The following is a 72,089-nucleotide window of genomic DNA, read 5'->3' as shown; positions in this document are numbered from 1 at the left end:
GTAATTTTATTTTAGCGCTTGCAGAACTGTCTTTGAAGCACTAACTCATGAAGAGTGCTTAACTTTGTAAAAACGTATTGTGGTATTGAAACACCAAATTGCACTAATTCATATCCACGATATTAAATCATTATTTACATTTTATCGCATTTGGGCTAAAACTTGACAGCGCTAAATTAAGTTTGTTTACAGTAACATTATGTTTTATTTCCTTTAATGGAATAAATCATCATTCTTAATCATTTTTCCAACCTGCTTCTATAATGAAAATGAATAATAACAAATTTTAATGACAAAATGAATAGGCAAAAAATTTAAGGCAATGGGAGACATCTTAGTTCCATTCACGATGTGAACTTTAACCCCACAATACTGATTCACTTACTTGACCTTTGCCCTGTGAAATGGTGAAAAGAAGATGCTTGGTGAAGATTTTCATGCAAACATGCAGTAATTACAATACAATGTATATATATAACTCACCTGTACCCCTTTGGAATAAAATATGGCTTGATTTCATCTAAGTTTTACTTAACATATCAAATTATTTACTGCCTAAAATGACCTTGACCTTTGATCAGCTGACCTTAAGTGTGATTTGTAACATACCAAAATGATGTATGCTGACAGAGTAACAGTGACCTTCTTTTAGCATTAAATCTGATTGTTTCTGACAAAGGTGAACTCATGATCTATGATTTATAGTGACAAACAGTGTAGGAATAGGAGTATATACACATATATTTTGTTTGATACACAGTCAAAACCAATCTATAAGTCTATAAAGATCACCCATGGGACAAAACAATGACCTTCATAGCTAAGTGATCTTTCTACGCAGGTCATGATGTGGGCTATTTGGAAGACACATTGCCTCAATACATAGATAATGGGACATACGTGTAGATTCTTTCGTTTAAAATTTCATGAACCAAAATGGAGGTAATTACTTACAAAGTTTCAGCAGCCTCTAAATCCTTATATACACTGTTTGTGCTCTGGTCCGATTTGTTGAATGTCCTAATTCTGGGGTAGTCTCCCTTTCCTGAGAACGCTTTCAGCATCCTTTGTTGATAGGCACCCTGGGCATCACGGCGATATTGGGCTCTGGAAAATATCATTAGCTAATTAATGATTTTCAATAGGTAGTGTATGCAATTTTTTGGATAACTGTTGATTAATTTGCTATTTTTTTGTTCATCTGAAATAAGAAAAAATATGTTCACCGATTGATATGATGGTTTGTGTGCAACTCAAGTCTTGTACACATAGAATTTTGAAAGGATTTCTAGATTAATATATTTTCTTGTAGTTAGCATGTGAATTATTTGCTTTCTACATGCAAGTATGGTCTAAAGTATATTGTAAAAGAATAGATGATTTCAAAAAATGGTCCTATAAATAAAGAATCACATAAGAATGTGTATGATAAAATGTATGATTTCATTGTTATAATCAGCGTTATTGCCCTGCCGGTACAAATGTGCCATGAAATACAAAATATGTGCAAACAATAATTCAATATATAATCAATATGATTCATGGCAACAATATACAAAGCGAGGTTGTGTAATGAAGAGACACACTGAACAAAATACTTCATAATACAGGTGAATATTGACAGTTCATGCTGAAATGTAGCTCTCTGAGTTGTGATCCACTATCGTACACATGATACTAATATTGTTTAGATCAATTCTGTGACAGAATACTGGAAGCCACAAGTGTAATACTTAACAGTACATGTAAAATTTGTAAAAATACATAAAACAACAAGAAAAACAAAAAAGAACCCACCCAATACCTATCTATGAGTTCAATGTTGTGTTGTAAAATTTGATCCAATATGAAAATTAAGATTGGTTGCAATGAACAACATACAGCTAATGATATGTTTCTTTCAGTAGGTGATTCATTTGATTAAAAATGATATACAAGTACAAGTACATATTTTAATTAACAAGTTCACATTAATGCTTCTTTTAGAACCCAGTGCTTGTGTACATATATTATGTATGTACAAAATACACAAACAGGTAATTCAGCATAATGGTAAAAACTGCACTGAAAATCCAACATTGGCAACAATGGTATGATATTGATAAAAAGGTGCATAAACACAAATGCTCATTGTTTTCAAAAAGAACGGTGGGCATTACTGCCAAAGAGAGGCTGCCATGGTCAGTGAGCTGAAAAAAACCCATCAATGAATGCTGACTTAACGAGATATTCAGGCATGCCAGAAGAACATTGGTGATGATTTACCTTTGATGGATAGTCACATACCCACCCACAACTACTTCAGTATATGATCCAATGGCAAACTTGATAGGGTAAAGGAACATTTCAATATTCATATAAGAAAAGTGTAGCAGCAAACAACAATTTAATTGAATTAATTTCAACCTTATTACCACCAATGGATCTTAGAGACTGCAAAAATGAAACTTGCTAAGAGTACAAGATAAAAAATCTATTATCACGGCAGACAAAACTAAAAAGTTAGGTTTTCAAAATGAGAAATATTTCAACTGCTGTATATATACATACAGTTCAGTGAGATACTGCTATCATTTAAAGAAGCACAACAGAACATAAAGATGATTGCCAATAACTTTGACTCCTATCCTAAATCAGTGTATAAGAGTAATGTTCTACAATGCAGTAAGAGTTATAGATAATCTTTGATTTGCATTAAAACACATGACTCATATGAAGTATAAGTTACTCCACTCCCTAAACAGAACTTGAAATTGAGAACATAATGAGCTGTGGATATAAGTCCAACATACACACTTGTCAATCTGTGTTAAGTCAAAAACAAACTATATATAATTTCTATATAGGCAGTCTGAATTCTGTATTTGTTATTTACATCATTACATTGCAAACTTACTGATTAGCTGCAATTTCCTGTCGGACTTGCTCCAAAGATTCCAGGAAGAACCGTTCCAGTTCTGTTCTCTGATCCAGAATATTTTTAGCAAGCTTTTTGATTTTATTCATCTCCTTATTTTTGAGTTCTATAACTCTCTGAAGTTTCGCGATCTCAATTTTTGCAGCCTCATTTTCAATTCGTGACTTCTCAAGGGCAGCTTTCTTGTCCGTTTTGAATTCTCTGGCCATATGACTTAGGGAATGCTCCAGTGTTTGTACTTTCTCATTCAGCTGGAAACAGGGAATACATTGCATGCTTTTAGTAATTAATAGTACTATAGAGGTTGATCATAGAAAATTCTGATTTGTTGGATTTGTAGGTAGATAAGGTAGCCAAAGAACTATATAAATGTGGTTATGCATTTGAGGAAGATAATTGTCTAGTTCTAATTTATTCTAAAAATTATATGTAATTTGTGGTGTGGAAGTCATCCTCGATATTCCAGGGGTTCCGAATCACTTACGATCTCTACACCCCTGGACTTACTACCTCATAGTAAAAGTAAAAGCAGCTCAGAGGGAAAAATCTGAACCAATCACAGGCTAACAAAAATTTCCTTTGAAGACTACAGAGAGAGAGAGTGACGCCCAACTTCAAAACCACTCAGTCAACAAAGGACTGTGTGCATCAAAGGAATATATTACCTGTTCTGTTCTGTTACCTCCAGTTTTACTATGAGATAGTCCAGGGGTGTAGAGAGTGCACAAGTAAGTGATCGGAACCCCTGGAGTATCGAGGATGTGTGGAAGTCAACAGTATGTCCTATGATTTATTTGTCCTATAACTTTATATTTCCATTGTCTTTTACCTGTCTTATTTGTTCCTTCTGTTGTTTTGTCTGTACAACTTTTTCTTGTACAATCATATCATTGAGTTCCTTTTCCCCTGAGAGATTCTCATTTTCATCTATTAATTTCTCCTTAGTTTTCTTCAACATTTCCCCTTCCTTCATATGATAATTCAACGCCTCTGACAGTCTCACATTTTCCTTGTACACTGATTTTGTTGTCTCATCTAGATTCCTGTAAAACAAGAAAGAAATTTACAGTAATTTAACCAAGGAAAATCATACAGGGCCAAGTTTCAAGATAATTTCTTAAATTCAAGAAATCCCTTATCTTAAAATTATCCATAAGAAAGCATTATAGATTTTAAAGACGGCTCCTCAATTGACTTTTTTTTTTCGTAACTTATGTGATGCTTTCCTATGGAGAATTTTAAGCTATTAAGCTAAGAGATTCTTTAAAGCTAATGAGTGTTTGTGAAACTGGCTCTGATGATAAATCAATCTGATTAAAACAATCTAATCATTACTCTGTTTGGAATCAGCAGTAACAAACAAGCCGTGAACAGATGATTTTTATAAAATTGATCACATGAATAAAAATCTTTAGAGGTACATATAGGGTCAAAATAATGAGGTTCCTAACTGTAAACAGTACTGTTTATAAACAACAAGAATGGAGGCAATATACTAACGTTATTGCTTCAGTATGAGCACGCTCAGCCAATTCTGCAATCTTCTGATTTGCTTCCTGTTGAAGTCTCATCTGCAAATATCACAAAAAGGTACTAAATACAGTACACATATATTCTAATTGAGGCATCTACAAATACCAAGTATCTGACAACGCTTCAAAATGTTTGCATCTAAACACTATATAATACATATGATTTTATTTACTTATTCTGAAAACATTTCTAATTTCTTAAGATATGCTTTTTAATTTTTCTTTTTATATTAAACACAAATACCCATTTCTTACTTGTTTCTGAAACGTTAAAAAATCACCAACCTTTTCTTCAAAAAATTTCTGCTCCATCCGAGACAGTGTAGCTTTGTGGTCCCTATTGGCATTGTACATAGATTCTTTTATCTGGAATAAAGACAATTGAATATATTTTTTTGATGTTCATTACGGTAAGTTAAAACTGAGCCATGTATGAACAAATGCCTTGCAAACGGGAAATTAATTTATGATCAAATAAAACAAAGACAAGCACAAAACATGATTTTATTGCATAGTTATACTGATAAATGTTATCTGTTTTAGTAATAATTTACGATCAATTAAAGTTTCAGTATTTTTCATGACAGTTAAGATTAGCGTAAAAGTTTTACCTCATCCAGATCTTTCTGCATCTGACCTCTTTTCCGTCGAAACTCTTTGACTTGCTTGAGTTCGGTCTGCAGCAGGTCAACTTCACGGCTACGCTAGATAATCTTTCCTCCAATTCATTAAGCTGTTTACTGAAATCTTCTACAATGTTTTCTTTGTCCTTTCTGTGTTCTTTCTTTTGGTCTCTGATAGACTGTTGGAGTTTCTCAAGCTGGAGCATGGAAAATAACGCAAAGATAAGAACATGTCAAGAAAGTAACATGATACCATTAATGACTTTGGATAAGGTTAATATAAGGATTTATACACTCTAAACAAGTAGATATTGTAATTGAATAAAAGATGAAAACATCTAAACAAGTATATATTGTAATTGAATAAAAGATTAAAACATTGTTCTTAACCAAATTACATACATGTAGTTGGCTAGTCTGTATTTACTACCAAGATCCTGTACTCACAGTGTTATTTTTCTGTTCATCTTTTTTCTGTAAGAGTGTGAAGATTTCGATGGCCTCCTGTTCTGATCGTAACATGGTACTCTGGAGGCCATCGTTCTCCAGCATCAACCTCTTGGCATGTTCCCTGTAAAGGCAAAGTTAATAGGTGATCATGTTGCGACTCACATTATTTAGCCCTAACTCCATATAATATACAAGTTTAGGATTTTATGAGATACTATTATACTTGAGATTTATTTTGTTGTCATTTTACCATTAGCCTAAATCATAAAGCTTAATGAGAGACCACTTATTGTTTAAATGAAGAAAAGGTAAATGCTTTATAACAAAAGTGAAATGGCCTTTATTCAAATGGTTTTACATTTCAGAAAATAGAATTGAGACACACGCCTACCTGTATTCCTGCTTGGCACCCTCTGCTACTTCCAGCCTTGCCTCCCATGCTTTAGAGTTGGCAATGGCTAACTTTGCAATTGATTCATTTTTCTTTGCTCCCTTCTTTCCCTTTTTTCTATGATTAAAAAAAATATCACAGATTCTAAGAATTCTAGAAAAATTAACATAAGTTTATGCAAGAAGAATATATTAATTTATTTGTGGGGAAAACTCTATTTTTATATTAGCTTATATCTCTCCACAATTAAATATTACGTAGACATGTCTGAGTATATGATTAAAAATCACTGCAGTTTGTATAGTGATTAAAGTTTATGTAGGATACTGTTGTATACTTTAGCAGGTGACACAATGGCTGCATTTTATATATATATCTTCATACCGACTAACAGATTATAAACATTCGAAAGCTAGGCTACATTGCATTTTGATGAAGTAGCAATATTAAATTAGTTTTCATTGCCAATCAGTAATCGGTGACAGGAAGTGACACCCTTGAAAAGTTAGGACCTAACTAAATATCTACTGTACTGCTCCAAGTCGGTTTCATTCAGTATTATGCACTAGGTACGGGAAACAAAACATTTATTTTATGATTTATGTCAACATACCCCTTTCCTTTCTTCCCCTTCTTTCCTTTTTTGCCCTTCTTGGGCATGATGAGAGCTGGTTAATCAAGCGGTATCGAGACAAATTCACGAGTAAAATCTAGCGGCCATCTTTGTTTACACTGTTATGGCAACAGCACACTGGATTATCTACCTTAGTATGAATTCTATCCGAGGTGTGGCGCTTGCATATTAAAACAAAATCAAAGTATTGAATGTACTGAAACTCCGCCGTAGCCGGCGGGAATAACCCCTGGTTACTAACAAGTTCAGAGTTGAGGCTGTACCTAAATTAGGACTTTAAACAACCAAACCGAATATACAGAAACACCAAATGACAAAAGCATGTAACAGATATTTTAATATTAGAGTTTATATCTGGCTTTTATTTTAAGCTCACACCCTACATATGCTAAGTTTGTTGCATGTAAATTAAAAAAAAATGTAATAAAATATCGAAGTATGAGTGAAAATACTCTTTTATATGGGGATACAAAGGATAACAGGGATATTTTACTATGGGGAAAGCGAAATATTTGCCATTTTCTACAAACACACAGAACAAGAACATGTTTAATATCACTTTATAAAATCATGTACAACACCATAGTCAAATTCTTTATCTGACAGACTACACGACCAGATTACCACACACATTCACATATAGACATGAAGCTGCCACCAAGGACATATTCAAACATTAATTTTTCCCACACAAACAAAGGAACATCCTCCCGGTGGCTACAGTACAAAGCACTACACTAGGTCTTCAAGTCACATATCCTAAAAGCAGAACTTGAAGACCTAGACCCCACTCCCTAAAACTCTATCATATTTTTATCTTATAACTATAAACTAAAAAACAAACCAAACCAAAAAAAAAAAAAAAAAAAAAACAAACCCTGCACCTGTATTTATGTAGATAATGACTATTATGTATATTTAATTAATATCTCTTTCATAACAACAGAGTCTCGATAAAAGATAAGATACATGTATACGTTATAGCAAACGATATACGTAAACGAATGTGTCATAGACAAATGATTAAGATTTGGTACATAAACCTTTCCTTGAACCAACTTGAGCTACAATAACGTTCCTAGTTCTTAGTTTATTGATACATATAAAAAAAACAAAAACAAAAAAACAAAAAACGTTCCACAGCATTCCGAAATAATTTACTAAGTTTTTTTCATTATCAATCTCTATCTCATTTCCATATTTAATTCCTGTTTCTGAAGAATTAAATTTTGGTTTTATCAGTAGAGAAAGAATTACAAGGCCTATTAATCATACGGAGAGGAAAAGTGAAACCAAAAATCTCTAAACCACAATATTCTAACCACAGAACATATTGCCCAAATTAATAAAATGACTTTAGTGCAGCCAATTTCTTCTCTCCTCAAAAAGTAGCTTTTTCGGGTGCACAAAGAAAATAATGCCAGAGTGAAGCATCGTCGGGAACCAATGAACCATCGATATATTTGTAGTGTTCACCACAAGGATCTGATCGACAATTAGTTTCAGATTATCTAATCATGGACCCACCTGTGTACTAGTAATATGTAGAGTATATAAAATGATTTTACTGGGTTTTTTTTTATCTAGACCTCTAAAACATCTAAAAATGGTCTTAGGGCACTCTGGTAGGTCCATGTATATAATCTGTAACTAATTCTCAGATCCCTGTGCTATTCACAAGCGGCTGTGGGTTTTCGAGCATATGGGAAAGGCGAAAAGCACAGTTGCCTATGTACCAACATAACGACGTTTCTGATTGGTTGTCAAGTTTAACGCGTTAAATGTTAACGCGTTAAATGTTAACGTGATATAAGGATTAACTTGAATAATTTTTTTATGTTATGGAGATATAACACAAAAATCTGAGTGCATTCTATATAAACCGCGAAGCGGTTTATGATGAGAGTACACTCAGATTTTTGTGTTATATCTCCATAACATAAAAAATTTATTCAAATCAATCCTTATAATTCAATTAACTAAAGATGATCTCTTCAATACTCAAAATTCATTTTTTGACTATTTTGTCTATGAAATCATTACGCCGTCATCTCAGCCAATCAGAAGCGACGTTACAAACGATGACGCCATTTTTTCCTTTATGGGCTGATAAAGTAAATTTTTAAGACAATGAAAATGCTGGTAACAAGCAAAATTGAATTATAAAATAATAATTGACGTGATAGAAAACATTTAACGCGTCAAATGTTAACGGTTAAATGTTAACGCGTTAAAATTTAATGCGTTAGCATTTAACGCGTTACATTTTAACGCGTTAGCATTTGACGCGTTAAAAGTGTGTTTAACGCGTTAAATGTTACCGCGTTAAATCATCTCGTTTCTGATATGAGCAGCCTTTCATACTTCCAACCCACACAATATAATCATCGTCATCGATGGATTTGTGGCACCAATAAGAAGAAGAAGAAACCCATCGGCAAGCCTCGGGTTTTACTACATTCTGTGACCCTTAAGAAATCCCTATGCATCATATCCACATATGAAATGGCCTTTTCATACCCCAAACATTGCATATGACAACTTGCTACAAATATCGAAAGCTTTCTTTTGAAAATCTGAATTTTCTTTAAAAAAATTTTTCACACGGAATGGACTATCATGGATATGAGGATTTATAATCTCAATAGCCAGCCTTTGATAAGACTAATTTTCAAACATATTGTTTAGAAAGTTTTGGATTGTGATAGTATTTTAAGTGTCGAGTGTACTGGATGGTACATAGTTTCTTTTTGATTACTTTAGTTAGTACATTGTATTGTATACTGTATATAAAACATGTCCCAATGATTGTAAGTAACATATGATCTAAATTGATGTTTTACCCATTCTGATTCCTCTCTCTTTATCTATCTCTTCTCTGATTTGTTCCCCTTTAAGAAAATAAATGATATGATATTAATGATATAAAGCCATCTGATGATGTATATGACATATGTGTTGCAAAATGTAATGGAGAGGGCGTTTGTAAGTTAGAATTAACTTGTACCCGATCCTGTCGATACTATGACAACGAAATATATTAAACTAAACATATAGTTCGTAGAATTCTCAGTGCATCGGTAGAAATTGTAAAAATAAATTGGACATTTCTAATCCAATATCAAATTTCGACGAGAAATAAACATGTCATGTCATTGTCATGTATGGGATGGCAGCATGGTTGATTTGCAAGTTTGATTTAAAATACATGTATATTCGTGTAAACATGTTCACTTTGTAATTCTGTTGCCCGATTCTCAAGGGATATTGTAAGTGGACTCAGATTAAAGCTACATTTTTTTTAAAGATTAGCGTGGATGAAGATGTTAGATAATGCTTAATCCTCCGGCGCACTATTGCCACCATTATTTTAAATAGACTCCGGTATCTTTTGATTAATTTGCAACACATGTTGACCGATGTTATAATTACAGTTTGCTTCATTTGTTTATAGCAATGTTCGCTCTTCGATATACTAGTATTATGATTGTTGCGTTAATGACATGTTCATTTCTTTCTAATTCAGGTAATATAAGTATGCAAATGATTGATAATTAAATGTATATGGACTGTTAATTTTTTACGTCAAAGTAGCAACGGTTTCCTAGATTATAATGATTCAAACCCATGCCCATAATAAAATTCAATCTTTTTTTCGTATGCTAGTTGTCGACCACTGCGCCAGACAGCTTCATTGTTAACATATTATTACACAGGTAAACTTGCATTGGTGTGCTGTTGTAACCTCATCTTACACCAGCATTATAAATATTCTTATGTTATTGTTTTAAAGAAACTTTTGATTTTTGTTTCGGAAGGGTAGCGGACCTTTAAAATTCTTTTTGAACTCAAAGATGCACTCGGTTCTTCCCGTTATAAACAGCCAATGCCGACAGATACAGTTTCTGGTTTCGGGTTGTGTTTTGCGATGATTTCAATATGTATTAAGCCAGGTTGAATGGCCCTGTTCCCTTTATATATTCTGGATTTTGTTTTGTACCGATATATTGCTTCTTGGATCGTTCTTTGATTCTTCTCAGCATGAGTATATATCAATTCCAACGGAGTTGTTGGATTTGTTCAATGGCAAATGCCGTCCAAACAAGGACTTGGACTGTCGGGATTTTAAAACATGTAGACGAACTCGTTGTGTTTGTGTTATTTTGGACTGAAGAAGGCCCTATAGTGGCTGAATATATATTCCATAGAAACGATTTTTGATTTTACTTTGATTTTATTTTGGCCTTTTATTTAGGATTATTAATATACTAGCTGTATACCGTTTTTACCTCATTATGTCAGGATTTTCTTTAAGTTGTACGTGATTGGGTGCTGTATATGTTATATTAAGTTCGAGGGCCAGGTAGGACACGAGTGTTACTTGTCACAAGTTATCTAATTCTTTTAAATGACAATGTATCATATACACTATTTGTAGTTGATCCGATGGTATAATATTAAATTCCAGTCGAAATTGTGTCCGTTGATTTATAATCCTCTATTTCCACAGTCTGTTCTAAAGGTTGTCAATCTTTGCCGATAAATCGACATTGTTCTCCAGTTTTAAAGACATAATAAAGATGTCAACACAAATACGTTATTTCCTAACTTCCCAGAACGATCCGTACATGCCACGCTAATTTCTATTTTCCCAGAACGATTCGTACATGCCACGCTAATTTCTAATTTCCCAGAACGATCCGTACATCCCACGCTAATTTCTTATTTCCCAGAACTATCCGTACATGCAACGCCAATTTCCCAGGACGATCCGTACATGCCACGCTAATTTCCGAGAACGATCCGTACATGCCACGCTAATTTCTAATTTCCCAGAACGATCCATACATGCCAAGCTGATTTCTAATTTCCCACAACGATCCGTACATGCCACGCTAATTTCCCACAACGATCCGTACATGCCACGCTAATTCCCCAGAATGATCCGTATATGCCACGCCAATTTCCCAGAACGACCCGTACATGCCACGCTAATTTCCGAGAACGATCCGTACATGCCACGCGAATTTCCCAGAATGATCCGTATATGCCACGCTAATTTCTAATTTCCCAGAACGATCCGTACATGCCATGCTAATTTCCAAGAACGATCCGTACATGCCACGCTAATTTCCCAGAACGATCCCAGCCCTACATGCCACGCTAATTCCCTAGAACGACCCGTACATGCCGATCTACATGCCACGCTTATTTCTAATTTCCCAGAACAATACGTACATGCCACGATAATTTCCCAGAACAATCCGTACATGTCACGCTAATTTCCCAGAACGATCCGTACATGCCACGCTAATTGCCAAGAACGATCCATACATGCCACGCTAATTTTTAATTTCCCAGAACGATACGTACATGCCACGCTAATTTCCAAGAACGATCCGAACATGCCACGCTAACTACTAATTTCCCAGAACGATCCGTACATGCCACGCTAATTGCCAAGAACGATCCATACATGCCACGCTAATTTTTAATTTCCCAGAACGATACGTACATGCCACGCTAATTTCCAAGAACGATCCGTACATGCCACGCTAACTTCTAATTTCCCACAACAATCCGTACATGCCACTCTAATACCCCAGAAGGATCAATACATGCCACGCTCATTTCTAATTTCCCAGAAGGATCCATACATGCCACGCTAATTTATAATTTCTCAGAACGATCCGTTCATGCCACGCTAATTTCCCAGAACGATACGTACATGCCACGCTAATTTCCCAGAACGATACGTACATGCCACGCTAATTTCCCAGAACGATACGTACATGCCACGCTAACTTCTAATTTCCCAGAACCAGCACAACATTTCACCTTTGATATGTCACAATTTCGTCTTCCATTTCCAAGGATTAGTATTGCTCAATGTCCGGTTCTCAAACACAAAAGACAAACTATTTTTCAAGTCCATGTCCATCAATTTATTTAAATGGAAGTTAGAATATATTTAAGTTACTGTGATATGATTACTGATCTGTTGATTTCATACAAAGTGGTCAGCTGGTTTACTGTAAACCAACTTATATTCGCAGGGACTTTATTTTACGTTTTCATGCTTAAAAATCAATGGCCAATGACATTTTCGAAACAAAAATAAACTTAAAAAATACCAATATCACTTATAAGATCTAAACATCTATATAATGGTATTTATAAAGAACACATTTGTTAACAATGAAGGTTTATTTCGGCGTTTTGTCGCGTTGCGTAGTGATAGTCAGTTATTGCGAGGCAATTAGGACGACGCTGGGAAACATAAGACAACTTGCGTTATAGAAATCAATATTTAATCCAACTATTTAAAATCGTTCAGGAAGTAAATGGAACGTTGTCAATGCGATTAATTTTCGTGATCACTAATTGTCCGCGAAATATAGCACGCGAAAAAATGGTTTACAGTAGAAACCGACAGCATCCAATCTCACGTTTATTACAACGTTAACAAATAGATATCAATCTGTTGTTAAAACGGAACACATAAACGAACGTACTTGGATGATTGATGTGGATTTTAAGCTTGTAACTATGTAAATATGATTTTTCATATCTTATTTACATCGGAGAAATTTGGTTGGTCCTAAGACTTTAAAAAAAAATCCATAATAAAATGATAATAAATGAACATACCTTTCGAAACTTGATAATCACAGGCGTTTGGAATAGTTATGACTTTAACCCATAGAGATTTATTACAAAATTAATATACATAACCAAATATCAAGTATGCGGAAATTGAAGTTTTGCATATATGAACACACAGCTATTTCTATGGCCTTTACCTATGTTTTAAGTTAAATCAAGATATACAAAATGTTCATGTATCCATAGTTAAGCTGGTATAATAATTGTGTACTATTATCTGAATGTTGATTGGTTTCTTCTGATCATGATAAAACTTAACTTGAGCTCCGAAAGAATCGCAAGATTTGCGAATATTATAAAATCAAAAATTAAATACATACACCTTTCAGCTTTGTTATCATGCATTAACATATCAATAAGTAACAATAAACTTTAAAATCGTGTTACTAATACAACGATAACAAAAGAAACAAACAAAATGTAACTTGGTGATTGTGATTAAAATGTGTATATACATAAATTCTATTACATTGTATATATAAACCATGTGTAAAATATATTACTATGATTATAACGTTATATATTGATGTATATACTCTCCACGATGAAATTGTCCATGTATATAAAAAATATATATCAAAAATAAATAGCACCGACATAGTAAGATGTTTATAAAATAATTCGGAATGTCCGCTTAATGCTGCTGTTGCCGTAAAGAATGAAATCCGTATATCACTATACAATAAAAAGTACACGAAGAGTTTTTCATGGAAAAAGTTCCACTCCAGAACACATCAAGTCATATAGGATTGAACATGATAAAACGTGCCTTTTTCGAATATTCGAGATGCATCAAAGATCCCTTTTCATGGATTGTGTTATTCCCTTATTCCCAGATAACCTTCGTTCAATGATTATGCGTGTTCCTGAATCGTTCTGTCACCATAAACATTAGTGCTTTTACAAATAACGTAGAGTCAAAATATTGACGTGTTTATAACATCAAATATCCTAACTGTCATCTGTTTCAGCCCCAGGCTCGCCAGCGACTGCCAAGCTGTATATTGTCTTGTTACTGATGGAGTGAAGTGATTGGGACCAAAGTATAAAACTTCCCTCAGATCCAACAAAGTCTTTAACACCAGTCCAGTTTCTACAGTTCCACAAACCACGGTTTGTACGACCCCTCCGCAGGTGATGGGAACTGTGGAATATAATCCAACAGACAATGATTTAACTATTTTAATCTAAGTAGGAGTATAACTTTTAAACTAAACCTTCAACAAAGATTTATGCAATTATCGTTACCACCACCAATTCAAGTTTGAACCACGAAAATTACTAAGGATTACAAGTTAAAATTCCATGCATTATTCACTTACGTTATCGCTTATTATACAATTATCGACCTATTTTCAGGTGGATACGGTGAGTTATCAACCCGAGTAAGTGATATATCCCGAGGCCAAACTGACATCCAAGGCGGTGATTATACATACATATGTTAATGACTGCATCGTAATGGTAGAGAGCGAGTTCTTAGAAATTCAATATGAGAAATTAACTTATCTTAAAAGAGAAAGAAATTTAAGGAAAATGAAGTTTAAAGTCTACAATGAAATATGAAAAATTATTCGAGAAAACAGAGTATACTGACAAAATAAAGAAATAAACGGTGACAAAGAGTAGAAGACAAAACCGTATGCCCCAGATGAAAAAAACGCTTGATGATCAATGAAAGACAATTGTCCGAATTATTCTGACGTTCTATCGGCTTTGTGATTTTGGCTTGTGAGCGAATGAACAAAACCAATACCAAATAAATAAATAAAATAAAACAGCAACAAAAAATCTCGATAAAACGTCGGAATAATTCGAACAACTATAGTCTGCAACACATGCTTGAAATTTGTCAAGTTTGAAATGTCTGACTCTGCTTATGTTTGGTAGGCAATATTTACCTGTTCTGTGAATTGATCCTCACATGCCATTCTGATCCGTTCAGGTGTGGCCGGACTGTTTAGTTGGAACACCTGCGCCTTCCCGACATCTCCTCGCGCAGACATGATGGCGTCCTTAGCAGCAAAGAAGACTGATGCTGCCAGAAAAAGTGGTGGCTCTCCTATCGCCTAAAGTGAACATATACTATTTATGTTTTTATGTCTTAAGAAACCGAAAATTCATTAGCCTATACATTAATTTGTTACCATTGTTTTTTTTTCTATGTCATGTTTAGATGGACTTGAAAGACACAATTACTGTGTTGTTGACGATGTAAACAGATAAATCACTATAATAACAGATATAATTTTGGTTTTTATTTTCGAATAAAAAACTAAGATGTTGTGAAATTATTCATATATTCAGTATTAATGTCTACATGTATTCGTACCTTGGACGAATATACAGCTCGATTGTTAACGCTACTCTTTAGGAGGGAAACATTGAACTGTACGGGGACATCACCAAATCCAGGGATCTTGTAGGCACCCGGACCACGGGTAAACAGGAAGCCATTTGGAGACATCTTCTGTTGTTCCATCATCATCAAACCATAACCCTTTAAGACAATTTAAGAATTATACTGTATTTTATGCCTCACTAATACGAAAATACATAAGTAAATACAAACTCATATGATAAAAGCTAACATAGAAATATATGAGCCTTTTTATTTTTCTTTGATACATAGGCATATTCATGAACTTTTGATTTTGAGAAAATATCATCAGTTTGAAGGTACCTGAGTAAATGCTCCCTCTATCTGTCCGATGTCAATGGCTGGGTTTAGACTTAGACCGACGTCCATCACGATGTCTGTCCGAAGTACCTGTAGATAACAGACAAAGAGCAAATGAAATATCCTTTGTAGCATAACCAGTTAATCTTTAAAAAAATACTGTAAGTCCATGTCAACACTTATAGTATGAAAATCACATTGATATATGAAAAATGATGAAAATGCATAAAAAATAGATAACATTATTATATTAACAAATCCACGAGTCCTTATACAAATGTCAAAGTAAAATAACAACTATAATTATATTAAGTAAATCCATGGGCCCTTATACAACTGTCAAAGTACAATAAGACAATAAGCCGATTAAAGATTTTTTGACACGTCAATGAAATCAATCACGCAAATCTAGATCTTAATCAAGGTGGAAGTGAAACAGGCCCAGTTATCTCGAAACAAACTTAATTCAAAATTTTTAGTACATGTTACATAATAGAAAAAACTATAAATTTTGTTTTTATTCGAGAAATCTGGGCCTGGTCTTGGACATGTTTATAATGTTTAGAGGATTTTCAGTGTTTGACGTTTTCAACAAGCAACTATTGATTTTTGTCTAATATTGTATTGGTTATGTATCGTGTTTCATTTCCCTGTAAACACCATTTAGTACAGATAGTTGTATGGCTATGACACTTGTTTCTTGATTGATGCTTTTTAAGAAGAAAATCACTACAGAAATTATTCTTTCATCATGCATGAATTGGATAAAATAGAAACGTTTAACATGAATTTTATCGAAAAATTGAACGACTGAATTTCATTAATATGTAAACACGTGTTATTAGGACTAAAATGAGATTTGATTATAAAATGAACGATTTACCTTGTGATCGCCTGTAAGGCAGTCAATCTCCACTTCTGAACAAGCAACTCCATACGTGAAATAGTTAAATGGACGCCCACTGTTCGTATCAAAGTCATAACCCAAATCAGGCGTCCTATAAACAAAACATCAGATCATAATGGAAGATAAAATATATATTCTAACACAGTAAAAAGACAAAATCTAAATACAACTGGTTCGTTAGATGTGTTTGAAAGGACGTGCGATGTTAAGAATTCATAGACAAAATTGTTTTACCAAAACTAAATATATTACCTACATATTAGAAACATGTTACAGATGCTCCATTGGGACGCAATTAGTTATTTTTGATATTTGTATCTTGAAGTAAAATTAGAAGCTAAAACTTTTCAGTGGGGATAATGGTGTCAAGTAAGTAATTTTTGTAACTGAAGAAAAATACTAATTCGTCTGCTCACGTTTTTGATAGAGAAAAAATGTAATTTGTCAGTGGTCTTTAATCAATTTACGTTAAAAAAATCAAATATCGATAAAAATCAAAAACCAAATACGAATTAAATCACATTATGGAGAGGTGTGAAAACGTTCTTGTTATTAAATCAAATATTTTTGATTATTTCTATACACACAGTTGCTCAACTGAAACACACAAGAATTGATGTCCTGTAATAAGACTTACTTGTAAAACGAGGAAACTGATAGGCTCACACGATCAAAGAAAGCAGCATTTACCTAATGTAACAAAACATGATAACCATAATATGTTGTTACTTTCATTATTTCACGTCATTAGTAAACGTCAGATACTAGATTGACACATTAGTGAACGTTTAACAATTGTTTTCAGTTCGTAAGTGACGTCACATCATTGGTAGAAAGCGATACATATAAAACACACAAATCATTGACAAAAATCAGAATACAAACCGAAATACTATCAGTGACAATTAAATTACTATTTTTTTACACTGGTAAAACAAAGTTCTTAAAAAAGATTAAAAATCACGTACATGTATACGCTTCTCAAATCTTTGACAGATGCGATATTCCCGATGTTTGAAGTTGCTATGATGCCATCTGACTTACCCAGTCGTCCCAGTCCCCTTTTGGATCCTTTGCCCTGTATGGTTCAATTCTTTTCAGAAGGGTCTCACATGCATCCTGTAGGCAGAATATGTCGATCACATGACTAAGGTCGATCGCCCCATAAAACAAACTCCCAACATACGTGTTTGATACTAGTTAACTCATCGTAAAATACAAGAAAAATCATGTTATAGGGATATGTTTATATCAGCATTGAACTGCATTCAGTTGGCAATTATGGGAGTATGAATGCCTACTCCAAAACGGCAAATTTAATGGAGCGCACTAGCGTTTATAATTGCCAACTGAATGCAGTTCAATGTATATACGTTGTTTTTACGTTTGATGATTGATTATAATTTTATGAAGAAATCTCGAGATATTTTGCATCCAACGAATAAACAATACATTAACGCCAATGAAGAAACGTCTATCTGCCGTGCTTGCTGACGTCACACTTACCTTGATGGCCATGCCATTTAGATCGGAGCTTGCACTTGCAGCAGTTGGTGAAGTGTTGGGGACAGTATTTGTTGTCGTTTCACTGATATGAATTTTGGACACAGGAATCTTCAAAGTTCTGCTGGCCACCTTGTAGGGAATAAAGAAATCAAGTATATACTGTGGAAAAGCTTGTGTGCGTTATACATGAACCTCTTTTCTTATTTCAATGTCAAACATTTCTCATTCAATGTTACCTGATGACAACATCTTTAGAAGGTTTCTTATCAACAAAATTGGTTAGATTCTAGAGTTTAAACGTAAATGATACGCACCTGTATCATCTTTGTGTGAAGCCCTTGGCCCATCTCCGTACCCCCATGGGCTATCAATACTGACCCATCCCTGTATATCATCACGAGTGCTCCTGCCTGTGACAGCAACGTGGCATTATAAAGTATATTATTATTTAATCATTTCAAACTACAACTGTATTATATAGAATCAAATAATTATTTCCAACAGTCCAATATACATGTACTACTATCATCATATTACCTTTTCTGTGCAGTTTGCGAATATAAACAAATGCTTTGAAAGTGTTGACTGTGTTATGATAAATTGCAATACGTGACTATTTGAAAGAAATAATTTACTAATAACATTTTCCAAATTGTCGGTTGTTCATTTGTTTTCCAAACAAAAAAGATGTTTTTATTAGTAAACAATGATAATAAATATTTATGCAAACCTGATTCATGAAGGTTGCCGTGAAGGAAATCCCAAATTTTACTGGAATTACAGAAATTCCTCTCTTTTTCCACCGATTTTCACTACAACCGCAAAGCGCATAATTATTTTAAAATTCAGAGAGGCGGCGACATGCAAGATAAAAATAGTTTGACAAATACCTTAGCTCTCAACAAAGACTTATCAATGATAGCTGACAAGTTACATCACACTTGCCTTGTAGAACAGCGGATGAAAAAACATTAATTAATTAAGAAATAACAAAACATATCCACTACAGAAGATATTGGAAGGCTACACAAACCTGTTGAAGATTTCGACGTCTCGGCTTCTGCTTTGAAAATCACTACATTGTAGGCATTCATCCCAGCATCTACGTATATTGCATTTCTCAAGAACTTGGTTGAAGTGAGTCAAATCCCCTTCTTTGTACATATTTATTTCTCGGATCTGGAAAACAAGATATGGTATGAATTTTCATTCTTCGTTATTATAAGATTTTGAGCATCACCAAATAAAAACTGATCTGCTCAATAGTAAATTGAGTATACCTTGTAAAACACAATAGGCAGATATTCAATCGCCATTGATTAAGACAAAAAACAAAATGTACGCGAAAGTCAACCAAAGCTATAGTAACTAAAATATATGACTAATACGATTAATGCATTTTACAGTAATTAACTAATTAAGTTCTGTGAAACAAAGAAATACTAACCTTGATTGGGGACATGCCTAGTGCTGTTGCTATGTGCGTCATATAAGTTTCAGAGAGAAAGTTTCCCTGTGGTCCACCAAATCCACGGAAGGCAGTGTTGGAGTGAATGTTTGTCCGACATAAGCGTCCAGTAACATAGACGTTGGGTATGTTATAACAGCCATCACAATGGAACATGGCCCTCTCAATCACCTGGAATATAGGTCAAACACATTATATAATTAGTAGCCTCTATAGAACTACATTCCCTGTTAAAGGAACTATTCGTAAAACAAACGTTCAAATTATGTGGTACAAAATTGTGCTATAAAAATACGAAACCAGCAGATGATGATTTTAAAACTATTCACAAATCAAATTAATACTTTACGCTGTATGTTTATGTGCTTTTGAATTTAGCATATTATACGGCTCCAAATTGCGAAAAATTATTGGCGCAATTATGCTTCAAGTAGAACCGTATGGACTAAAGCTTTCAAAAAGTTTAAATCTCGATCAAAAATATATTATGTCTGAAAACGTGAAATGAAGTTGTCGAGACAAGTCTATTTACAGTTGTATGTTTAAAAAGTATATAAAAAACATCAATACTTTTCCACTGAATAAACTCACCGGTCTGGACAGGTCCAGGGAACAGCCAACATTGGAATAAATATCTAGTTGTAATGCATGAATCTTTCCATCCTTTGAAAACCCGACCTACGAACGAGAGCATACCTTATTCTTTAATATATGATGTATCGTTTTTTTCTTGAAAAAACCCCAAAACTACTAGCATGATTTTTGTGATGTCACAATTACCGGAAGGGATTTAATGAACAGTAAATTGTACTTTACCCACGTCGTTTTGGGATCTCGAAATCCTCGTTTTAAAGTCGTTCACGGGTGAGAAATGAAGACAGGACATTTGTACTTTGATGTTGGTAAAGGTTTACGATATTGATAGATATATGTGATAACGAAATAACTTTCCAATCCAATGATGTAGCACGTCTGAGTATGTTTGCGTGTGTAATTGTGCCATACCTTATACTTGCCATAGAAGGGGTGTCTGCCGCCCGAGGAAATCATGTCTTCGTCTCGGTCTAACATACATTTGACAGGCCGACCGAGTCTGAAATAATACAAGTGATATTTGAATAGAACACGACCAAGCTTGAAATCGATTGTAGTTATATTGATTAAGATCGAATCTTAAAAGGTACAGCGAAATATTTAACTGTTTTACATAATAAAAGCTTTCAATATTTGAATATACACTTTTAAATTACCTTATTTCGATTCTTTTTTCTGTACAATGATTAACAAAATACGTAACGTCAAGAATGAACAAAATGGATTTGGAAACTTAGACTTTAAGAATCACACCACAAGGTTAGTAGTTTGTAAATAAAGATAGATACTGAAAACAATCCGCTTAATACGGCATTGATATACTTACTTAGCTGCCGCTATGGCCACTGGTACACTGTAAATAACACTCCGTGTTTCCTTTCCTCCAAACCCTCCTCCTGAAATGTTTATGTATACATATTTACAGTTTGCACTGACATGGACTCAATAACCACGCTTTCTAGTATTATCATTATTGGTGTATAATGTTAGCACAACACCCAAGGCGATTCTATTGTTACGTGAATAATCGATGGCGTAGCAACGTGAGGTCATCACTCGATTTTTGGCGGAAACAAATGAATGACTCGATTCCAATCAGCTGTTCAATCGAATTCGTTGACGATGACGGGAGAGAAAAAATATGGGTATTCTAATAAAAAAAATATTCATTTATTTGAAAAACTGTCGCCGGGGTTACATAATTTACACGTGCTCCATTATCATTATACCCTCATAACCTCAACAAAATAAACATCTATTCCTTAAATTATAATCTACCAAACAAAAGCTTTATCATTGCATGTATCGTCTTCGTATCAGTTAACTGAATGAGAGTAGCGACTATAGCATGTGCGCCTTCTGAAAATGTTTGGAACTTTAGCATTTTGAATGAGTAAACATGTTTTGAAAATGAACGTTGTTTGCAACAATTTCCAATGCATTTTTATTCGCAGTCTTATAGTGACCACTAAAACAACGAATACTTCCACACATGCTACAAACATGTTATACGCTAATACTTATATATTTGTCGACAGTAATTCTGTTGATGAAGAACTCATGATATTGCAAGAACATCCTGAGATTGGGGAACAGGCAAACATAATTTACTTCAAATCAATCGTAATATTTCATTTAGGATTATGGACGTTTTATAACACGTGTTTTCTCACCCATCCTCTTGACATGTATAACAATCTTGTTTTCTGCTACATCGAGAGCCTGAGCCACCATCATCTGTTGATGAACGATTTTCAGATAAATGTTGGTTAATTAGCTAGGTTTAATATCTGGATAATATCAAGAGTAATATAAAGACGGCCTCCCGCTGTAGGCAATACTATTGGAAATGGATACATTTTCATTCTGTTGGTTTTGTGGTTTTTTCATATTATGACTGTATTGCAAATTTTATAGTGCTTCTAACTGAAGCATACCGCCCAAGACGCCAAACAAAACATCCCATCCTATCACATTAGATTGACAGCTGGCTAACTAGTCGTTCCAATTCCTGAAACTTCCACTTTTGCAGACTATCGTATGTCTTGTCAAGGGGACATAACCTAGTCTTCCTCACATTGAGGCAAACTTATTCACGTAAACATATCATTGTGTCAAAATACCAGGTGTAATAAAAACAGCAGAAAAATATAACATTACAAAAATAATAAGAAAGCTTTATATTATCAAAAATATGAGCTCTAAATCTGGACTTTGTAAAGAGCATTTTGTTACATTTGCTTATTTGGTACCGAATGTAAGTAAATAAAACACATTTTCACAGTGTCAGTTACATCTTCATCCTTACATGTGGAATAGTGTTTATTCTGAGGTAAATCTCATCCGAATTTCAGTGGGATTATTCGCTTTACCTGAGTTTCAGCAGGGTTCTGTGTAGATGCCCACATTTCCAGTTCTCCGTCTTCGTTTTTAGGTACAGCAAAGGAGGCATGAGTTTCCAGATAGAAATGTTCCTGTCCCCCCATGTGTATTTCCCCCTCTATTACATGATCACTCATTTTAAACCCCTCTTCTAGATTTCCCTTTTTGATTACACGTGGTTCTCCATAGTATGAATTTGCAGCAATGGCTTCCTGTTGGAAAATAAAAGATTCATGCTTAAACGTTTGATATTGCAATGGTATCATTTAATAGGATTAAAGATGAAATTCTACATGTATTGTGACAAAATCTCGGAGGGTGACACTATATTGAAGACATTGCATCCAAACATATGTTAAATTCTTCAATAATAGTGAAACTTTATGATCAAAATTTGTTTGGTGGAATGCCATCGAAGAAAAATCCCGCAATCAACTGATTTAAATGCAGATCCTTACACTCCATCCGTTTGATAGGGGGTTTGACAACATCCCATTAGGGATGACCTACTACATCCTAAACGGGGACGGAATAGTTTGCAAAGACTGTTAGAATACTTTTCGGTTATGTAGTAATCGCCACCAAAGTGCACATTATAGCTTCATGCATATACATGCTGGGACAAAATTACATTTCCAGTTGATGCAGCAAAGTTGACAAATGTGTTTGGATTGAAATATAGAAAGTATAGAAGTCATCATAACATGGCCACTAATGCGGTGAAATATGCAATCAGAGTGACACACCAATTTGCCGACTAAAGGGAACGGGATTTAAGATAATTGAATGAGTGAGATTAAACATCAATCATTGTATATGAAATTCCTGGGTTATAAAACACATACCTTGATTGTAATGATGGGTGTGAGCTCCTCATACTTGACTTGGACAGTCTTGGCAGCTCTCTGTGCATGTGTCTGTGTGTCGGCTATTACAGCACCAATAATTTGTCCCATACACACTACCTGGGGGACAAATGAAAACACTCCGGTATTGGTCTAGGCATGGCAGTTATAAATTGCTAAACCATAAGAATAAATAGAGAATATGTGGTCAGTGTCTTGAAATATAAGCTGTATTTTGGCTTGGAACAGAGAGACAAAAGTGGCTCGCCAGAGGCTCGCAACTTTTGTCTTGCTTAACCCTCGCCAAAATATATTTTAAGCTTACATTTTAAGACACTGACAGTGTATTCTATTTATCCTACATTACAATAATGCACAATTTTTATATTTAGAAGTGTAGCATTTATAAACATATTCGTATTACAATGTTCAACAAACATGACCGACTTTCAAACAATGGATCAACCAATAGGACGTTGATGGAATCAGAGCATGTGAAAAATACCGCTGTTTTCCGTCTGTGCCGAATACAGCAAAATATGTGGTAGGTGTAATCCGAAAATACCAATGCTGGTTGCATTGCAGGATAAAACAATACATTTTCCTTCAAGTCTGGCTCTGTGACCAGTCATACCAATAAAGATATAAAGTTCTTCATATACAAGTGGTATGCTAGTTTGATTAACTATATCGTTAATTATTTTCCTTGCAAATTCAAGTGACAGACCAACGAGCGAATGGAAAATGCCCGCGTAACAAATGAAAATAATACCTTTTCCGAAGCCATAAACTCCTCGTCATGTTCAATGGGTCCCCACATGTTATGTCCAGGAATATCCTTAGCGGATATGAAGTCCACAACACCAGGCATCGTCATGGCAGCACTTGCATCAACATCCAGAAGTTTAGCATGCGCTTTGGTACTGAAGACAAATGCCAGCTGGAGCTCATCTAAAAAGTGGCACAAATAGGAAACTTTGTGAGTAGAGCAATCAGTCTTAGTAAATCAAAATGTGACACAAATAGAAAACACTGGGACAAAATAATGAGTCTTTATGAGTGAAAAGGTATTTAGTCAAACAATTTATTTCTTATATAACATAATTGAATTCAATACATTGTCATTCTGCATTATTTTAGTCAGTTGGTTACTATTGTTAAACCAAAGGAATTATACCATCCCTACCAAGTCCACATCATTCCCTAGTTAGTTTCGCTGACGTGTGGAATGGCATTATAAACGCGGTATTATCATACCTTTGTATGGAGGAATGTCATCCACATAGGTTGCCTCCCCTGTTGCCTGTTTTGCTGCAGACATGTGATTGAGAGGGCGCCCCAGTGGATCATCAGCAGGTTGGCCTGGGTCCACCTCTTCATATATCTGTGTACTGTTGATTGAATCCTTTTGGAACTGATCTGTGGCACTCCGGTAGGAGGATGGCACTTTGTTACCATTGGCCAGGTTCTAAACGACAGTAACACAGTTAGAAATAAACATTTCATATACTTGATAGCGTTTAATCAATCAATAGCAAATGGTTTGCTTTCTAGTTAAAGTAGAAACAATTACAGTACCTGATTGTTGAGGCTAAGTTGGACTGTGAGGTAAAATTTGAAGAAGAAACTAATGGTAAGTGTACTCCGGTACTCTGTCATGCCCCCTGGTGATCCGGCCGGTAAGGGGAGATCATCCATCAAAAATCTAGTCATATCACTGACAAGGGAATCATTCCATTCCCTAAAATGAAAAAAATGCGACAAGATATTGCCATGTTGATCTTTAAATAAATAACTAACAACACAGTAGCAAGGCAATTTTGCTCAATGTAATAAATCAATTTCAAAGTTGTTCAGCAACTCTTAAATAATTGGATCTAAACACCTTTATCTATGAGCTTCGCATATCCTGCCCAGAATAACTTAACTGTATTTTTTTTTTCGTTGAGAATTGTCGTTGAAAGAATGATTGACTCCGATGTTTTGTCAACATTTTATTCTGTTGTATTTCATATGTTACATAGATTCATCGTTGATATGTGGCCCAAAATAGGACCACACACAATGTGTGTGCTCCAGGATAGCGCCCTCTCTCTCTAGCCCTGTCTAGCTGTCTCCTTGATATATCACTGGATATTTCCTTTCTGACCGATTGCCTGCTTCATTGTTAGGGTATTTCCCTTACCGACCGATTGCCTGCTTCATTGTTAGGGTATTTCCCTTACCGACCGATTGCCTGCTTCATTGTTAGGGTATTTCCCTTACCGACCGATTGCCTGCTTCATTGTTAGGGTATTTCCCTTACCGACTTAGATTCGCCGTATTGCTGCTCTCATTGTTAGGGTATTTCCTACCGACCGATTGCCTGCTTCATTGTTAGGGTATTTCCCTTACCGACCGATTGCCTGCTGTTAGGTATTTCCCTTACCGACCGATTGCCTGCTTCATTGTTAGGGTATTTCCCTTACCGACCGATTGCCTGCTTCATTGTTAGGGTATTTCCCTTACCGACCGATTGCCTGCTTCATTGTTAGGGTATTTCCCTTACCGACCGATTGCCTGCTTCATTGTTAGGGTATTTCCCTTACCGACCGATTGCCTGCTTCATTGTTAGGGTATTTCCCTTACCGACCGATTGCCTGCTTCATTGTTAGGGTATTTCCCTTACCGACCGATTGCCTGCTTCATTGTTAGGGTATTTCCTTTCTGACCGATTGCCTGCTTCATTGTTAGGGTATTTCCCTTACCGACCGATTGCCTGCTTCATTGTTAGGGTATTTCCCTTACCGACCGATTGCCTGCTTCATAGCGTTGACTGGCATCACTGTGGTTGGTGCCATGCCTCCGAACGCCATCCTCATTTCCCTGACAATATTACCCTCTAGTAGTACGCGTATCCCGGCATTCACGATTGCAATATCGTCCTCTCTTCTATATGCCTGCTTGTAGCCGTAGAAGTATTCATTCTGAAAATTAAATCACCGATTAGTTAAATTTCCCAAGGTATGAATCCCCATCATCCTTTTTCCCATTGCTAACACTTATACATACATTATATATATGTTTTCCCCCACAAAACTGAGTGACAATATGTTTTCATATGCCAACAACAATTTCCTCAATAAATTGGAACATAAGCTGACCTTCTTGGAAATTTAGCTGGAATTACCTTCCTTTCATTATTTGATATAAGTAACTTAGCTACTATGGACTTAGGACTAGTATAAATTACAGTATCGTATCGTTTATCTTGAATCGATTTAACCCGTAGAAATGGAAATCGGAAATTGGATGGTCAAATAATTTGTTTTACTTCCAAATACTAGTTCTCCAGAGGGAGAGCATATTTAATAATTTAACAATATTATTAAATATTTAACAATATCATTAAATAATTTAATAATTTGTTTTATATTTGTTCAATTCAATGTATATGTATGTGCATTTACGAACAAGGACGCTCAAGGTTATTAGACATCTCCTTGTATTATGTCAAACGCCAGTGCACTTATCTGTACATTAAGCATTAGGCAACAATTTAACATCTAAATACGTGTAGACATACAACACTATAAACAGACACATGGGGTAGTGTCAATTACATCCTGGTGAGATGAGACTGAAATGAATAGCACGATTCTTTAGTATGTTGGGATGACAAATCTTAAGATGCATAAATCCATAGAGACATGAGGACTAGTTGTAACATCATATCCCATTTGTTTTCACATGAACGACTTCTAAACTAATTTTACATATAAATGCATTGGATTACAACCAAACGCGTAACAGAGTCCCATAAGCACCTTTGATATTGACCGAATTCTACTAGGTCTATCTAATGTCATATTGACCTCAATAAAGCTCATGGATGGATGGGAAAATAGACTTATCTGGAGTCTTGAGGTCGTGAAATTACAAATAAATATCTTATGATATACAAGCTTACATGCTTGATTTACTGGTATGGCTGTATATAGGAAAGATAATTTTAAATGTAATATCTATATGTGTTTGATGTAATTCGGAATGTGGTAGTCATATTTTACCTTTTGTGTGAAGGGTATAGTCAAAGACACAAGAACTTCATTAGGATGAACAGCAGTCTTTCGGTATCCAAGGAAAAAATGTTCATCCATGGGTATTGTCCGATTTTTACCACCTAAACATGAAAAATATTACATTGTATTATATATTTTTCGTTTATGTATCAAATGGTGTCTATATTTTATAATACATTCTACAACAAGCTTTACAACGCGACACTGAGATAGTGTAAAGCAACTAATTTTCGCGTGCAATCAATTTTCGCGTATTTTGAGTTTTCATCTGTAATCGCGAAAATAAAGTACAACGAAAGAGTCATGACTATACAAAATTAGGCCGTCGCAAAGATTCATTACGCTACTATAAAATTGTTTACCTTTTGCCGCTACATGTAATTTGACCCCAGCCGCCATGAAAAGAGGGTTAAGATCTGAAATTGGGCTAGCGGTCATGATGTTTCCTCCAATAGCCTGAAATATGTTTGATATATATGTACACAAGATATCAACAGTCTAAATTTATTGACCAAATTCTTGCATGTTTATCAAAGTAATTACTAAACGATCTCATGTAAGTAGTCTTAATGTTATAGTATAGGTCGTCTGTTAGTAATTTGATGAGCCATGAACTTTTTATTTGTGCTAGTGTAAACATATGCATATCGTATTACCAAAAAAAAACCTACGACAAAATATGACAAACGTGATGTCGATAATCATTACCGCGTGTGTTTGGTAGGGATCTAGTAGAGAATGACAAAACCTACAAAATCATATCATTAGAATGTGCTTAAACTTCAGGAGATGTTTTGGAATACTCACAGCAACATTCCGGATTTGGTGACCGGCGAACCATCGTAACATCTCCACAATAGCTCGGAACACAGCAGTCTTTTGTTCTGCATAAAGTAATTAAAATCCTTATAAGATCAAAACATTTTTTATAATGTTGTCATATTCATGGCGAAAGTTACAGAATGCTCACACGATAAGTATGATATATCATATAATTCGGACACAAGTTTTTCTATATAAGGATGTAACCAGATGGTTGTGACCGTTTAAATTTCTAATAAATACTGTCGGGAATTAATTACAATCTCTCGTCGACAATGTATCTGTATTCTGCTTGTGATTAGTATTGAGAATCTGCAATATACTTGTCCCTTGGTGATGGCTCTCACTGACCTTTTTGTCGAAGGTGCTAAATAAATATTGACCATATAGATAAAACCGCTCAACAAATTCTTTGTTAATAATTGTTTACACGTTAGGATTTGCTACTTAATCATTACTTGAACATAAAAATATTGTTATATTGCTCATTTTTGTCCAGGAATCGATACAGCCCCACTTTGATACTTCTCATACAAAAAAAAATAATGCATATACAGTGTATGTCGCAATAATAAAAATGACACGTTTTTTTAAAGTTATTATGATATTCTTTTACATTTTTTTTTATTATATTGCACGTCATTTCATAATTCTTGAACAGCATGTGCGAATCAAAATACTGCCCATAACTCTGCAAATTGCTCGAAAGTAACGGGTCATTGCCATAATTCAATAATAATACAGTTGACGCTGATTTAAAGTTCACTTTGGTGTGTTTGTAATGGTGAAGTTACACTTATCCATATTCAATAAGAATTCAGACGTGGCAATCTAATTACTAGTCAAGGTGAACTGCCAACGTTATTTCAAGCGGAACATATCAATCACTAAGGGAGTGTATCCCGAGAATCAGTTTACTTGTTAAAATACCTATGAGTTATTCAACGATAACCGCGAATTTCATGGGATTTGTATAAGCTTAATGTACTAGCTTTCATTGATTTTTTATGTGTAGTTATCTTGGCCTTCATATGTAATTAACGGCAACACCCAGTAGCTATTCAGTAAGTATCCTTAAGAACACTTATATACCAATGCAAGGGACCTATAGGGTGACGATGAATAGTATATATGTTTCAACAATCTCGTCATTGAGATCTGATCATGTACCTACATGGTTGAATCAGATAGAAATTGATGTTTCATGCCAGTATTCTCTCGCAAAATTTCAATTTCCATTCGTTAGCCAATCCTAATTGTTGTTATTATATTATAGGGGTATACTACAGAAAACAACCTGGCATGGCATCAATTGCGTTATGAAGAGTTTCGTCCAACTGGGTGAGAGTGACAGAGGCTCCAAAAGTGATACCGTCCTCGTCAGTCGTCACCTCCTGTAGCTCCGGTATATGGCTCGGCGATATCATCACAGGATAGTGCATATTCTTCAGTTTTATTTCAACGCCTAAAATATGAATACTAATTTAAATAAAAAATGGTGTTTTGATCTGGACAAAAATGATTTTGGTAAAAGGTGATCGATTCTTATCAATTAAATTTTTTTTAATGAAAATATTTTTAAAACTCAAAAGTATACTTAAAGAAAACAATTTATTAATTACTAACACCATTGGAACCAAAGCGTACTAAGAAAATGTAATTTACTGATAGTGTCAGAAAGCCAATGAGTAAAAAGAAAGCCAATATTATGGAAGAAAACTGTGGCCAATAACAGAATAAGTTTCCTTTACAACCTTTGAGACCTTTGCTTGATTTCACTCTGTCTTTTTCAGCTTACCGACTTCAGTGTTGCCGACGACGAGTCGTGCTGCGGGATGGCGTTCCTTGAGTTCTAGTAACTGTTCCAATGACGTAGGTCTATACCAAACTGACCTTTCACCTTTGTAGTACAGATTCTGGTCATCATACTTTTTTGTCTAGAAATAGGAATGATTCGGAAAGATGTTAGTTATTTAAATTATAATAGTTGGATTAAATATGGATTGCGATAGAGAACATATTTGCTTCTAATTAATGTTTTATTTTCATAGAAGAAATGGTATCAGTATAAAAATATGGTAAAACGCACCCTGAGTTGAGGTGGAAAGATAGGATCTTGTGTCGAATCCTTAGGTAACAGATTATCCTGCTGGTTTCCGTTTACCATTACCTGTAAGTGGTATATAATTTGTAATATCGTTAAGTTATTGGTTTTCATATTACTCATCATGATAAACATGTTCTCGACTTCCATAATGTTAACACTTAAATAATTTCACAAAGTCACACCTCTTCCAGCATCATATCATGTTATGATATTTTTTATTGCTCTTTTAAATTACTTTGTGGATTGTCTCCTAACGATGAAAACTGGACATATTAATGTCTTTAAAATATACGCCTTTAAGTCTCTCTATTCCATGCTCTTTTCCACATAATTATTTCCTCCCTTTTTAGAAACTTTTTGGCATATGCTTTGAAGTTCAATACTAAAAAGTTCAATTCAACTATGTCCAACGCCCTCCACGTTTTTTAAATGCTATTTTACACTTTCATTACCTATTACAATTATTAAAATAATTTATCAATGTATTTCTATAATCAATACAATATATGCACTGCATAGGTTTCTTCTTATATATGAGACTGATTCCGTCAATGTTGTTGATTTTATTTTTAAGTTAATGTTATAACACTTCCGCATACAGCAATAAATCGAGTACATTTATGTATATTGCGTGTAATATTTACGACATGATTTTCAAATATAAACATGTTTATAAAATGTGCTGAGATTGATAAGCGGGGTACGGGTGTAACCTCTATCTATTTGGTTCGCTCGTTCATGTCAGTGAATACATTGTATGCAACACTGATATCTTAAATGAATCAATACGAGGATGTCTAAATCGTAATAAACATTTAGGTCTTTAAGAAAGTAATGAACTGCCTAAAATAATAAAGCATCTTAATAAAGATAATCGCAACAAACCAGAGAAAAAGTCATGACCTAAATATATCGCCTTTCAAGACAGTAGAGTAATCGGTCAGGCGTATACACAAACAGGTATTGTGTCAGATTACAGAGTTAATTTAGTGTTTACAATGGACATATACTTCATCACAACAATATTTGCAGCACACTAAATATATTTATGATAATATGGATAGGATATTAGTTTTTGTACTGCCAGGCAAACTCCTTATGAAGAATACGTATATAAGCATGTTACGCCCGATTGTTACCCACTTGGTCAATAAGGTCATGTCCATTCGTCAAAGGCCGTTCACAATCCCCGTTCACCTTTGGTTGATTTCGACAGCAGTTTTCGCCCATTGCACAGGTCCCCTTTGAAGCAATGATAATAACGAATAACACACTAAACGTTATTTTCTAACTAACAAAAATCCATTATACATATTAAGTAAAATATCACAGAAATAATATTTCCTTCAACGAATACATAACATGAGGAAGCATTTTTAATGTCATAACAATTGGATCATCTCGAAATGATAAATTGACATTCCTGCCGAAGTACAGTGAACCCAAATAGACAGTATGGCGAAGACCGACAGGACAAAGACACCATGCGATATGGCCGTACGTAGTCACCATACATATCAGTTATAGGCCAAACGGTCGGTGAGTATATAAATCTAGGGTTTTCATGACAGGAATTTCAATAGGCTAGAAACTGGGTTATTAGTTCCTGTATGTTTTTTTTATTCAACACTGACCTTGGTGAAGTCTTTGAAACCTTCGAGTATTGGCCTGTAGCCCGTGCACCTGCACAAATTACCTGTAAATATTTGTTTTAATGTTTGATTGTCCTAGATAACAAAACACCAGATAACTCCCTTATAGGTGAACAGTTTCGACAATTAAATAAACATGGCAGCATTTTTACAGTTAAGAACGAATAAAAAATCTTAATTAATTGAGTTGCTATGCAGCCTAAAATTTATTACGTAAGTGTCACAAGGCAAGTATCACGTGGCAAGTGTCACTGGATTTATTTCTAAAATGAGATAAAGCCTATGCAGCAGTAAGATGACATAATGCAAAAATAGGTTTGATTTATTTTCTTAATAAAAATCTGGAAACAGATAGGACATTTATGTCTATGTAATCATGCCACGTCACGTAGAACGTCACTATAGCATGAGTATGATATGTCTTATGATATTCGTGGCAGAACAGATTAAGTGAGTTTTTACGTAGAAATGTTAACTTAACCTACTACACCAATATACATGCTAAAACAATTCTTGCTGACCTTCAAATGCACTTTCTATGTCCTTCATGGTCGGATTAGGTATAATTCTGAGAAGTGTGTACATTGACATGACAATGCCGGGGGTACAGAAGCCACACTGGGATCCGTGCGACTTGGCGATTTTTTCCTACAACACGAAACATGTTAAATGTTGTGGTAGTTAAGGAATAAGTTCATAACGCCATTTTGTAATCCAAATTTGCGAAATGGTTGCTTTGTTGCACCCTTTAAACAAGATTTATTTGAAAGCCATCGTTAAAAGGCAGAAAGCAAACCAATTTGAATCATTTTGTGATAATATCTTTCAATTGTTAAATTCTCCGAGCATTCTTTGTCGTTATTTTGAACCATATTATCCGAAACTCCTCGATCTCCGTTCATGATAGTAGTATTACGATTACTGTCTCAGTTTGCTTTCAAAGTTTCTTTCTATTTTTTCTTTCAATTTACGTTGTTGTTTCAAAGCCAGCAGTAATATATCCACTCTAAGTAATGTCACCAAATGATATCTCAAATTTTCAGTCATACAATGTTTTGGTGAATTCTTCCTTTGTACCTAATTTCATATTTGAGCAAAATACCATGACTGAACGAAGAACAAAGTCTGACTAATTCAAACCTGAACAGGGTGAAGTCCATGTTTGATGCTCCCGATTCCTTCTACAGTAGTAACGGCAAGACCATGAAGTGAACATATAGGGGCTAGGCAAGCGTTAGCGGAGAAATGCCTAAGTATAAATACATTCATAACTCGATGATAGCAACAAACTATTTTTCTGTTTCTTTATTAATTGCTAATATTTATGAAAAAGTCAATCAAACTATTTCACGGCGTCAAAAAAGTATAATGAATATGTTACGATTAACAGTACATGGACAATTACAGTGTGAATATTTCTCATTTATTCATCTATAAGAATGAAAATACATGTAAAAAATTCATAGTGATTTCTTAGTTATAATGAACTGTTATCGCAATAAATATTTCTTATATTCAAATCAGAATACATGCAAAGTAAAAATACGATTCTTACCTGATTTTGTTGGTATGGGAATCGTACTTGGAGATCATCACTGTACAGGCGCCACATCCCCCCTCCCCACATCCTAACTTCGTCCCGGTCAGTCGTACTGAGTGGAGGTAAGGACATTAATTCTACGACTTAAACCATTCATACTTTATTTTGTCAATATTAAATCTATTAGATAGACTACGTTTACAATACAAAATGCTCAAAATTATAATAACTTTTTTGTTTCTTGGTTTAGTTTGTGTATTATTTTAAAGAAAATATCACTTTACGAGAATATATATGTTTTAAGGCTTCATTAGTTTCTTCCGAATGGCCTGCTCTGGTAAATTGTCCAAATTAGTTGGGTTTTCAATTCTACGAATAGTCCTATTGCCTGCAAATTATTTGTTTTACGTAGTTTATCGTTCGAGCTTACATTGTACATTTTACACAATTAATGCATTTCATTTCAACAAATATAATTGACAAATTGATGGTATAGTCAAAAGGATGGAACAACAGGCTAGGCCTATATAAGTTCTCTCAGTTGGTGGAATGAGTGTTTATATATAAATCAGTTATAATATCTATATAGCTATTGTTACATTAATATTTTTGAAATGAAAAAAAAATACAATAACATTCAAGGGAGGTAACTCTGGTTTAACACGGACAGACACACCATAACACACACCTTACACACAATTATAATCTAAACATGAGGATATAGTGATCATAATATATATATAATGTATCATATTAAATATGTATATATGAGACATAACATTTTTATTGGATAATATACATTTAGGTGGATTGACCAAAAGTCCACGTGCATTATTGCATAGGTTATAACCATCCAAACTGTTATTGTTTGAATTAAACATAATTATTTTAAGTTTATGAATATAATAATATCATAACTTATCACCTGTTGTAAAGACTCACAAACTAAATAAATGAAAATCAGTTTATTAACACAGAAACACAGCAATTTTGCCCAACTAGTTTCCAACTATTTCAAGGATTTTACAAAATTACATGTACTTGATCGATATGAAAAATATTATTAAAAATAATATAATTAATGCATTCAAGTCGCAGGAATTGCAAGATGACACATTAATAAGCCAGGGTTATCTGTAAGCCATTCGGATCCATCTGCCATTGACGGGTAAGGGTACTGATAGGATTGATAGACATTGTCAGTACGACTGTCCAATTGGATTTGGATTTCTTTTTGATATCCTTTATTACACCCCACTTTGAATGCGTTAGTGGGTTGTAACAATGCTTTGATGACGAACATTCGGAGACGATAGCATTGTGCCTTCATTTCTTGATTAAACCTAGAAAATCTGTTCGATTTTTCATATGTCGAACACTGCAAAGATTTAATTATTGTTATGAGTTTTAAAATCATTTCGTGAGATAGACCACAGAAACAATTTTGTTTATATTTTAAGTCGTATAGCCCGTGAAATGAGAAATTGTGTAATTGTGCGAAATTTCGGTGTGACAAATAGTAATATTTTATGCTAACTTATGAACTAGTTCCTGCGAATAGTATTGGCGGTCGTTTACTTGAACACACCAGAAACAAAGAAGGATACAGTTTATTCGAAGAAACTGAAGAAGAGTTGTCTCCGGATCGGAATCGCTAACGACGACCTGCAAAAGATAAATATATGGTTCCATAAAATTTTTCTTGAATCAAATCACAGAATACATATATTGTGTTTTGACTCCGAATACTTGTTTTTAGAACTTATTAATATAGGGCAAAGAAGTTCCTACGATGCCAACCCCCCCCCCCCCCCCTTAAAAAAAATGAAAACAGAACACAGATAATGTAGTCATGTGACTAAACAAGAAAACACAGAAGGAGACTATTATTTACAAATATAAATCACATAAAACCGATCGGCGAGACCAGACTGAGGGCGGGTTTTTACAGAGTGACATATATGCACAATTCGCTGTGCTAACAATGACGCATTTACCTTCACCTTACACAGTTAACTCATATCCTGGGCACACTGACACAGGTGTAATTTGAAGCTCGGTCTATAACCTTCATGCAGTATGTAACACGTCTGGCTTAAACATTTTTATCTTATATCCACAATGCTGTCGACCAATGACAACATCAGCAACACATTTGAAGTAAGAATAAATGATAATACATGTATAACAATGATGTTCATATGTAAGATTATTACGGTGTAAGCAGGGATTAATTAGGACTTCAACAATGAAAATGTGAATTATGTTAATTTGTCACCATACATTACAAAATCATGATATAAATTTGGCGTTCGTTACGTAATGTCGTCAAGAAAATGGATGTTTCCTCATCAAAATGGAACATTATTATAAAAATCCAAGTCTTGATTTCCATCTATTTTTTATTTAGAAGGGAACCAATTTATGTGACATTAGCCTAAAATTTGGTTTCTGATTTATTTGAAAAAACAACTTTAGCAGTGGCGTAGGAAGATGAAACGTCATGGGGGGGGGGCAAAGGTCCTCAATATTTTGTAAAAAAAAAAAACCGCCACACCTACAGGAGGAGATTAATTCAACTCCCAACCATATAATATATGCTTTATGTACATTTTTCATATATCACTAAATTTAATCCTTGTTCACATTTATAGACAGTGGGGTCGCTAAAAGGAAATTAACAAATACGCAAATTGGCCGAATTAGCGTGTGAGCGTCGAAGGCGCGAGATTTTGGTGTTTTATTAGGGATCTGAGGGTGACCCCCGGGATGAGTTTTATGTATTTTGATGATTTTGCGATCGCCCGACAGCGCAAGATTTTGGTGTTTGGGGGTCCGGGGGTCTCCCCCGGGAAAAAAATACGATTTAGAATGGCTGAGATGAGTTTTACGATGCATTTTGATGAATTTGCGAGCGCCCAAAGGCGTGAGAATTTGGTGTTAGGGGGGTCCGGGGGTCTCCCCCGGGAAAAAAATTACGATTTAGAATGGCTGAGATGAGTTTTACGATAAAGTTTAATGAGTATAAAGCGTTCTTAACATGGTATTTTTTCGATTTAAAGCTACCTGCATTTAGAAATGATAATTGTGTCGTCATAACATTATGCAACCCTACTCGATCTGAATATACCGGCTTCACACCATCGGCACATTGTTGTGTAACATAAAAAAATGAATTAATTGTCTCGCTAAGACATATAAACAAATTGATCTTTTAAGAGACATTTTTTTAAATAGCACATAGAATCCCTTGATGGACATTTTTAGTCAAGTTTGTGTGTATTGAATTTTCACTATTTAAGGTTTGACATTAGGTGCTTGAACGTTTTAGGAAATGCGCCGCGCAGCGGAAAATTTTCTAGAATGAACTACGAAAAATGTGTAGGAGGACCCTTTTTTCTTTCAAATAAGCATTTTTAGAAAATTTCAGTCGGCGAAAATGGGGGGGGCAAAAAGACATGTTTGCCCCCCCGTCCTGGGGAACGGGGGGGGGGGGGGGCAGTTGCCCCCCCCTGCCCCCCCCGCTTCCTACGCCCCTGTTTAGTAGGACTAAAATGAAATTAATGGTAAGAGTTGATGTATATCATTTCGTCTGTGAAGTTGCAGTTAAATGGCGCAGTTGAGGTTGGTTGGTAAAATGATGTAGCGATGAGTGAGACGTTAAGTTAGTTTCATATTTTTTTAATTTAAATTTGAAATGCATATTTAATACATTGGATCGAGGACGGTTTATCCCTACACATCCTGACGGGAACTACAAAACCTTCTCTGTCTACTAAAAAATCCATTCTTATAAATCTATGTCCATATTTTGGTATGTCGGTGTCCTGTGTCCAGTGGTTGATGTAGTAAGGTGTATGTATATGTATATCACAAGTATAGAACCTAAAATTCGACAATCTGTTGTCCACACTGTTAGAATTACTTCTTTGCCCTATATTTACTACTTTAAGTAATTCGTATCCTACAGACATATGTCTATAAGGATCCAGTGTTATATGGAAAATAACTGTTGATATTACTTCCTTGACCCATATCACAAGCATCTTATATATACCACGGCAGGGGGGAAACGGTCACGATTCTAAAGTGACAGCAGGCAATAATTCCTAAATTTTGCTTCATACTTCTTAAATCTGTTTCCTATCTCCTAAATCTGTGTCCGAAATAAATGTATGAAGACTGTTAAATTACCATTGCTAACTCTAAATTGAAATTTCATAACATATCTTTATACCACACGACAGTAAACAGGTTCTGATGTTGAAAGAAACAGTTTCGTATGTGTTGAGTTGAAGGATGGGGATATTCTACTGTTGAGATCACTTTAAGCAATATGGATTTTTTTTTGTTTCTCGGGTAGAATATCCGTATCACGTAGCAAAATCGTATCATCATTGTACACAACAAACATGATATTAACCTCCATGTTCTATACAAGTCAGTAGTGGAAAACAAGGTTAAACTGAGGTCATTTTCCTCGGTATCTCTAATCTAAAGTATGTGTTTGTCTATCCTTATCATCTCTGAAATGTAAAGCATGTGGGAAATATTACTTCAAATCTCGTGTACATTGAATAATTCATTTCGCCCCGATTTCATATGGACAGAATTCTTATATCATATGACATATAAGAGCGATTGTGACATTTGCCCTCAAAGAGGCTTTCAGTAACTAATATTTGAGGTCATTTTTAAAGATTATTCAGACGTACACAATTGTAAAATTAGATTCCGGTGTTCGTCTTTATTATTTGGTATAATATAACCGGCATGATAGTATTAATATTGCTACCCTTTTCTTAAACTTCATAATCAACGAACAATCACCAACGCCTTCATTCAAGTTTACTGAAATGCATATGTAAGAATAAATCTGGTGACTTATGAAAGGATTCAGAAATGTTTATAAAAGTCGAATGCATGAAAGAACAACCAAGCGTAAAGGGTATGAAGTTAATGCTTGACTGTGTGCAATCGAGACTTTCAATCACAGGTTACTTTATGGGTTGTTGCCTAAATTACAATCAATATACAAATGTATTTAAAGCACGACTAACATTACATATAATCTACTATTACTATCTTTGAATACCTGTTTTGACCCGAGAAATAGTGTAATAGAGGGAAAATACATACATTTTCTTTGAATTAAGGTATACAGGTAAATTATTGTATATAATCAGTGGGATAATCGATCTCAAGGCATGATGTCCACACTAATTAGATCCATTTTTATATGTTAATTTAAGTTGAAATACCTTAAGTTTATATGATAGGTTGATCTTAGGACGCATTAATTATTTCACATCCATCTTCGTTATAATAATAATATGCTACAAACTCCCCCTTTATCACAACTAAGTCACTTTCTTAAACAATATATTTCGCTTCGGCGATCGCTATTTCTGGAATTTATACAGGGCAGTTAGGTCACTATGATATCTCAATAGAAATACGTGACGGTTTAGTGTTTCCTTTGCTCCATTCAATGCAATTAGCTATTGGACCATGATATTTAGCCTTTATAGTTAGGATATAGATATTTCACACTGTTATATCTATTTGCGTCAACAGAAAACAAACTTTGAAGGATTCTTAAAATATAACATGTTTATTCACAAACCATAATGGTCTTTTATGAATTTACAAAATATCCTTATTAGGAACCAATCTGTTGTCTTCAAGCACCAATGACAACCTCATACATGTAAAAACTAATTTGACCTGCTTGTCAATTTTTTATAGGATATTAAAGATTACACAGTACATATGACCTTTATTGTCTTCTAAAAATCAACACTGTAATACGGTGACTATCAAAAAAATAGCAATAACCCAATTAATCATTTTCATCCATGCATTTTAACCCAGATATGTCTACTGGCATATTTATTGTTTTGATGTATCTGAATCTTATCAACATGCGGGCTTAGAATCAATAAGTGATAACAAATGAAGCGATACAACAGCTGTATGATGCAATGTCATACGCTATTCAGTATAATAATGTCTGTTTTGTTATAAAATTAATACAATATCATATTTAAAATATTGAGCACTGTTACTTCTGGACACAAACTAAGCGTCGATCGGGAGAGAGATTCTGGATTACCTATCTGCAGACCCGCTATCCCAAAGGCATTAACGAACGTTAAATATATAAATTGGTGGGTCGCCTCGGGGGTTTGGCAGTTTTGTTTTATCCACGCGGTTGAAATTACTTCCTTGTCCCAAAAATATTGATGTTAGTATTTTTAATTTCATCGGGGTAAGAAAGAAATTAAGTTTGCAAACAAAATTCATTTCATAACCCTGTAAAATTAAAACAATAGTGACATAATTTCTTAAAATTAATTTTACCGCTGACAAATGGTATTTTTTCACTATCAAAAACAGGAGCAGACGTTTTAGTATTTTTCTTCAGTTACAAAAGTTACTTACTTTACACCATTACCACCATTGAAAAGTTTGAGCTTCTAATTTTACTTCAAGTTAAAAATATGAAAAATAATTAATTGCATCCCGAAAAAAATCCGTTGCACTATATCCTATATGGAATGAAGTACTGATTGCGCATGCACCAACGGCAAAATGAAGTATTTTATATTATTTTTTGTGCTAATTAGACATAATAGTGACATAATTTCTTAAAATTAATTTTACAGACTCTTTGAAAAAATCAAATAGCTCAAAGGTATGTTTCCATTGATTTCCTATGGTATTAACCTTCCAAATTAATACGCAACGCCAAAGCCATAAAGTCGACTTTAGTATGAAAACAAAGATTAATCAATATTAAGATGATGTTGCACATTCCTGTTTTATTTGTGTTTTGATCCTTTTAAATGCTTATCACGTAATCGGGTCAAGGTCTGTCTCATGTAATAACAACACTGTCGGGTTATGCAAACACTGATTACGGAGTGTAACGAACAAGTAATGCATTGTGTAAAAAAAAGTTCTTATTTACTTCGTCATAAATGACATATATATATATATATGTCTTCAAGAAGTGTCTATAAAAGGATTCAGAGATTCCTCGATGAATGTAACTCCTCAAAATAAATAATTTAATAAAAAGAAACACTTTAAACTTACCTTCTTCCCGTTAACATAGAAAATGAGAGATGATGTGTTTTGTGGAAGAGCATCAGATCCATGTTGACCCTCCATACTTGGTTCTAAATGTTAGGTAAATCAACAACTATTATCTTGTACGATAACGGTGGCACTTGTCCTATCAGGAGAATCATTGACATAGATGAGTTCCTATATCCTTTGCCATGTATATCGACAGAACTATCGACCGAAAAATGTTGACAGAATTCGCGGTCAGCCTTGTACCCGTCTAGTGATAAGGGCCGCCTTCAGTTGAGTGACTTCCCTGGGTGTTAGGAGCTGTAAATAAAAATAGGACTGTACAAATACCTGCACACGATATTGTAGTCGTGTTGTCTTCGTAATATGGTGTATAATTTTACCTACTAAAATACGTATTCACATATTTAAAACGCCTTATTCTTTTATGTCTGTTGAATGTACAGCTAATTCAGCGACCCACTAGCTCTATATATAGATAGGTTACTGGAGAAGGGCTACAAAACATATCATCGCTAGTGCGTGGTAATTTGTTCAGAGACATGGTCCATAAAACACAACAATATTACGTTATTGTAGTAAGATAAGAAATGTAGGAAAGGCTTGTTAATTTCAAGTACAAATATAGCTGTAGAATTCGTGACATTGCCTGATTAGAGAATTGATTCGTAATCAAATCACTTCACATATAAAACAAATCAATTAACATAATTAAGACAATTCCTCACAATAATCAATAAAGTAGGAAGTGCACTGTATTTGAATTAGGATCGTTTTAGTCCCTTGTTTCCAGCCAGGTACGTATGACCCATTTATAAGGCTAAACTTTAAGAACGTTATTTATCAGTTCGGTCCTCTAGTTAAACATAAAACGTGACCTCAAACTCACGTTGTGCAATATTCAAAAGTCCGCTTATTGACCAGTGAAACACGTGTTCTGTTTGATTTCTGTGAATACTGAGAAATATTGTAAAAATGGCAACAAATCGAGATCTCATTACAATTTAAACTATTATCGTAAACTGCATTTATTATTAACTCTTACATAATTGAGCAAGGTTAAAATACTGCCGGTCGTCGTAAAGGATATACAAAACTTATATTCACTTAACTGAATGACAAGTTAGTGAATCGTAAACGTCATTCATAAACTTTTATTGCAAAGGTACATTTTGGAATAAATGGACGCAAGTCAAAACAGATAGCACTTTTATTGAAACAATTATAACCAAAGAAAGTCCACTTTATCACTGTAGGTTGACTTGTAGACTTGTAGGTCATTGCATTCCCGTTAATTAATTCCGAGTCATATCATATTATGATTTGAATGTTTTCAAAGTCCGGTTTAATGCCAAATAAAACTTATATGACAACTTAGTAAATAATTCAAATTTTATCACAAACATGTTTTTCATATTAATTTCAGATTTATTTCTGATATACATAAATCACCTGCTATTAGTACAAAGTTTTCAGTATTTATGGTAAGATCTATTTGAGGCAGAGCTTTGGGACATCAAACACGCTAGGATAGGAAATACTCAGTTAATCCTTGGTAACTGTATGCAATATAGATAATAAAGATATTAAGAGTACTTAAACATATATGTTGCAATTAATTCTAGATATATCGATATAATACCATAATGCACAATTCCTCGTATGGGTCAAAATGGTCAAAAAGGGTGAGATTTGATATGCTAAAACAAAAATACATATCGGCTTTCTATTTTGCCCAAATATTTCATGTTTTTCTTATTCTGCCTACTTCAAGGATTTCGAAGGAAAACAATCTAAAATGTTGTCACGCTCTCTCTTTGGAAATGAGATTACACATTGCCGGAGCTGTAAGTATTAACTTAAGGAGATATAACACACAAACCCGAGTGTACTCTAAATAAACCACTTTCGATTTATGATGAGAATACACTCAAATTTTGTGTTATATCCCCATAACATAAAAATGTATTCAATCTACTTCTCATAATTTAATCTTTTTAACTGTAATTCACTTGTTACAAGCAATATTAAGATTATGTAATGATAAATGAACTACATTAATTCGTTCACTGATCATTTCCATGTTATTAACAACCTTTTATTTTTGTTGCGAAAAAGTAATGGGCTTATTAATTTTGTAAACATTTTTCGCCCTTTATTTCACTAATATTTTTTTTTTTACCTTCCTTTTTCATAGAATTTTTTTTATTTAATAGTGACGATATGAACAAATAAAAGTTTAGTAAGAATGAAATGGATTTAAATTCGTGAATTGTTTTTCTTACTTTCGCAATACAGTATATAAGTAAATTAACATCATTGAGGGACAATGGATAATACAAAATTGAATATTAGTTTGATTGCAAGATTAGAAAAAATGATCGGTTTGAAATCATACTTGTTGGGAGATGATGAAATAATTCATGACATGGTATATATTAGACAGAATAGCCGACAACTTACCATTCTCGGTACTCCGGGGGTTACTATTACTATCCACCCCTGAACTATCTCATAGTAAAACTGGAGACAACAGAACAGAACAGGTAATTAAATAATTTAATGCACTTCAAAAGAGCCGTATAAAAGTACACTGTGATTGACTGTGTGGCTTTGGAGTCGTTTTCTCTGAAGTCTTAAAATGAAGTCTTTGCAGGCCTGTGATTGGTTCAGACTTGTTCTCCTGAGCTGCCTTCAGTTTTACTATGATATAGTCCAGATGTGGATATAACGTCAGTGATTTTAACCCCTGGAATATCGAGGATGACAATTTACATGATATGTTAGATTCTCAGATCAGTGGTGTGGGGGTAATATAGGAACACAATGATGATCCAACATGTCTCTTGGAGCTCCTCCAAGGTCATTGTTGTCGGGAATGTATTGTAAATAAGCAATACTGCAATATATCTCTTGCGTGTATACTATTCTTGGAAATCTATATAATGTCCAATGTGACATCGATAAGAATCATTGCGTGTGTGATTACTCTGTTTTCAAAACTTACAGTGTAGATAAGTTTGTGGATCGCAAACACATTAACTTTTATTTGAAAGGTAACATTTGGATATGTGGATGCCAACCTAAAAAGATACACACCTTGAAAAAATATTTTGCCTAAAGGTCTTTTCCCACCACTATTTCACTTGTAGGTCATTGCATTCTTGTTAATTACTTCATATTCATATCATATTGTGATTACAACTATTGTCAAATAAAACAAATATCATAACTCAATATATAATTCCGATCAAACATGCTAGGATCGGAAATACTCACAGTCATTCCTTGATATCTGTAATATAAATAATAATGTTATGGATAGTACCTTCGATATTAGTTTCAATAATAATAATTAAAGATATATTACCATAACACAAAACGATGTCCTCTTACAGGTCAAAATTGTCAATAACTTAGATAAAATTTGACATAGTAAAAATATAATTATATTTCATCTTTCTATTTCACCTAAACATTTCATTTTTTAATTATCTGCCTACTTTATGGATTAAAAAAATCTATTCTGAAATGTCGCCACGTTTTCTCTTTGGAACTGAAATTACATTTTTTTCTAAACCATTCGAAGTTTTCTTCACTCATAAATTACAATAATAATTATAAAAATTATGTACAATTAATACTATAATATAAATGTACTCATATCGGTTTTTTAAACACTTTTCACGTTATCTTTGAACCACTTATTTATGAACAGCATGAAATTTGTAAAACGGTATTTCCGGTATTGAATCACCGAATTACTCCAATTTATATCCGCACTAATCATTAATAATTAACAGATTTTCGCATTTGTGCTAAAATTTGACAGCGCTTAAATATGGACAGTTACAGTCAAAGTCAAAGATGATAAAACTGGGCAAATATAGTAATACATGAAATTTAAGGATTAACTTCAATATGTTTTTCATACTATTGAGATACACACAAAAATCTGAGTGCACTCTTAATAAACCGCTTTCGGTTTATAATGTGAGTACACACAGAATTTTGTGTGTATCTCAATTGTATGAAAAACATATTGAAGTTAATCCTTAAATCTCCATAACATTAAGATATATTCAAACAATTCCTGATACCTTTATCACTTTTACTGATGGACTCTTTTCTTTTATAAATGTGACATTACAAACGGCGATGTCGTGGGATGATAACATAATGCGATGATAACATAATGCAAGTGAGATTAAACTATGTAAAAATAAATGAAACACGTGAAATCAATTCGTTTATCATTAATGCTTCACTTCTAATTGTTTCCAAAATAATACGATAATGATAAAATATTGTTTTACAACGTGGGTTGTCTTACAAAACGTGTGTTTCCGGGCGTCGTTCTAATTACCGCGCAGAAGTTTACTCTCGCTGCTCCAGGCGATAAAACAAATGCAAAAATAACTTTCTTATAATATAAATTTACACAAGAACTCTGTATTTGTTTGTCTTGATCTTAGGCCACCGATATAGATATTCTGACGTTTCAATTGTTAATAACATACTTTTTTCGTCTAAAATCTAGAGGACTGGTTAATTTTATAAAAAAAATTCGCAAAATAATTCACTAATACTTTTTCTCTTTGACCTTTCTTTTTTTCACAGACATTTGTCGATGCATACTTTTGCGAGCGTTATCTTAAGTGACATGGTATCAAAATGAAAGTCAGTTTATAAGAAATAGTTGCGATTTAAAAGGGATTTAATTCGCGAATTGCTTTTCCTACGAATTAATGCTGACATGAATGTCATTGTTGTTTTTTGTCTTGTTTTTGGGGTTGGATAAAGGCCCTATGGGCCTTTTCCAACCCTATTGGGATCGTTGGCAAAATTTGGGAGACAATTTTAGCACAAACCTACAATAAATGAAACGTTACGAGGCAAGATATAGTTCTCTTGTCATAGTATTCCTCTTTGTGCTAAATACACATTTTGACCGATTGTCAGGTATGCATCACAATGAAATATCATAATACACTTATATTGAAATGATTTTTCCGTTTTGACCCATTTATATACATCCTATAAATTTTCTTTTAACACGTTTTTATGTATTAATGCGCTGGCCACCCAATGTACATGTGTAACGGTTTCACACATGTGGTTACTATGGTCTGATTATGTTATATTACAGAGAGCTGTAAAGCCATGTGTTTAATTTTGTTTGTTCTATAAAGTTGGTCCATGTTTACATTTTAATAATACATGAAATATTTCCAAATAATTAGTACATACATGTATATGTAAGCGCTTATATGAAATATTCACTGTGTGACCCAGATTTTGCCACAGGTGCGCTGTAACATTCTTGCAGCCTGGCCCTTATCTGCATACGGTACCTATACAACACGACAGTGCGGCTATAGCTATATAGGTACAGGTACCTCATAAGGTCTGGAATGCATCATCGCCGTGATACGGTTGAAACAAAAAAAAAACATAGTCTGATTAAATGTATATTACTTCTGTATATTGTTTATATTCACTTATTTTATAGTGATTCTCATTGGACAATCCTCATTATATTTATATATATTTTAAAATAGCATCCAACTGTAAAGAGGAATTCCCACACGTGTAGAACACACTGTCGCTGTGTATGGTGAACCAAGGTTCTGAGGTCTTAGGTTATGTTAGGATTTAATTTGTCAGCTATACATAGAAAATGCCATTGGATTGTGTAGATAGATATTTATAAATATATATAATAATGACTCAACAGGTATAAGTTCTGTACTGGCCCCATCTACCTATAAATAGATGTGATTAATGACCTTCTCAGCTTCGGTCACATACGTCTGGTCAATGAATCCCTCCCTATCTAGCCACATGTGGATACATTACACTGGGAGAAAGGGAGGGGGTCATAAATACTCACCTAATTAAAGCACAGAGGCCCAAGATAGGAATCCTAAGAGAAGAGAGAGATGGTGATTAAGGAGTCACAGCTAAATGGAAGCCTAATACTTTACTAGAAATGAGTGGGAGAGGCCTTTTTATACCCCATATGTATTACCATAACCAATTTTGCCATAAATTGGTAACATCAACATCCACAGTTACATCGACTGCCCAACTTTCAATTGAAATTGTCATCGCACCGTTTCACTTAATTGTCCCTTTAAAAGTCACACCCTAAAACTCCTGTCTGTAGTTGAATACATGTAACTCAATTACTGAGTAAACTATAAAATCTGATAGAATTATGTCAGAAATGGGTGTTCAATGTATACCATTTTCCAATCAGATAGATTTATAGATGAAAATACTTTTGAAAAACTAATTATTTTCTATCTACAAAATCCAATAAGCACTTCAGAACGTTCCAAATATTACAAAAACACTATTTGTTAATCTTCTTTTGGTTAAACTAAATTTGGTTCAAAAACTTTTGTGTGAATTCATGATTTTCGTACTGTTGCCTTATTCTTAAAGACGCTCCATCCGCGACAAAGCATAGATGATACTCATCATTTGAACAATAATTGGTGTTAAATCGTATATATACATGTCAATTTAACACACAAAAAATTATTTAAGATAATTAATTTTGCTTCTGGTGCATACGCAATCATTACTTCATTCCATATTGGACATAGTGTTACATTTTCATCTTGAAATAAAATTAGAAGCTCAGACTTTTCAATGGTGGTAGTGTTGTTAAGTTACTTTTAAAAAAGAAGAAAAGTTCTAATGTGTGTGCTCCTGATTTTTATCAAGAAAAATACCATTTGTCAGCGGTGAAGCATCTTCAAACTCCTGTTTTATTATGGTTAAAAATTCTACTGCATGAAGCCATCAAAATGAAAAGAAATGTAAAGACTGCGTCTTTCTGTGCAAAAAAATATATGAATTTATTCAAAGAAATAAGCATATCTGTAATATGGAAAATGTTATCCAACCCCTTCAGTACTTTCAGTACTTTGATTATGTCTTTGGATTTATCAAAGCATTTGTCTGTAGTGGCAGAGTTTTAGTAAATTCTACTCATGCTTTCTTTATTTCACAATGTGTATCCTTTGTGTGACATATATAATGCTATGCCTTACTCAGTATGACATCTTATTTGTTTGATATTAAATGTCACCATCCGGTGGCCATTCCACATAAATCTAATTTTTGTTGTTTATGTGACAAGATGGAGTATGCTTAATTATTTTATTACACTTGAAAACCTATATATTGTTTAATGTGACATTGATAAGATTCATTGCTTGTGTGATCGCTATGTATGTAAAATTTATAGTGTAGATAAGGTAGTGAATCGTAAACGTTAAGCCCCATCGATCAATCAGTATTTACAAAACGAAATGTTATATTGATGTTTAATGAATGTGAATGAAAGAGGTGTAAAAAGTGTAAATCCTGGATATATCGGTAATAAAGAAAGAGAGATGCAAATTCACATTAAATTTAAAATTACTAAATAAGGGAATCGGTATGAGAAAGGAAAATTGTATTGTTAATTACATGATATATTGAACAAAATGTTGGTTTTTGTTCTTGAAAAAAAATCGGAAACTTCATTCAACTTTTATTTGAAACATACAGTTTTGTATAAGAGGACGCCAACCAAAATAAATTCTTACTTGATTGATTGAAATACGTTTTACCCTCCCATCTTCCCATCCGAGAGAAAATGACTTGTAGATCATCGAATTCTTGTTAATTAATTCAGATTCATATCATATTGTGATTACAATGTTATCAAATCCGGATAATTGTCAAATAAAACTGATACCACAACTTCGTAATTCATTTAGATTTTATTGCAAAAAATTAGTATGAAAATATTAATTTCTAATTTATATGTACATCAGCTGCTTGTAAGCAGTAGGAATGTTTCAATTATTATGATAAGATCTATTTGAGGCAAAGCTGTGGGATATCAAACACGCTAGGATCTGAAATACCCACAGTCACTCCTTGATATCTGCAACATAAATACGTGTAATAATTATATTGATAGTGCTTAAACATATGTTGCAATTAATTCAAGATATTTTAATACATTACCATAATACAAAATTCCTCGTATAGCTAAAAATTGTCAATAAGGTGAGATTTGATATGCTAAAACTGAAATTTATTTCAGCTTTCTATTTCGCCAGAACTTTCAACTTTTTTTCAACTACATTTGAACTTCTTCATGGAGCTACTTTCTCTCCTTGGAACTGAAATCATACGTTGCTGGAACTTTAAAGATTAACTTTAATATATTTAATATGTAATGGAGATACACACAAATCTGAATGTACTTTAAATAAACCATTTTCAGTTTATGATGAGAGTACACTCATATTTTGTATCATATCTCCATTACAAAAATATATTAAAACTAATCACTTCAAACTATAATTTCACTTTATTTATGGACTCTTTTCTCTAAGGAATATTTACGCTACCGTTTTAACCTATAAAATATTATGTTATTAATGGCCATTTTTATTTCAATAAAACCACTTCTTTGACCTTCTTTTTTTCATTGCGACCGTTCTTCTAAAAAGTAATGATAGCATAAAAATAAAAGTTAGATTTTAATAAATGATTTAAAATGATTTAAATATGGGAAATAATATCACTAAGGGGGATGGTACAATTCACGAAACTGAAAAAATTTGTTTGAAAGATCAGTGTAAAAGGTCGGTTGGAAATTATATTTGTTGGGAGATCATGTAATTTTCTTCCATACTTCACAGGGATATCCCGTGATTGATAGGGAAACGATATTTTACACAGGGGGTATAAGACAGCTCATACGCGCTAGGCAACTATATAACGTCATCGAAAAATGCAAGGTAACCGCTGCATGTATTGTCGATAACGTCATCAATTTAGATGCATAATCGACGTTCCCGTGATAATGGCGCGTCAAAAACAACAGATATTTCATATTTTCTACTAAGTATGTGAGGAAAAGCCACGGGTTGACATGCTAAAATCTTTAACTTGGGTTGAAATATCCCTGTCCACTCGACGGACCCATGTAAGATTTTCTTTCATACCTACACGTGCAATACTGGCTGGTCTAGGGCAATACACTCATGTCGCCTGAGGCTGTATTGCATGGCTACCCATGCAATAAAGCCTCGTGACGTCACGGCGTCAACAAAATCTGTATTTCCTCGGTAAAATTTTAACATTTTTTTCACAAAATTGACTGGTTTTACTATAAAAGATGCAAGCAACGGAATTTGTGTTGAAAATATCAGGTAATTTTTCATGTATGGAAATTGACTTCCAGTCGTGGATTTCTTCGAATTTATTTCAAAATGGCGGGATATTATAGTTGTAAAATTGCAGTAAAACGTCGTGGTATGAAAGAAAAATACTCTTTCATATGTGGATATAAAGGATAGGGATATTCTACCCTCGGGATCACAAAATGTTGCAAAACCCTCGGCAAGCCTCGGGTTTTACTACATTTTGTGACCCTCGGGTAGAATATCCCTATCCTTCATATCCACATATGAAAGAGTCTTATAGTATTAATCCGTGACATGGTATATATTAGGCAGACTAGCCGACAACTTACATGGTGTGTTGGATTCCCTGATCAGTGGTGTAGTGGTAGTCCCAGATAGGAAAACAACTTGGATGGGACACTAGACTGGTCAGATAACCTAGTAAAACACATAAGAGAAAACTGTATACTTTGGAATTGACGTGAGGGAGAAATTTATGGGAGGAAGGAATATTTTTGCGAAAATATTCCACGGTAACATTTCGTTTATGTATGAAACTATGCTGCAAAACGTAAGCAGGTGTATTTATTGCGGAAATAATAATATACCGAAGTGTTCACAGGTGCTAAATCAAATAATCACGAAAATATTACAGTATAGTTGATATATTTATACATGGCGTCTACATAACAGTAAAAGGTGGTTAGCGAGATAATGTTGTATTCATAAATTAAATCACCAAGAAAACCATCATAATCTTATCTTTCCGATTTCTCGAAACAAAAATACAGATTTAAGTCAAAACTTAGGTTTTCACCGCCGACAGAGTATAAATGATATTCATCATTTAAACAAGAATTGGTGTTTAATCATGTAAATGTATGTCTAGTTAACACAAAAAATAATATAAAATAATTTGTTTTGGCTTTGGTGCATGCGTAATCAGTACTTCATTCCATATAGAATATAGTGCCACGGATTTTTTTCGGGATGCAATTAATTATTTTCCATATTTTTAACTTCAAGTAAAATTAGAAGCTCAAACTTTTCAAATGTGGTAATGGTTTAAAGGGACAATTCACTCACACTAATTCTTTTACATAACCAAGAAGCAAAATATGGCATAAATGTATTGTTCTACATTTCTTATGAAACATATAACATAAGATATTGACAAATTCCACGTCATTGTTTAGTATTTTAAATTGATACCGTAGTAATTACAAATCGTTGATCAATACGATTAAGCAGGTACAATATATACGCTGTACCAATATCCGAGCCAAAGTCACGCACGTTAAACCTATGAACTACATAACCACTGTGGAGGCGATATAATGATTTTTTTAGGCAAGACAATTCACCTAATAAGGTAAAAAAAAATCTGTCAGAGCGATTTGAGCTGTTCTAGACAAAAGTAGCATTACTCTACGAGCGAGGGACTGGGTTCGGCATACAAGATATTCGACCACAATTTGTAATGGCGGACAGCGAGTGAGTTTGAACATTTCACACGCATTTCACCACCATGGGATTTTCTGACATATCACAGTAAAACCGACTGATCTAATTCCCATTAGAACTGGGGGTTTTCCGATATATATACAAATTTTAATGTTCTCGTAGAATGAATTGTCCCTTTAAAGTAAGTAACTCTTGTAACTGAAGAAGAATACTTAATCGTCTGCTTCTGTTTTCGATAGTGAAAAAATACCATATGTCAGCGGTGGATCATCTTTAAGTAATGTGAAAATTAAGTCAGATTTTGAATTCTAGAAATCGGGGCTAGATAAAACCATCTAACCTGCTATTCTTTTCAGTGGTGTAACTATGTGCACTAGTTTGATATATATTTGTTACAGACTATATATTGTTTAGTATTTGTAAACAATAAGGACATTTAAAACAGTTTAAGGCATTGCTAAAGTAATACGATATTGAAAAACATGTTTTTATTCTTAATTAAATAACAAAAATAATATCATTAATTTGGTTGCATAAACATCTGGCTGTAATAATAATAAAATAAGATAGATTTATACTGGTGCTATTGGGTCGGGGAGACGATTTTGTTTTAGAAATAATTAACCACAAAATATTTTATGATTATTGTACGTCATTCTCTCCCTTTTAATTTTTCTCTCTTCTAAAAACATAAACTTCATCTTGTATATATTATGCATCTTGTAAAATTGAATGGGTAATTACTTCAGATAAGTCTGAAAAATTGTGCCCAATACCACTGTATATATTACATACAATGCACAGAAGTAACCACTGACCGTCTGGTAATTCTGTGTAGAAGTTATAAACTGTCATGTATTCCCCGGGGATACCCTGGCCTCCTATCGCATATCCCTCCTCATATGTCGTGTTGGACATCGGAACCCCTCGGGGTCTAAACACTCCGGTAAGGTTTGTGATCGTGCATTCCTGGAAGAGCCGGTTCACCTCGTACATTTTCCTCTGAAATAAAAGCAATCCTTTAAGACCCAATTTAATTTAATAATTAAAATATTTATAAAATAGAGAATGTTTCGTTTAAGGTTTCTCTTTCCCCAAAACTTTCCATTCATTATTGTAAATTAACAAATTTCTGACGTATACGATTTATTTTTCATGGTTCCATTCCGTCAATATTGAAAAATAGAAAACATGGAACGTGAAAATAAACAGAAATTTGCAGATATCAGGAAATTTTTTGCATTATTGTTTAAGATATATTAAATCAAACAACTTTTTTATTCAAAGGTAAAAGAAATTCAGCTTTTGCCTTTGAATCAGTACCGCCAACGTGAATATCGTAAACGTCTTTTAGACATTGTGACCAAAACAGAGAGCTAACCAGACGAAATAAATCCCTACTTTCATAATGCAGAGGGGCACACAGGGAAAGGGAATGACTTGTAGTACAAAGACAATAGAAAAATGCAGTAAGCTACTGCCAAATGTCATTGATAAATTTTAGCTTTCCGTGATAGTATCAAAATCCCTTATTTTACAGACTATCTAAAATAGACTATTTTAAGGATAAAAAATAAGCATATTAGAGTAGAATGTTTTGAAAAAGAAAAACAATATATTTTCTATTGTTGATAGTTAATGTGAATTATTTCTTTTTACGAATTCGAAACATTATTTTCCCAAGGTTCTCAAAGTTATTAAATCAAAAAAGCAAAAGATACAGAACAGATACAGTTCTTGTAAAATAAAAGTTTGGAAGCCAAGAGCAAGGACTAGTCGAATATAACCACCATACAATGCTAAAAATAGGGTGAGACCAACATCAAAAGAAAAAAAATGCTTTCTATGAGCTTGTTCATTTAGTTATGTAAAGCATTTTTCTTCTACACAAGGTACCTCTTTCCACAATATGAGTGTATCGATATGGTCGTGTTCTGCTGCGACGTCAACTTCCGCCGATCGGAACTCCCTCTGGTTAACGGCATCGTAACTAAGGTTACGCCACTCTGTGTATCTCATCATAACGTTTTGCTAGTAACAGAAAGAATATAAAGTTATGAAGGTATCCTAAATAATGGAATGAATGTGAATCATAATGAAATTCAATAATATCAAATAAATCACTTATATCAAATAGACCTCATTCCATGTCATGACATTTAAAGGAATATAACATATTTTTTTTCAAATTAATAGAATGTCAGCCATTTCTATACATACCATATATACTTGGGCTTCCCATTGTGTTGGTGAGCCTAAAGAGAGAGAAATACATTTATTTTTTCTTTAAATATTGTGATGGAAAATTCAGAAAAAATATCTTAATAACCATATATTCGAGGAAACAAATGGTGATAACGGATCTCGAGTTTCCTTTGTTAGTGTCATCAACGGACCTCTTCTTTTCATATACCAAATATCCAATATTTTGTTTGATCTTGTATTTAAAGATGAATAAAATACTGTTTAAACTAATATCAAACACACGTGCAGGTCGTGTCGAACGTCAGCCACGAGATTCAATTCGGAATCCGACAAAACCCGAAGTCACTGAACATGGCGGTGATTGAAGGCGCTTTATTCAAAACCAGGAATATATGAAACCTATATTTCGACTCTCTTATAGGCCAACATATGCTTTTGGAGAGCGAAATCATCAAGTTACATATCAATGTTTAAATATCAAATGTTTGTGTTACATATCGTTACAATGAAATTAGCAGCAAGATAACTTTAAGGGACATAAAGGAGTTGATCGATTCTGTTTTGAAGGATATCACCATCATTACAACACATATTAGTTGCTGGTCACACCTTTGCATTAAATACGTGATCTGTTAGTAGTCAATCTATGTAGATAGTAGTAAATTGAATATTTCATTCTACCATATCAAACTAATTACTGTGGAAACTGTCTGGAAACATGTAAATTACAGAACGTTTTTCATACATTCCTAAAGGTATATTCTTTTTATTATAGCTCTGTTTTTAAAGGTTGAATGGTAATATGTTGAAATTGTAAAGGATAGATCATTCTATCATAACAGTTTGTTTTAAAACAACGTTACTTACGACACGGAACTGGATAGCTTAGTTTTCCACAGACAAACAAACCAAATAAAATGTTGATCACCGTTGCAACAAATAGTTTCCTCATCTTTCTGTATAATGGAAATCAGTCTATGTTCAAAACCAAGTTGTCTTATGAGGAACTACATCGATAAGGGGGCCATGCGGGGGTTGACTCAAACACTATGATCTATGAGAAAAGAATATAATCATACAAAACGATAAATTTCAATGTAGTAAATCTAAAGAAAATGAATAAAATTTACCATATAATTGAAGAATTTCGCATTATATGATATGACTAATTTAATTTTGTGAACCCCTTTGGTTCCCAGAACTTGACCTTTTGCGTTATCGGGTATATGGTATTTCAGGTTTGATATCAAGGTGGCATCTCCGCAGTTGAAGTCGAAAATCAATTCACGCACCCCTAGACTGACCACCAGTCTCTAGAATATTAAAAATATCACTAAAAATCTGGTTTGATAATTTCTGTCTCTGCGATATGTTTCAATCTAGGGAGAGATTATTTAGTATTAGATTTTAGCTCAGAACACCTTATTGATAACTATTTATGGGCCAGTCTAGCACCTTAAACATCCTCGCAATAACAATGAAATATCTAGTCTTTGTTTATACCATGAAGATGGGCCACATATGCAACTTCAAGTTTCAATATAGTCGCATGATAAATAGCGTATAAAATAAAAACAATAGTCCTCACCAGTCCATATATAGCACCAGATAGATTTAGGGTATTCATTTTGTAACCATTGAATAGTGATAACATTATCCCATAATTGGTCTTTACTTAAGGACATCGGATCACAAAAATGGATTAATTCTTTTAGAATCTTTTATTGTGATCAAATGAATTTACGATACACCTCGGGAACTTATAAAAATCAGCAGTACATAATTATATCTTAACCTCGAGCGCTCGTTCAAAAGATACAAAAGATAGCAGTGCTGTGCACTTATATCTATATCGATATTACGAAAAGATTTGATGACTAAATATATAATTTACAGTAAAATCCACTTATTATCTCAACAAATTGTACAATGAAACATATACGTACATTAAGAAATGATAGACTCCGACAAGAATTTTAGAAGACTTATTCGTCTATATTATCGTCTTTATCATTGGTTTAGAAGATTTCGTCTTTATTTCTCGAGGATGACACGCGTTATCATACATCAGTGTCTCACATGAACTGTATTATCTACCCCTCCTTCATATCTAAGGTAGACCGCTCGTCAAAACCACACGGAAATGTGATCCTATTATCTTAAATCGGTCAGGTCTTTACAACACAAACAGGATATCAGAACTTAAAGTGATTATTGTTGGGGTCATATGCTTTCTTATCGGTCCATTAAAATAAGTTTCAATATTTTCTCCTTATCATAAATAAGTTTTCATTTTTTTCAAAACAAGACAGAAAGAGTCTCCTCTCCAATCCTAGAACGTGAAAAAGAATGTGTTGTTTTAGAAAGAAAATATTTACTTAAAAATGAAATATTAAATTTAGACAAACTATTCTTTAGCCCAAATTCACTAGGCAATGGTTTTCGTTACGATACTTTCCCTTAAACCCTTGGCGCATCTCAGGTCAAAAGTGATCAGAAGTTCATGATTTCAAATTTTGATTGGATGCGGCTAGGTTCAGCCGACCAATGAAAACGCGTTTTCTATATAACAACAGCGAACACACAGAAGTTATGACAGTAAGCCACGCCATGTCTGTTAACCACACCTTCCAGGAAAGTCATATTTACTGTTTCATCAATTATTATGTTAGTAATCGGATACATTTCCCTCCAAACAGATAGTAAATGTAAATAGTGCGTTGTTTCTGTTTCACAAAGTCAACCCAAATAACTTGACTTCGGTCTCGTTAAAAAATTGGCCTCTAAAGCATGAAACACAAAAATTGGTCTCCTATCCAAATCCAAATGAATTAACAAATACATGTATGCTGGGTGCTGCCATTTTCTCAATCCATAGCTCACTGAGCTTTTTCATAGGTTGCTTATTATGTAAAGTCAATGTGCGCAACTGCGACAGCAAGTGGCGCAGTGCGGAACTTCAATTGTGAGGGTCAATAGTGTCTTAAATACATTATTTCAATCTTTGTTCTGTAGCGGGATTTGACTGGTGTTATCTAATATCTAACAACAACACGTGATCAGTATATAAGTTACGTGATGTTTATTTTATGATGGCCGCCTAAACATGTGTTCGGAACTCACGCGATCCCACGATACCTTAGTGAGTCAAGAGGGATAACTCGCTTGGACTTAATAATGTGGTAGCACTACACTTATCATATAATTAGTAACCACACATATCTCTACTAAACTATATAAGAGAGATGTAACACTTCATCTTAACCAGAAGGAGATGAATCTCTTTATGTGCCAAGGGGTTTACAATGTATTCCTTCACAGTTTCATATAGGAGAAAAACTTTGATGAGTAAAAACGTTTAGTGATTAACAGATGGTATGGGTAAAATATTTGGGAACAAATGTTTTGAGCAATACATTGATAAAAAACAACTAGTAAAATTACTTATTTTTCATGTTTTCAAAAATCACATTTAAGCAGGTTGATCAGAAAAACTGGTTATACACCATGGTAGGATATTTATATTTTACATTTATGCAAAAATAACTTGTTTAACTGATAAACATAAAATAGTAGGAACAAAATCCACATGAACCGGATATCCATCTGCAATGAATATATATGTTTCTGTATATACATATATAAAAATATCAGCTATGTAGTAAACAAATGCCCATTCCCATGAATAAGTTAGCCAAGGTGACTTTCAGAAGAGGCATATGTTTACATGTTTGTTTAAAAATTGTTAGATGCATTGTGTGTGCAGTAATTATTCGATACAAATGTAAGAATAATAGGTATCATGATACAATAAGATACACAATGTTTTCATTAAGTGAGTGTAATCATAACTTGCAGCAATTAAACTCACATTTTTAGTTGTAAACACAAGCGTATTTGCATTGTCATAAATATATGTAGCTAGTATATAAAGGACGCAGAGATTCTGAATAATATACCTAATAAAGAATCACAACTCCGAGCAATATTAAATACAAATATCTACAATTGCAACTGTTTCTCTATCGATAAATTAAGTTTGACCAGATCTATTTATTTACCAATAACCTGACTTGAGTGCAGAACTAACCCTATTCAATGCGTATGAATACATGTAAACATTGGCGGTCTGCTGTTGACATTCCGCAAAATCACGTGTCAATGTTTACAAATCACACATGTACGAGTTAATCGAAAACATACAATAAAACATATTTCATTTTTAAATATGTTTTTTGCCATTTGACCCGAATTAGAAAACTGAAATATAGGAACTATTTATTGTGATGTCATGGAGACGTCAGTGACAGGATTAAGCTGTCAGTCAACGGCGCGCTTTTTCTGAATGGCTGTTTCGCACGAAGCACTTCTAAGGTAACACATACATGAAAATATAAGAAAAAACAAAATCTTCTAAATTCAATCCTACACACTGACAGCTTCAGTGTGATTGCGATGCTTTGAAGTCAGCTCATTATATAATCGAGTGGTTCAAACGCTTTTACGATCCGACAACCGTAATCTTTATCCGACAGAAGCTCCGTGCTATTGCCCTTTATTTGCAAGCGTTCAAGTGATTTGGAAAAAACCCAGACTTTCGCCTCACTAACGACACTTAGTCCCCACGGTTCGACCTAATACCAAAATTGTGAATAGTAAACTACAGAATGTTAATTTTAATGAACATATTTGCATTTTTAGAATAATAAAATAAATAATTTAATCAAATTAATGTTCTAAAAGCACGAGACGAAACGCTGGGGCGAATTGAAATTCCAAAACATTAAAAACATAGACATTGCGAACTTACATCAAAATTGTTCAAAAGTATAATACAGTGTGTTAATTTCAATGAATAAATTTGTATTATTTCAATAACAAATTAATCAATTAATAAAATTCGAATCAAACTTAATTTTGAATGTAGAATATTCATTAGCTATGGGTCGAAACGTCTGGGACATGTCGACTCAACGGCCAATTTTGTGGCGAAACGTCTGACATTCATGTTGTCTGCTACACCAGTCTTGTGCTGTACGTTATTCAACTTGATATCAAGATTTTGAGTAGACTAGTAATGTTTTCTGAAAACAAGTTTGTGATTAGAGAGTCAAGTTTATCTCCAAAACGTTCGTTATTGCCCACTGGAAACTTTATTAACCATGATCTGATTATTTTTCCCATTTTTTTTTAAAATAGCTATTTGGCTCATTCTTGTACAGTTGATCGTAACAGTCTTATACATTTTCCCACTCTTAGTGTACCATTGGTTAAAAATCCTTCGTTGAAGCGCTGAATACAAACAAATCAAATTTATCCACCCTGCATGTAGGGCGTTAGAATTGTACCTGCTGCCCCTATTGCATGACCGTAAAATGCGACTAAATTTAGGATCTTATCTTTTCTTTCTTCCTAACTTACTTTTTTCTTCCTAACGTCTCCCTTGACACCACCTCACTTTTGGCCTTTGGTTGAGCGCTCGCCGCGGTGAGGAAGGCTCTTGGTTCTGTCCCCTGGCCGAGTCACCAAAGTCTATTAAAGTGGTAGTTTCTGCTCCCGCTTAGCGCTCAGCATAATGGGAATGGGACGTTTGTTTCGCCCGTTGTCAGTATAATGTGACCGGGTGGGGTGTGTTGCTTGGTGTCTTTGGCGGAATACGTAGTGCTATAGCACTATAAAATATAAAAAGGGCAACAGTTCCACTATACAAGAAGATGCAACACGAATATTCACGTACCACAGTCTCCCAAAAAACGCACCTCGCACACACACACGCAACACACGGCATACATGGGAGGCCGTCCTTACATGACACTGGCTGTTAACAGGAAGTCAATTAATCAAACAAATGATCCACCCATGCAGGAAAAAATGAATGTCAATCATGATCATGTTTATTCCAAAGAGTATGATGTTATTCTGACAAATCACAAACCATGTCAACCAACTCATTTTGGTTGATAATGTTTATTCCAAAGAAGTTGAACGATTAATCTGACGATTCACAAACCATGTCAACCAACGCATCGCATAGTTGATGTACCAAATGATGGGAATTGTTTCTTTTCGTGTGTCAGGTATTAATGCATGGGAATTTCAATCACTCAAATGACCTTAGGCTCTTGATTTGTGAACATATATACAACAACTGGGATTTCTTTAAGGATTATGTTTCTCTTCACCATGACATACACACACAAGAAACATACCGGACTGCAATGATAAACAAGTGTTGGTGGGCAACTAACGACACCAGTAAACCGTTTAATGTACGGATATATACTGTATAATCAGCACTTGAATGGTTAAAAAAGCACAATCCATCCAAGCACCTTGGTAAACGAATATAGTTTGTGTCATACGGTTGATACACCTCTTACAAGGACTGGATCTCAGGATATTCAACGTTTACAAAGGCTGTGTGAAGAAACCAGGAATCAGAATTATGAAAATTGTTTTATCAGGAAGCTTTCCATGCCTTGTTAATGAAACCTGAATCCCATTCTATTGACAGCGTCATTGAAGAGTAAACATATGTCAAAATTTTGTAGATATGTACTGTGTGTACACCTTCTGTAAAAGAAGGTCATCTTGCACATTTTGAAATTTATTGTTTTTTATTTTAAGAAAAAACTTTCTGTCAAGTTTATCTGTCGTCAGGTTTGGGACTTCATACTATGACAATATTCACTTGTGTCTTATTGTATAAATTCTGTCAATTTGTATATTTGGTTACTCAAACATCTGACTGTGCCCTTTAAGGCATTGCCTTTAGTCATATTAATGATAAACTCATATCACCTAGTGAGTAAGTAGGAAGTAGGTGGCTGCATTTCCATCTCAGGTTTAAGGAAGCTTAAATTAAATTCAATTAACCTTTTATGACATATATATTGTACTGTATCGTTATTGAATAAAATAAAATATTGTTTAAACCAAGGAAGCTTACTTAAAGCGAATAGTCGGGCAAGTGACTGTAAAATCGGTAAAAATGGTATTAATATATCCGGGATAATTTCTTATGAATTAGAAAAATAAAACTTTCCGTCAAAATCGCTGTACATGCGAAGAAAATAATGATATCTATGGGAATCCTAAAAGTCCTCCCGACCGGCTATGAGTGCAGGTCAATCTTAACGCATGCGCAACATCCACCACTCTCCGTAGTAAACAAAACATGGCTACCGTAGTTTTGAACCAAAAGGTTTCCGCCAAAACAACCAACTGACTCACCTAAATTGCGAAAGGAAAGGCAATGGAGCAGCGACAATCACAACAACTGACTCGGTAAACATTACGACGCATGGAGAGTGTTAATACAACTTGCTATAGTGAAGAGAACGGTTCAAACGAGCACGCGGCTCCGGACCGCTACTGTACGTACCTAGGCCTACTACCCGGTACTCCCTGCTCAGCTGATAGTGAGTGAGTCTTCGTATTTTGATCATTATGTAAATAGTCCCTAGCAGTATTTTTTCATAAATGAGTGGTCACATATGGTCACATGTTTCATACCTGTTCCCCAATCGCGTAAAACGTAACCCTGGGGTAAATAGCGGTTCTTTCGTGGGGCCTCTTTAGGGGTAATGAATGCCCTGTATATTTTATAAAATGTACCGTTGTAATGCATGTACAGTTAGAATGTAACCGCTAGTGCATTATCAAGCTAAGATTTGTTTCAATTAATCTATAATATTATGCTACCGGTCAATTCATACAGTTCTGATGTATATATTTATAGATTTTTAATTTGTAAATTTTTGTTCTGTACATGTTCTGGTACACATTGTATATAGGATTTACATTGTAGGTTAATTGGTAAAATTGTATTGTATATGTTCTGATATACACATATACATGTAGGTTTTAGCTTGTTCTTTAGATATATTTGGAGGGCACATACAGTATTATGTATTAGGTCATAATAATAAATAGTGTTTGTATATTTATTACAACTGTACCTGGTTCATGTGTATATGACAAACTTTACAGAGTTGAAATGTACTGCAGCCATGTATCATTTATAATTATTCTGAATTTTTGTTGGAACTATAGATAATGAATTTTGTATCTTTTTTGAAACAATATTTGATTCTATCAAATGCATCAGTGACACATTCACAACTTATAAAATGTTTTCTCTAAAATAAAAAAAAAACCTGTAGAATTAACCTACATTTATTCATTTATATATATTTGAAATTGATCATTTCAATTTTTGTCATATTCAACAGATATGAAAAATTGTTGGTTCTTTTTTTCAGGCACCATGCATGCATAGTGACATGAATACAGAAAGTTCATCCCTTGGACCTGTATACAAGTGTATGTATACATATGCATACAATTAGCATCATATGAAGACTGAAGAATGTTGATATGAGTGCTCTTGAAAGTAAACTTTTCCAATATGGACTTAGAAGATCATGAACAGAACATTTAAACAGTATTAATTTATTAAATGTTCCTTTCAACTGTAATCATTAAATAAAAATTATGATGCAATACTTTTTCATTGTTTAACTTTGTAGAAATATTTGTTTATATTAGTCCTCTAGATCCAGTGATTATAATTCTTGCATCCATATGCCGGCCCATTTGTTTGTCAGGGCTTGTGAGATAGCTTTTCAATTACTTTTAAAATATAAGGATTTTTTTTTTAAAATATAGCAATATAGATACCATTGTCTTAGCATTTCTAAATTCTACTTTACAAGAGAGTAGACTCAACATATAAAATAAAACCATAAAACTAGCAAGTTATCTGAAATGTTAAAAATCTTTTTGTCTGAACCAAATTTCACATTTATTGTCTATGTGTAACTTGTACATAGACCATTTATGTATTAATACTGTAGTAACAGTGATTACAAACACATAGACTAAAATGTAGTATGTAGTACTATGTACATCTGTCTTTGATTTGAGTTCTAAACAAAAAAGTGGTACCTATTGGGAAGTTGTGACTTGGGCGGAGGGTGAAATACAGAAGAAATAGCTACACATGGAAAAAAAAAAAAGATATACAGTACCATATGGATTCAAAGTTGCTCCAAAATCAATGAGACTAAATAACCAAAAAAAAAGCCATGTAAACCCCAAATATGCAATGACCAGATCAATGATAAAGCACCCTTCCACTTCCAGTTATCTGTAGCTATTTCTTCTATATTTCAACCCCCCACTCAAGTTACAACTTCCCAACCTCATGATTCTTCTGTCTTTTAGCCCCCCCCCCCCCCCCCCACCCCCAACACACACATACCTGATTGATTGTCATGTTATTTCAGGTTCCTATTCAGGTATTATTCCTAAAAACCAAAAAGGGTATACACACTGTGTACTCTCAAAGGAGGGGAACCACTTCATTCAAAAATGGAATTTACAATTTCATCTTAATTTTGAAATTTTCAATTTAATTATTAATTACTGGACTATTAAAACAGTATAGAACCCCTCGGCTACAGACAAAGTACTGTGGTACACATTTCTCTTAATTAATTACTTTTCTTCAACTCAATCATCTTTTTCTCCAGAGCACAAAAAAGAACAGGAAACAACAGAAAAGGAAAGTAACATACATGTAGGCCTATATGTTTTCTGGAAATATATATGATGTGTTAATTCTCACAGCATAGGCCTACATGAATGTGAAGAATTAAATATTATCAATGTTTGAGAGAATTTCCTAGTTGTAATTCTATAGCAGCTACATGGAATGTACGTTTACATATATACATTGTACGATACATATACATCATAAAAGTTTCTGTCCTTCCAGCTGGACATTCATGTCATCTCTCTCCAGAACTCAAATATTGTTTACAAAAAAAAAAAAAAACAGAGTCATAGATAATTTAATTAAATCTCTGCAAAAAACTACACGAATAATTGAACACATATATTGTACTTGTAAAATATCTATGTATGAGCTAATTTATTTTCACGTCTTTGACAGCTACATGCATGGACGTTCTATGGAACGTTTTCGTGTGGTTTTAAATGGGAAATTATGTTACGATTATTTGTACTTAACCTTCATGATTCGGTTGATGTAAAATACGACGAATGCAATGCTGCAATAATTGCCCCTTGCCGGGGCCCCATCTCTGCATCGGCCGAATATTTGTGTCGATTTCCATGTACAAGATGCTTTTATCGAAAAATTATTACAAAGCATTGTCAATAATGTAAGAATACTTCATTTGCATCAAATGTATCATCTCAAAACAACAATTTGCATGCCGCATTAGTGGTTTATCACACGAAACGAAACCGACACGACTGAGAAACACATGTCCATGTTGACATTTCCACGCAGCCTCGTTTTCAAAGAGTTTGGCGAATTTATATTTAGAACTGTGCTAAATTTACACGGGGCTTCCCCAAAATTTCAATGGTCAAAACTGGACACCTTAAGCAGAACTTGACCATCATTATGGTATACAATGACTTTTGGAAGGCCAAAGAACGCATTTAGACTGGTTTCCTTTGCCCGACTATTCACTTTAACAAGAAATTACTTCTTTTTAAACTTCAGAATATTTTGTCTGATGTTCTCCAGAAATATTGGCATACAGATATTGTTCATAAATTTAAGTCATATAATTATATGTAACCATTAATCTGCCTTTCATAATACTTCTTCTTCTATACAAAGTGCTAATGCTAGTGTATCGCAGGTGTCTGGGCTGGGCCACTTCTCCTTTTTTATATAAATAATATTACTGACATATAGTCTTGAGTGTCTGTCCCGGACTCTTCACTCACGATTTTCTCTCTATCAACTGTTGAAATTGAAACAACTGTCAACCAAGACTTACAAATAAAGTATAAGCTTAAGCTTGGCTTGTTAAATTTAATTCAAGCAAGATTGAAACGCTACTCATTTCAAATTCTGATTATTATTATCATCTTTAGTCCAATAATTAAAGGCCCACTACCTTTCCGAAACGGCTTTTAATTCTTAAAATGGGAATGTGAAAAAAGATCGATAATTTTGTAGAGTCCTTAAAATTATTAACTTACCGTTAATACTACATTTATCATCCCCTTCTGAACGATTTGATTAAAATAAATAAAATGTTTATTTTCATAACGCGGGTCGTATTATGTTTCCCGCCGTCGTCCTAAATACCGCGCGGTAGTTGACTATCACTGCGCGCAGACGGCAAAACAGCGAATTGACTCTCCACTGTTTTCATATAATACGCAGGCAATCTTGCATATGTTTGGTGTCGTAACCTTATTTTAGATCATTGGTATGCATTTTCTGGTGTTATTAATGTTTTTAAGAAACCTTTATATTTTGCTCCGGAAAGGTAATGGGCCTTTAAAAATATATTCCACCAAAATATAAAAAGCAGGCTCCAGAGGGAGTCGAACCCTCGACCTCCAGTTTACTAGACTGGCGCTCTAACCAACTGAGCTATGGAGCCGAACTGATCGTAAAATGAATTTTCAAAAATCTCAAATGAACGCATCTGTACCTATTATTTTTCCCTCTTTAACTGTCATATTAAAACTTGACAAAATTGACAAAACTGGCATTTGAAATTTTCTAAAGACATTAACCACAAGATTAATTTTATTTCCTTTCGCGGGACACAAATAAGTATTGACTAAGCTGCGGTTTAGTTCGCAGGTATTGGTTTTAGGTTACTTGTCTTAACATAGACATTCCGGCTATTTACGATCACCAAAAATATGGAATAACCTAAACATACGAGAAGTAGTATAATATTTCATACTTTTTCTCTTGCTTTAAACAAACAATCAACAATGAGAAATTCTTCAATGGCTTACTGTCATATCTCCATTGCTCTCTGGAATTTTCCAGCTCTATTTACCCCGAATAACTTCTAATTTCGCCGTTATCCTTCTATGGATAGATTCTGTATGCTATGTGATATTTCAAATATGTAAATAAACTAAACTGTCTTAATGCACTAACCTTATTTCAGAAAATGTCAACTAGGTTACAATTTACTGATTTTATCGACGTATAAACCAAAAAAGTTTCCAAGAGAGACCAACTTTCGGCTCCCAGGCTACTGTCGACTGTCTTTAACAAACTAATCCCAGCAACCAATCTTGGATGTACGAACTATTCTCAGTTATTTCCAAACTTGAGTTTGATTCAGGTTCATTGCTGTTACCCAACAGACTCAGAAATTCCAACAGACTCAGAAATTCCAACAGACTCAGAAATTCCAACAGGACTCTTACATATGTGGGTAGAAAGGATAGGGATGTTCTATACGAGGGTCACAGTATGTAGTAATACATGTGTACCCTAGTGTTAACGGGGTTTTTACATTATTTTGTGATCACTAATATCCTATCTTTCCTATCCCCATATGAAAGAGAGTGTTTTCTCTCATATCATTTTTGTATTACATATACTTCGATGTTATTATTACAGATATCTCGCCATTTTGATTTTTCTGGTAATTATACCGACTGCAAATGAAATGAATTATCCAAAACTGAAAATTGCACAATTATGTGAACATTAATTTGAGATCAGCTGACTCACGATCAGCTGTTGTGTGTTTATGTTACTGAACTGTACCCCTGGTGTGTTTACATGGAATAAACGTGTAATAACGGTTGAATTGTATATTATTAGCAGTACATGGCAAATGGCAATGTTTTTATCTAACTGACCATGCTATCAGATGGTAAATGTATGTGATAATAGATTGTATGTGAAATAGTTTGTTGGCAAGTAGTGTGTCACTGGCAACGATAGCCGCCATATTGGATCGTGACTAAGCAGGCGGTCAGAATTTGAATTAGGTATTTTGTCTATGTAAGCTCCATGATCAATCTTATGATTTAATTCAGTGATCGTTAAGACAATAACAATACTATTCATCAAAATGTATGTGTTTAATACGTACTTGTGGCGTACAACGGTCGATTTCAAGACATATTCGGTCCAAGCAGTTGTACTGCTTTCACGGTGAAACTGTTGACGCTGACGTTCCGGCTGGTTTTTGTGTACATTTTTAAATACGGCTCGGAAACGGAATCAGATATTTGTAACTATATTTTGTGTATTCACAGAACATTTTTCAGTCGATAAACAGTTGGTTTACGCTATGTATAACATTTTCTTTGTGCTTTCATTTTTGGCACTATATTGTGACGTCGGCAATGTACGACTGTTATTGTTGTAAACAGTCTGGAGGGCCTCCACTTTGCCTCCACATTGCCTCCACTTTTTCCATATAAGGAAATGTGGACGCCCGAGGGGTATATAAGGCGGAGCGATTACTGTGATTTTTAACGTCTCCTCCCGGCATCGGATACGTATTCTTGCGCCATTTTGGTTCATTAGTAGCTAGGCCTACAGGAGTTATCTCCCTTATATCGATTATAGGAAAGTTGGCATAACTTATAATAGAAATCGTCTATTGTTCAATAGGGAATTATTACAAGATATTTAGAGCCTAATCTTGTAATAGAGGAATTGATGACTTGATCAATTCCCATAAATAGTTTGTACTTAGGATAATACAAGAGTCTAGTGTACTCTTGTATTTCTATTACAAGATATAGTTAATCTTGTAATAGTGAAATTGATTATTACTTGATCAATTTCTATAAATTATTCTTAAATTCTATAATATTTGTATAGGATAATACAAGAGTCTAGTGTACTCTTGTATTTCTATTACAAGATATAGTTAATCTTGTAATAGTGAAATTGATTATTACTTGATCAATTTCTATAAATTATTCTTAAATTCTATAATATTTGTATAGGATAATACAAGAGTCTAGTGTACTCTTGTATTTCTATTACAAGATATAGTTAATCTTGTAAGTGAAATTGATAATTACTTGTTCAATTTCTATAAATTATTCTTAATATTCTATAATATTTGTATAGGATAATACAAGAGTCTAGTGTACTCTTGTATTTCTATTACAAGATATCGTTAATCTTGTAATAGTGAAATTGATTACTTGATCAATTTCTATAATACTTTTGTTCATTACAAACACAGTGGTTTAAAAGCCTTGAGTATTTCTATTGCAAGATATTTGGAATTGTGAATCTTGTAATAGGGAAATTGATGCATTGCTCAATTTCCATAAATAATTGTAGATAATTACATGTGTTAATACAAGAGACTAGGGTTCTCTTGTATATCTATTACAAGATATTTGGGTTGAAATCTTGTAATAGAGAAATTGATGCATATTGATCAATTTCTATAAACTACTAACTAAATATACAGAGTTACTATTATCTTTATTCTGTTGTCGCGATTGTTGCTATTGCATCTTAGTTATCACTTTGTTGTTTCTTTATAAAAAAGACAAGTCATATATTATAACAGAGAGTTTAACTATCAACTTAGATAATTGTACATTTGTACTCGCTACCATTTATAACTTCTATATTCTGGCATAATCTCTAATTGTACAGTAATTAGAGTGATAGAGAGTGTGATTACACATTGTGACTCTGTATCTGCAGAACCAGAATTATATGTATGAACTTGTATTGAGGCGTTGAGTTATTCTTTCCAATAATTGGCCATTTTGTTACAGTTCACTTCATTTGCACGAGATTAACTTTCTTCATCAGTCAATGCAAGCAACAAAATTGATAATTCAATCCTTATATTTACGTTAACCAATTTAAATATCCCGCTTTTGAAAAAAAGTCAAATTATATGTATTCGGTATAAGATTATTATACAATTTGCAACATTGTACCAGTTATCGTACATGTATGTACAGCTACGGAACAGCCGCCAGTCAGTTCTTTTCGTCACCAAGGCAACATAAAATGTAGTTCCGAAAATAACTTCATTCTTTGCGCGTTGTTACAATTAAAAACGGCGATTTTGAAATATTGTTTTTATGTACAAGAATTAATGGCTTAAGTTTTATCATAAAATCATGATCATATATTTACATATGCCTCTATATAGTCAACGGGAGTGGAGTTTCGTTCAAATTAGCGTAAACGCAACGACGTATGAATACAAACCCAAAGTAGGATCGGACTATTTCTAGTTCACGCTTCGGTAAGATTTTGCGTCATATGATAATCTAAATAAACTATAATTACTTAATTTACATTTTACCTTTTCACAGATGACAGATTTGCTTTGAATTAATAATAAACTAAAAAACGATTTCGGTCTACTATTTGTCTCAAGACTGATCCTTAGGCGGCACAGCCTACTCGGTTGGCCTACTGTATGAAATGTAAACAAAGTTTCATCGTTATCGGATTCAAAATAATAATAAAGAGTTGTTATTAGATCCAATTAAAATGCATTTGACATCAAAACAGAATATGTATTCAAGCACTTTAACGGTAATAAACAACAAAAAGAATCGCTGGTCGAGTCTACAACCGGGGGCTTTCCTCAGGAATGTTCAAGGAATTCCATAGTTAAGTCAGTCACACACCATACAAACACTTGTCTATCATCCGTACAATAAAATAATAAGTCGTGACTATGAAATGTTTTGTCTATATCGCGTACGTAGACCGATACATACATTAGAAACATTCAGCATCTCAACAGTCATACCATTTGATCAACAGACTATTTCACAGTTACTTTCCTCGGTTGAAAATCAAATATGGCGGCTCGCTCCACTTCGGACCGCATCACTACCCTGACAACGATACCGGTAGTCGATCCGCCTCGGTTATCTCAATTTTTATTCAAAATGGACATTATTGATACATTATCAAATTGGAAAAAAATATACCAGGTAATTTAAAAATAATTAAAGGTGTCATTGTTATATTTCAAATCAAACTGCAGCTATAACATTCAGCAATCGGAACTATATCTTCGGTCATCCTGACTACCGTAGTTACCCAACTTAGCAACCATCACAGTTTTAAATTTGACGTAAAAGTAGACTTATTTATGTAAATATAAAGATTGAACAGTGTTTTGATTGCGTTAAAGGTGGTATGAACGCAATGGGATACAGACATATTCTACATGTAGCGCTAACGCGCTACATTGAATATGTCTGTATCCCATTGCGTTCATACCACCTTTAACGCAATCAAAACACTGTTCAATCTCTATGTAACTTCAAATAAAAAAATACTGCGCAGTACTAGCAGTGCAGTCAACGTGTAATCCGGTTGCTCGATTTAGCAGGGGTCCGGTTTTGAAGAAAATGACGATTGTGGTGAAAATGCTGAATAGGACCTAGTTGGTATCTAAACATAATCAAATCTTTTAAAAATCAATTGCGATTGTTGTGGAATGTACCTGAATGTTGTATTTCCGTCTGGTAATTGTTTGTAGCTGGCAGTTAAATGTTTATTAACTAAACCTGTTGTGAAATCCAACCCCTGTGTCTATGGTATGCGATGCAGTCCAAGAACCATGCTTCAGGGGCTCAATAACACGTGTTAAAATGTGGGATTTAGTCGCAGATCACTGGAAGACTTGTGTGTTATTCTTGAAATGTGATAACTTCTCTGTCAACTGGAGTTTTAGGATTAAAATTCTGTATAAAGTAAGTAGAGAAACATTGATTTTAAATGTTGGTGGTTTCCAATGACCCTCGAATGCCGTGGGTTTTGACACTCGCAGAATCGTTTCGTTAGGCTTATGTCACTGAAATCAGCCTGTTTGGTATTTGAGCGTATTTTTATGGAATCTATCGTTTCTAAGCTTACATGTATGTCACCGTTTCGCATATAGATCTATATATTGTACACATTATCCTAACTATTTGCGTTCGATTATGCCTACTTCGATGAGTGATGAACATCGCTGCGCTCAGTAGCCTATGTTCAGCATTTTCCGGGGCTTGAGCCTAAGTCATCGTTTCTTCAAAATACGTGTAAAATATCTGTAATATCATATTACTAACAATTTCTAATATCACTTTATCAAACATTTCTGTCTGTGTTTCTAAATGTACAGCGATAGGCCACATCCCAGAAAGTTCATTCAAAACTGAAGCGGCGTAAAACTACAGAGCTCTGTAGGTTAAAATGTAAACAATGTCAAAATGTATTCTCACGCCGGTCAGAGGTCAGCGCGTGACCAAGCATCTTCATTGGGAAATGAAGTGATCGGAGTTTACTAGTTTCATTGAGGCGGAGCGAAGTGAAAATGTAAATATATCATTTTTGTATTACATATACTTCGATGTTATTATTACAGATATCTCGCCATTTTGATTTTTCTGGTAATTATACCGACTGCAAATGAATTATGCAAAACTGAAAATTGCACAATTATGTGAACATTATTTTAACTATTCGAGTCCATTTCAATAATACTATTCTGATTTCTGTTATTTGATTTTAAGCCATTTATCGGCTTTATCAATGCATAAAATAAAAGTCATCTGAAATTTGGGAAATTCTGATTGCACCAAATCTCACAAATATGAGCATAAACTTCAGAATTTATAAAATGGTCAATTATCTGTGGAAAATAATGAAGACATCTGTTGGTTACGAAAGTGGTGTATCTAATCAAGTGGGCAGTTGTTATTCTACATGGACGTACAAAAGTATAAGTAAATGTGATATTTCACTTTTTTCATGAAATACTAAAATGTTTTCTTTTAACAAAGACCATATACATGATCTGTGCAGTGTTTTTCGATTTCCCAATTTGTAAGACTTTAGTATTCATTTCGCTCTTTCACAAATAAGTATTGCCTAACGTTATATTGCGATTTAATTTTTAGTTATTGACTTTAGGCTAATAGTCTGTGATAACCAATGATAAATTATCTAAACTGACGAGAATTAGTATGATGTTTGTATTTGATAGTTTAATGTCCTGTTAAATCCAGGGTAAATTTCAGTACAAGTAATGGACTAGTAAATAATTACTTGATATTTTATGGATTTAGAATACTACTTTATAATAACATATACTAGGAGGTATTTGATGGATTTGGCAATAGCACAAATATTATATTATACAACATATGGAAAAATAATTTTTTAAAAACCCTGAAATATGAATGTGGAGAACGATCGTTGAGTACAAAAACCGTGTTGTAGTGTGTCTTTCTTCCAGTTTTATGTATTCATTCTATCGAAGTATAAAACCAATCAGGCTCCAGAGGGAGTCGAACCCTCGACTTCCAGTTTACTAGACTGGCGCTCTATTTATCTTAAAAATATTATTTTAATTTCCCAGACATAGGGCCGCAGGGGTTGGGGCCCCCTGGGGTTCCTCACATTGCAAGCACTACAATCTATTCAACATAAAAATAAATCAGGCAACAACAAGATAAAATATCAAAATTAAACTAGACTGGCGCTCTAACCAACTGAGCTATAGAGCCGACATTTTTAATATCATGTTA

The 72,089-nt window shown here is 33.9% G+C and overlaps 3 protein-coding genes and 1 non-coding gene across 4 annotated transcripts in view; all 4 read right to left on the bottom strand.

The window, feature by feature from the left end:
* LOC138318467 (basal body-orientation factor 1-like) overlaps positions 1-6,680 on the bottom strand; it is an 8,533-nt gene extending 1,853 nt beyond the window's left edge. The window contains 10 exon segments of the mRNA XM_069260835.1: positions 955-1,107; positions 2,897-3,168; positions 3,747-3,960; positions 4,418-4,488; positions 4,735-4,815; positions 5,061-5,155; positions 5,158-5,269; positions 5,520-5,643; positions 5,914-6,030; positions 6,527-6,680. Of these exon segments, the coding sequence (XP_069116936.1) occupies positions 955-1,107; positions 2,897-3,168; positions 3,747-3,960; positions 4,418-4,488; positions 4,735-4,815; positions 5,061-5,155; positions 5,158-5,269; positions 5,520-5,643; positions 5,914-6,030; positions 6,527-6,573 (1,286 nt within the window). The 5' untranslated portion in view covers positions 6,574-6,680.
* Positions 6,681-12,468: 5,788 nt separating this feature from the next.
* LOC138318466 (xanthine dehydrogenase/oxidase-like) lies at positions 12,469-41,385 on the bottom strand. The gene is made up of 36 exons (XM_069260834.1): positions 41,266-41,385; positions 40,879-41,178; positions 35,385-35,442; positions 33,793-33,889; positions 33,378-33,486; positions 32,759-32,885; positions 32,220-32,281; positions 31,729-31,827; positions 30,568-30,648; positions 30,277-30,415; positions 29,776-29,943; positions 28,464-28,540; positions 28,019-28,112; positions 27,645-27,757; positions 26,383-26,561; positions 25,174-25,336; positions 24,853-25,063; positions 24,368-24,546; positions 23,596-23,715; positions 22,741-22,962; positions 22,042-22,105; positions 21,195-21,264; positions 20,780-20,867; positions 20,366-20,452; positions 19,754-19,945; positions 19,340-19,485; positions 19,037-19,118; positions 18,621-18,716; positions 18,307-18,435; positions 17,845-17,919; positions 17,438-17,490; positions 16,777-16,891; positions 15,897-15,983; positions 15,546-15,713; positions 15,115-15,282; positions 12,469-14,357 (listed from the first exon to the last, which is right to left on the bottom strand). Exons 2-36 carry the CDS (start codon positions 40,951-40,953, stop codon positions 14,307-14,309), a joined length of 4,044 nt encoding a protein of 1,347 aa, XP_069116935.1. The 5' UTR covers positions 40,954-41,178; positions 41,266-41,385; the 3' UTR covers positions 12,469-14,306.
* A 7,255-nt stretch (positions 41,386-48,640) lies between these two features.
* On the bottom strand, positions 48,641-55,806 carry LOC138320038 (mammalian ependymin-related protein 1-like). Its single transcript, XM_069263128.1, has 7 exons — positions 55,694-55,806; positions 54,615-54,801; positions 53,763-53,797; positions 53,439-53,573; positions 52,361-52,544; positions 50,429-50,516; positions 48,641-48,826 (listed from the first exon to the last, which is right to left on the bottom strand). The coding sequence occupies exons 2-7, from the start codon at positions 54,697-54,699 to the stop codon at positions 48,757-48,759; spliced, it is 597 nt and encodes a 198-aa protein (XP_069119229.1). The 5' UTR covers positions 54,700-54,801; positions 55,694-55,806; the 3' UTR covers positions 48,641-48,756.
* A 9,305-nt stretch (positions 55,807-65,111) lies between these two features.
* Positions 65,112-65,185, bottom strand: Trnat-agu (transfer RNA threonine (anticodon AGU)). The gene has a single exon. It is a non-coding gene; the product is annotated as a tRNA-Thr (tRNA).
* Between the last annotated feature and the right edge of the window lie 6,904 nt (positions 65,186-72,089).

Source organism: Argopecten irradians, chromosome 3 (assembly GCF_041381155.1).
Source record: "Argopecten irradians isolate NY chromosome 3, Ai_NY, whole genome shotgun sequence".
NCBI classification, from domain to species: domain Eukaryota; kingdom Metazoa; phylum Mollusca; class Bivalvia; order Pectinida; family Pectinidae; genus Argopecten; species Argopecten irradians.
This window is presented reverse-complemented; position numbering and strand designations above follow the sequence as displayed.

Bases quoted from the DNA above. Each gene is read 5' to 3' on its own strand.
- LOC138320038 (XM_069263128.1), bottom strand. From the start codon at position 54,699: ATGAGGAAACTATTTGTTGCAACGGTGATCAACATTTTATTTGGTTTG. The intron at 53,798-54,614 runs GTAAGTAACGTT...CTCTCTCTTTAG, and splicing joins AAGCTATCCAGTTCCGTGTC to GCTCACCAACACAATGGGAA. The intron at 50,517-52,360 runs GTCAGTGGTTAC...GTGTTTTACTAG, and splicing joins CTACACAGAATTACCAGACG to GTTATCTGACCAGTCTAGTG.
- LOC138318466 (XM_069260834.1), bottom strand. From the start codon at position 40,953: ATGGAGGGTCAACATGGATCTGATGCTCTTCCACAAAACACATCATCT. The intron at 20,868-21,194 runs GTAAGTATATCA...GTATTATTTCAG, and splicing joins GTGGCCATAGCGGCAGCTAA to ACTCGGTCGGCCTGTCAAAT. The intron at 15,714-15,896 runs GTACCTTCAAAC...ATTGTCTTAAAG, and splicing joins TAGAGGGAGCATTTACTCAG to GGTTATGGTTTGATGATGAT.